Here is a 60,948-nt window from a genome sequence, read left to right as displayed (position 1 = left end):
AACTTTTTTTTTTTTAAATAAAAGCTTTCATATTAGGTATCACTATGCCACTTAAGATCTCAGCTAGGCTGACACCTCAAGTAACAACAATCATTTACCATCACGTGAAAAAAAAATATTATTAAACAAAAGAAAAAAGAAAAGAAAAAGAAAAAAATACAAAAATACGGGGGGACTAGACCAAAACCCATATGTTAACAAAAACGATACATAGGTAGACTATACCTATTCATAAAGAATTCTAAGAAAGGACAAGGTGGAAGCCTATTATACCAAAGAAAAGGTTCTCTATGAAAAAATCCTAAATTAGCCAACTTATCAACACACGCATTTCCTTCACGAAAAATATGAGTAACTGTAAACCTAATTTTCCCACAGTAATTAAGACAAGCATTCCATCGATTACGAAGCATCCAAGGAACATTTGTCCTAGCAGTAAACGCAACACAAACCAAAGCAGAATCACATTCCAGCCAGACATTAGTAAGCCCCATCTTTTGAGCTTCCTCCATAGCATGTATAACCCCATAAAACTCAGCAACCAGAGCAGTCTGAACTTTAAGAAACGCAGAAAAAGCTCCAATAAATTCCCCCATACTCCCACGAAAAATACCTCCGCAAGTAGCAAGACCAGGATATCCCCTAGCAGCCCCATCAGTGTTAATTTTTACCTAGCCTGGTGAAGGAAACTCCCATCTAACAGGAAGAGGACGTAGAACTTTACCAGTACGAGTGTTAATACCAAAAAACTTTAGCACATTGAAATCAAACATATCATTCTTCATTGAAGCTTTAGACGAATTACCCACTAGACAAGTTAAGTCTTTAATAACCAAAATAGCCCTAGAAACCTCAATCTTATCCTGAAAACGAGCATAATTCCTCATACGCCATATCATCCAAATAGAAAAAGTTATCACAGCTAGCTTAATTAATTTAACCAACGAACTACCATCACTCTTAATAAAAGAAAGAAGATCATCCTTATTAGAGAAATGATAAGTAGGAAAAATGTGTTGAACCCAACTCCAAATACGCAAAGCATTAGCACATTCAAAAAATAAATGTTGAATAGATTCCTCGTGCTTTTCACAAAGCGTACACATAGAACAAATATGCAAACCTTTATTTTGAATATGCTGATCTGTAGGAAGCCGCCCATGAAAAACTTTCCAAAGGACAAGAGTTTTGGAAGGCGGAATATATGAAGACCAAATAAATTTACCCCAACCACAAGAAACCCCTGGATCCAAGAAAAAAGTCCTAGCTGATTTAAGAGTGAAACGACCAGACTCATCTAGAATCCAATTAGGAATATCCTGTACCGCCCTAACCATGATATGACTAAAAAGATGAGGCATCTGCTGTAAAGACAATGGAATACTCCAATCACTACCTGTCCAAAACTGAGAGACTGTATCCGGAATACTAGCACCATCAGATAATCCTGCAATATTTGCTAAAGAAAAAGTAGCACACCATTTATCATTCCAAAAATTAATAAGAGAACCTGTACCAACAGTCCAAGAAGTATAATCAAGTATAGTAGAATAAAACTGCTTAATTCCAGGCCAAAGAGATGACAATCTATAAACCATTCGAAACTCATATTTTGATTTAAGGACCCTAGCTTTTAAGAGCAAAGACCAAGGCTTGTTGCTATAAGCAAAGTTCCAAGCAAGCTTAAGAAGATAAGCATTATTTTCATGGTGAAGGTTAATAATTTTCAAACCTCCATTCTCAAGGGGAGAACAAATCGTATCCCATTTAACAGTAGCTATACCTTTTTTCAGAATATCACCAGTCCAGATAAAATTTCGACACCACTGTTCAACTTGCTTAAGAAGAGAAACAGGCCATTTATACAAATTAAAACTATAAGCTAGAAGACCCGTAATCACCGTATTGACCAACTGAACTCGACCCATCATGCTAAGAGATTTACCTTTCCAAGAAGCTAGCTTCAATTTGACTTTATCAGCCAAAGGTTGAAGAAAACGACCCCTTGGAGCACCAACAAAGATAGGCACTCCTAAATAAGTGAAAGGCAAACAACCATGACTACAAGAAAGAATACGCTGAATTTTGGTGACAAATCTTGTAGAATTATCCATGGTGAAAAAACTACTCTTAGAATTATTAACATATTGACCAGAGAAATCACCATATGTTTTTAGAAAATTTCTCAAATTTCTAAGAGACTTAGTATTTGCCCCATAGAAAATAAAAATGTCATCCGCATATAAAATATGAGAGGGAGTGAGAAAACCTTGTGGACTAGCCATATGTAGAATCTTCTTATCATTCACAAGCTTTGAGAGACCTCTACTAAGAACTTCCTCTGCAAGACAAAAAAGTATAGGAGACAAAGGATCACCTTGTCTAACACCTCTACTACAAGGAAAATAACCCACCAAACTACCATTTATTCTGATAGAAAGCATAGCTGAACGGAGAATAGTACTAATCCAACCGACAAACGAGGGGTGAAAACCAAAGCGTGACAAAACTGGTAGTAAAAATTTCCAACTTAGAGTGTCAAAAGCTTTGTGAATATCAACTTTGTAAGCCACATTGCCTCCGTGAACCTTTTTAGAAAGCAAGTTAATAGCTTCAGAAGCAATACTAATACAATCTTGAATCTGTCTGCCCTGCACAAACCCATACTGATTAGGAGAAATAATTCTGGCAGCCACAAGAGCAAGCCGATCTGCCAAAATCTTGGAAATAATCTTAAATTTAAAATTAGCAACAGCAATTGGCCTGTAATCTTTAATAGATTCAGCACCCTGAATCTTAGGAATAAGAGATACCACATTACTGTTCATTCCAGGGAGAACCCAGTTTTGTTTAAAAAACTGTTGGACTGCATTACAAACATCTGTCCCAATAATATCCCAACAAGAATGATAAAAAACACCACCAAAGCCATCAGGACCTGGAGCACTATTACCATTAAGGTTAAAAACAGCATTCTTGATCTCCAAAAAATCAGGACATTTAAGCAACATCATATTTTCCTCAGAGGAAACCAACTCAGGAATATAAGTACCAATAAAATCTTCCATATTGTTTGCATCCTGATCATGAGAAATAGACTCGGCATAAAGAGTTTTATAAAAGTCCAAAATATGTTCCTCAATGAGTGTAGGATCCTCAGTAACAACATTATCAATTCGTAGACGATGAATCCCACTAAAATTATTCCTCCTCTTGACCACAGCATGGAAAAAAGCAGTATTTCTATCCCCATCTTTAAACCAAAGCATTTTAGCTCTTTCTTTCCAAAACAAATATTGACAGTGAAGAGCCTGATCAAGCTCCTCTTTAGCGATCCTTTCTTGACAGAGAAGTCCATCAATATCAGACATACTAGCAGTCTCTAAATTTTGTTGAATACCAAGCAGAAGACCCTGTTTAAAAAGAACTGCATTGTGAACATTACCAAAAGAATTTTTATTCCAGTCACGTAGCTCAACTTTCAACCTTTTTAACTTATGATGTAAAATAAACATAGGACAACCAACAACCTTATTAGCCCAAGAATCATGAATAAGCTTCATACATGAAGCGTCTTGAAGCCACATAGAAAAGAAACGAAAATTGCTAACCTTCTTCAAAGAATTACTAGCAAGACTAGTAAGAATAGGGGAATGATCAGAACAATTTTTAACAAGAACCTGATAAGTACAAGAATCCCATTCATCCAAACACACTTCGTTACATAACGCCCTATCCAATTTTCTATGAATTCTATGGAACCCTCTCCTTCCATTACACCAAGTATAGCAAGTACCGGTAAAAGGCATACAAGAAAGATCATTAGTATTAATCCAATCAAGGAATTCATTGCAAGAAACTTGATTAGGAGCCACCCCTCCTTTACAGTCATCGGCTGAGAGCACAGCATTAAAATCACCCATAATACACCAAGACCCTATGAAGGAACTAAGATCCCTCCACAAAACCCGTCTAGCCACGTATGTGGTAGCACCATAAACACCTACAAAACTAAAACATTTATCATACAAATGACAAGTTACAGAAATAAATTGTTCATTTACCAAGAAATTTCGAACCAAATTAGGAACCGACAAGTAGAACTCTCACAAACTCAAGATTCTCTTTTGCACCACTGCTAGCATTCTGAGCACGGTAAACTAGAAACTTCATTCAAAAATGCATGATGTTCTAGCTAAGATAGATAATCCTTAGTGAGAGCATCAAAGATAATCCAGAAGCAATGGTTACCAGTTCTAATGTCCTGTCTTCTGCTCGGCCTCCCTTCTAAGGGCTCGATGCTTATCTCTTTCCAGACTTAATTCCTAAACCCCTCCGATAACTCCTCCAAAACTCTTTATGGAGATTCTGGGTCAGCCTCTACCACACAGCTCCTCACAACCGTCTGATGGACCAGTTTTGCGGTGCCCATCAACCCCTGGACGCTCACAGGCTGTTTTTTGACATGAAGATCCGTGGGCATTGCCCAAATGTTATCTCTTTCACCACTTTTATTAATGGGTATTGCTTGGTTTGTGGAATTAGGGACGTGCGCAAGGATGTTCGATGAAATGCTTGAGAGTGGCGTGGAGCCGAATTCGGTGACTTACAGTGTTTTGATTCGCGGTGTTCTTTGGGAGAGGGATGTGGAAGGTGGGAGGGAGTTGATATGCAGGTTGTGGGAGATGATGAGTGTGGAAGCTGAAGATTCGGTGAAGACCGCGGCATTTGCAAATTTGGTTGGTTCTTTGTGCAGGTAGGGGTTTCTTGGTGAAGTGTTTAGGATTGCTGAGGAGTTGCCGTTCGGGAGTGGTCTTTTTGAGGAGGTTGCTTATGGACAGATGGTGGATTCACTTTGCAGAGTTGAGAGGCATAATGGGGCAGCTAGGATTGTTTATGTAATGAGGAAAAGAGGGTTTGTTCCGGGTGAGGTGTCGTATAATTATGTCATTCATGGGCTTAGCAGGGATGGTGATTGTACGAGGGCTTATCAGTTGGGTTTATGTTATCTGAGCATACTTATAAGGTACTCGTGGAAGCTCTTTGCGAAGTGTTGGATGTGGACAAGGCGAAGGAAGTTTTGAAACTCATGCTGAGTAAGGAAGGTGTTGACAAGACTAGGATTTACAACATTTACTTGAGAGCTCTTTGTCTTTTGAACAATTCGACAGAGCTTTTGAATTTGCTTGTGTTTATGCCTGAGAACCAGTATCTGACTGGTGTGATCTCCCTCAACACGGTAATCAATGGCTTTTGCAAGATGGGTAGGGTTGATGAAGCATCAAAGGTATTGCATGATATGTTAATGGGAAAATTTGCTGCACCTGATGTTGTGACCTTCACTACTTTGATTTATGGTATGTTGGATGCTGCAAGCATCAATGAAGCTCATGATCTGTTTCATAAGCTGATGCCGGAAAACGGAATAAAACCTAGTGTTGTGACTTATAATGCTCTTCTCCGAGGTTTGTTCAAACTAAAGCGACCAATGATGCATTGATGGTTCTTGATGACATGGTAAATGATGGTATTACGGCAGATAGTACCACATATACAGTTGTGATAGAGAAGGTCTATGTGAATCTGACCAAGCTGAAGAAGCAAAGAGATTTTGGCACAATGTTATATGGCCTTCAGGGGTTCATGATAATTTGTTTATGCAGCAATTCTGAAAGGGTTCTGCCGCTCTGGCAATTTTAACGAGGCTTGTCATTTCTTGTATGAGTTGGTAGATTCTGGGGTCTCTCCGAATATATTTAGTTACAATATTCTGATCAACTGTGCATGCAATCTTGGTCTGAAAAGTGAAGCTTACCAAATTGTCAAGAGATGAAAAAGAATGGGCTCACTCCTGATTCTATGACATGGAGAATTCTTGACAAGTTAAATGGCAAAGGGGTGAAGGACATCCATTCTGAAGATCCTACCATGTCAACATTTTATGAGCCACGACATGAAGTTAGGATTGAAGTAAATTAGGTTTGTGCTTTAAAATATGAACAAAAAATTGTGGTTTCATTCAAAGGGTCTAAAGCATTAGGGACGTGATTTGGAGGCACTGATTCAGAGAGCTTTAAATACATTCATATTTTCAAATTGCACCATAAAATTTAAAATTGATTCAAAGGGTCTAAATGGATTAAAAGTCCATAGACAAGCTCAAACGATGAAGCTATAAGATGAAATCTCCTACCGCAAGTTCAATCCATTAACCACTCGAAATAACTAGCCACAATTATTAGGTACAAAAAGAAGGCTACAATAGGATTATGAGTTCTTTCATAACAGAAAATTAGATTTTTTTAAAAAAATTTGGTAAAGGATGTTTTATATTAAGTTTTTAAAAAAAATACTTTTATTTTAATTTTAAATAGATAAAATAAATATATCAAATCTTTAGTAAAAAAATTCACATGGGTGATTTTAATAATTGCTTTTATAATGAATTATAACTTTATATAATTTATTACTAATTTTTAATAAAAAATTAACATCAAAACTAAAATTGAAAATATAAATATTAAAACATTCCATATTTGAGTTGTTGGACAAACTCATTAAGAGTAAAAGCAAGTTGAAATAACTAGCCAAAATTGTAATCTACAAAAATAGGCTATAACAAGTTTAGGACTTTAGAGTATGTTAGATTATTTTTTATGATTCACTTGTTTATTTATGTATTGTGATAATTTTTTATATTGACTTATAATTTTGTAGGATTGATTTCTATATTTTCTCATATTTAATTATTTCTTTCCTTATCTTTTGTAACCTATTCACATCATGTCTACCAATTTAATATCCATTTTAGACTATTCGTTAACCGATATCTTCTTTTTCTTTCTCAATATTTGTAACCTTAGAATTGATAAAGATACTGGCTTCTGTTTTTCATAGATATTTAATCTCAATTTCACAAATAAAGAAAGGTAACAAAATCGTATGCAATACATCTATCTAAAAATAGAATTAGAAAACATATATTTTTCATAACAAAACAAAAATAAGAGTAAAAAGAGAAAGAGAAGAAACAAAATGCGTGTAACGAAAAGGATGTGAAAGGAAATAATCATCTGTGTGTTATTCTCAAGAAAAAAATGTAGTATAATACACAACCGAAAATAAAAGAAAAACTAGAAACACTATAAACCAAAAAAAGAAAAACTAACCAAAGCTAAAGCTAGTCCAGAAAATGCTTAGCATCTCACAAAAAAATAAATCGATGAAGAACATATTGTTTTATCAGTCTTCCTTAAGTTGGGAATATACCTCAGTTTGAAAAACAAACACTTGAACACAACAGGAGGATGCGTCTTGGTAAAAATATCTACAACTTGATATTGGAAGAAATAAAACATCAGAATTGAAGGATTCTATATGGTATTTGTCACATGTAATACGTTTGTTTGTAATAGCAGTAGAGGTAGAAGACCTAAAGGTTGTTTGGAAATCTTCTAGTATATAGGAGGCTTTCAAAGTGGTGTAGATCATCGAAGGTTCACAATAAGTTTAGTATCAGTATCATAATTAACAATGTTTTCATTAGTTTGGAGATTACTTATTGATATTTCGAAGATTATCATCTTGATATTTTAAGTTAACTTTATCATAACTCTAAATGTAATCGTAAGATATGGGTAAAGATATCTCATTTTGATTTATTTCAATATTATAATTTGAATGATAGGGGATTTTTTTTTCATGAAAGGTGACATGTCGAGAAACATTAATTTTATTACTCTTAAAGTTAAGAAACAACTATCCTTTAGTTTGAGGTTTAAAACCAAGGAAAATTTTAGGGTAATTTGACTATCCAATTTCTTTGTATTAACAATCAAGGTATTAACATATCAAAGGCATCCAAAGACATATAAGAGAGAAACGTCATAAAGTTTTTCATAAGGAGAAACATTATTAAGCAAAGGTATTGAAATACAATTAATTCAAAGAGAACCATGCAAAACAACATAACACCACAATTTCATAGCCAAATTAGACTGAAAAGGCAAGGCACAAGTGAGATTTAAAAGGTGTTGCTACTTTTTTTTACACAATATCATTTTGTTCAAGGGTTTTAACACAACATATTATGCATTTATAGGAAAATTATTGTTTCATAGAATACTCAGGTCTAATGTCAGTCTGAATAGCTTTGACATTACAACTAATTGATCTTCAATTTGAGTGGTAAAATTCATTATAAGATTTCGAGTTTTAGATTTGTTATTCATTAGGAAAAGCTAAGTACAACATGTGTGATCATCAACAATAATGAGAAAGAACATTTGACTATGCATAGAAATAACCGTGCAGGGTCCCCATATGTCTATTTGAAGCAAATTAAAAGACTTTAAAGCATGTGAATCACTTAAAGAAAAAATTTGGGCCCTTCTGAAATACCATAGGTCAATGTTCTTAATGTTACATATAGGTTCAACAATAACAAATTGAATGGTGGAGTTTGAACAACATGTTTATTAAGAATGTATAAGCCAATAATCATGTCAACCATACCAATCCTCTATTTTGTTTTCATATCTTGTATGATACAATATTTTGGATGAAAAGTCAACTAATAATTGAAAGAAGATGTAAGTTTAGATACTAAGATGAGATTAAAGGAAAAATCAAGTATATCCAAAATATTAACGAGATAGAATTTGTCATTGAATTTTCCAGTTCCAGAATGAATCACATAAACATGTTGTCCAGTTGAGAGTTTAACAGAAACAGGTTTGATAGGATAATAAGTTTTAAAATTAGATAAAAAGGCACACACATGACTAATGGCTCCAAAATCAATAATCTAAGAAGTTTGATATGAATCAATGTGATTAACAAATATATTACTTGTTGGTGAGTTTTATTGAATAGAATGAGTGGATATAGATCTCACTTGATTCACTTGAGACTAACCAACAATGTTGTTACTTTCCTATAAAAGATTCATGAATGTTTTATTACTATAAAAAAATTATTAAATAAAAACTAATTTTAGAGACCATATACTAAATTAGAAACCATTTTATAAACTAAAAACATTATTGGTATCTAAAGTAATTTTTATTATTAGTAAAAGTTTATAAAGTAGTTTCTAAATTGGTATGTGACTATTAGCTATCAAGATTTTGGCTACTAACTACTTAATATTCTAAATTAATCTCTATTAATCTTTTAGAGGCTAATTTATAATCTAAAATCTTAATAGCTAAAATTTAGTAGCTAATTTAGATACCAAATTTTTAATAATAATAGAAACTAGTTTAGATACCAATATTTTTTTAGTCTCTAAAATAATATCTAATTTAATCAATATAACGACTAATTATTTTTAGTCTCTAAATTTGATTGTTATTTAATAATTTTCTTTTTATTTATCGTGTTGAGAAGAAATGCGAATGTCACAACTCTTTTGATTCTTTAGGTTGTGTTTTGATAGAGAAGTGAAAGTGTGAAAATTTGAGGGAGTGGATTTGTGAGGATTTAAAAGGAAAATGTGAAGAAAGTGAGTGTGTTTGGATTGTGGTATGTTAGAATAGATTTGTGAGAAAAATTCACTAGTGTAGAGCAGTGCTTTAATGACGGTTAAAAAGGCCACATAAAGACGATTCGAGAATCGTCGTTATTTTGGGTGTCATTGTAAATCAGTTGTTTATAACAATGGTTCTAAAACCGTCGTTATAAAACCACATTAACGACACGTGTAAAAAACTATTGTTATTCTGCTAAATAAACAATAATTTGTCTTTAAAAAAATGTATTCTTAAAGACGGTTCCCATTGGAACCGTCATTATAAATGCTTGCTAAATAAAATAAAAGACATATTTTTAAAGACGATAAATGTAATTTTTTTTAAATATTTTATTATTATATATATACACTCTAATCCTGCATAAAATTAATTTCCAAAACAATAATGCATGTAATATCATAATTTAAATATGAAAGTCTACATACAACAAATTAGTACATATAACATTATACAAAAAGTTCTATATATATATGAAAAAGTTTTGTCATTCTAATAATTAATCTATCCTAAAGTGTTATACATGGTTGCCTTAAGGTGCATCCAAGTGAGTTTCTTTGCATTTGCACTTCCCTTCCCACTCAACATGTTATATCCAGAATAAGCACTGAAATAATAAAATTTCATGTTAGAACACATAACATTATGTAATGTACGAGTAATAAATTTGTGAATGTAATATAATCATAATGGTTTGATAAATTTCTAATATACTAGAAAACATCATGCAAATTTTAGAATTTTCTGACAAGTGAAAGTATGGAACTAAAACCTTAAAATACCTGAAAAAGACCTAAATAATACTTATAAATAAAAAAAAATAGTAAATGGTAGATTTTTAGAATTTTGGTCCACCCCAATCCTCTTTGGGATTGATCACGTTATTTGCTAGCTCGTTTTGAGCAACTTTCAATTTTTACGCGTCTCCATCCGACTTTTTTGTTAAAAGTTATGACTATTTGAAGTTTTTTCATGATAATTTTTTGCAACTCCAAATCTATCACTCTTCTCTTCAATGTCAGGACTCCTCCATCAAATATCCACTAAATGAAGTTCTAACAAACCCTAAAATACATGCAAATATTTATTATAAAATTAATTAAAAATTTAAAAAGTAATAACTAACCTTTTATAGTGTAGTTGTGGGTGCATCAAAGTCCGTGGTGGATAGTGAGATGTCTGGCGCGGTAGAGAGGTGAAAAGGAGGTCCGAGAGGTGTTGGAGGCGTGCAGACGTCCTGGTAGCGTTAACCGTTGGCGGCGGAGCGAGTGAGCTGTTTGCGCATGCAGAGGAGACATGCGACACGGTGGCTGCAACGTCTGACGATGAATGTAGAGGGAGAGAGCTTGCAGTGATGGTGGCAGGGGGGGAAGCTCAGTGGCACGAAGGAGAGGAGTGGAGCATGGTGTCGCGGAGGAAGAAATGAGGCGACGACGTGAATGGAGTGTTGGATGGATGGAGAAGAAGAAATGAGGGCGCAAGATGGAGAACAAGAGTGAGTGCGAGAGCACATAATGGACAAATTTTTATTTTTATTTACCTTTATAACGATAGCTAAGTGGGTAACAATCTTTATTTTTTTAAAAAAAATCATTTATAATGATGGTTAGGTGGGAGAACCGTCATAATTTCTCACTATGACCATTATTAACTACAGTTATAACTACAACCGTCGTTATAAATCCTCGAAAATTCAAATTATTTATGAAAATGCCACTGCGCTTTTTGTTACAACGGGTTTCTACCAAGTGTCATTATTCGTAGTCGTGATTGTGCCTTTTGGTACTAATGATTTATTGAAGTTTGTGAGTGATGTGATGGTTGTGAAAGTATTTTAATTTTTTAAAAATGTAAAATGTAAGATTACAAATTCACCGTTGTCTTTAAAAAAATACAATTATCAAATATTAAGTATTTTTGTGTAAATTTAGGTGAATTAAAATCATGTAAGTTATTTCCGATATAGTTGAGTAATTAATTTTGGAAAAAAAATACAAGTTACTTGAAGAAAAATAATTTACATATAAAATTATAAATATATGTAAAATTATAAATTGTTATATAGAATAAATAATTTTAATATTCATAAATTTAAAAATTATTATAATTAAAAAATAATTTTGTATTAAATATAAATAATATTAATATATTTATAATAATAATTATTATTATATAATTTGTTTATTAAAAATAACTATATATTTTTTATTATAAGTTTATTTTATTATTAATTTTATTAATTATTATTATTTTATTTTATTAAAATATTTGTGTTTGTTAATTTAGGTAATAACTAATATTTGTAATGAAGTATAACTTTTATTAATAAAAAATGTAAAAAAAAGAAGATGAAAAGTGCATTAAAAGAATATGAAATCGGTTCTTTAAAAAGAAGTAAAGGATAAAATTAGAAAAAACACAACGTGAGTGGACTTTCCATGATTTCTAGAGATGATATTTACTAATTTTCAGTATATCCATTTTTTTTTCATGCAAAACCATAAATCCAATAAGTGATATATTCTCAAATCCTTGCTCCACATTTTCCCAATGAATATAAACCTTTCTATTGTAACCATTCTTGAATTTGTTTTCCTCTTTTGATTTGAGGGAAACTTGTGCTTAGGATAACAGACATTTTCGTCTATAGTGAGAGCAAACCAGAGAAGCCTGATTGACATGTTGATTGGTGTTGACATTTAAGTTCACATTTTGTACTAAAAACTAGCAATGAAAGTGTTGCTGCGAAGTTTTCTTTCCTGTTCTACCACAAAAGAAAAAAATCTTGGTTATAGATAGAGTCGGATCTACAAGAAAAACATAAGATTTAATGTTGTTATATTGGTTGTTGAATTGACGAAAGAACTACATAACCTAGTCCTCATGGTTCTCTGAATAATAATGAAGGAAACCGAGTAAGAACATTTGGTTTCACAGGTGCATATGGGTTATGATGGGACACAAAATGCTAGTCTTGGAACTTGGTACAGGAGTACTAAACAGGTTGTGTTTCAATAAGGCAGTAGCAGTATTCTCGAGTCTCACGGTACTCTTACCTCCCCCACAATAAAAAGCATTACCCCAACAAACTTTAACACATTACTGCTATCTTCCTATGCCTTTTCCTTTAGGCAACTGTCTCAATTATTTGTTCTATCTTCCTTTATTTGTACAACACAAAAGAAAAAGAAAACCAACCACTCTTTCTTTTCATCTTTTCTTAATAACCAAAAATTTGACTGAATCACTATTAATCACTTTTCTCAACAACAACTATAATGCCATTAATCACTTGACTGAAAATCTGTATGCAAAAGGATTTCTGTTTTTCATTGATGTGATTCCAAAGGTTTTCAACTCGCAATTAATTTCCCTGGCGTGAACCATGGTCACGGCCACAGGCACTGGACCACGCTATATTCTCAGCTTCCCACACTGGAAACTGTTGAGAGATTCGCTGCCTCAGTAATAATTACAATGTTTCTTGCTTTGGAGCAAGCAAAATCCAAAGCCTGCAACACCTTATTCACATTTTTGGTCATGCCAAGAGTGGCTCAGTTTCCAGCACAAACAGTGGCCTTGAACTAAATTAGTAGACCTCTGAAGAAGGTGTAGTTCATGCATGCATGATTATTAAGCTCAAATCAGCTTCACAGTGGAGACAATAATGGCTACATATATTATGCTGCTAAATACGTGACCACTCTTGGATATGTGCAATAGTTTCACATGCAGAAATTGATATTTGACAATACATATACAAAGCCGTGTTCAATCACTTTCAAATTTTAATATTTATTAATGAGTATATCAATACTTCATAAAGAAATTCACTTGAAAGTGATTTATGCTCTGCCAAATCCTTTTTAATTTAATGTTCTGCGTCTGCTAAATTCATTAGCCATGCCATAGCATACATGCATGCATTTCATGTCCAATCTACATATGCAGACAAAACTTGTTCCCTCGAACATATGACAAACATGGTTCTGTGCCTTTTAGGATTTATGGACAAACAATGTCTGCAAAGCTTATGGGCTATGGCATTGTAACGTGATATTCATTGAATATTTTTGTTTAATTCAAATTATTTTAATTTTTCAAAAAAATAAAAGTCAAATAAAGTGGCTTACCTTTGTACTAGGGCAGCAGCTTACCTCGTGAATTAATTATGTAATTTCTTTTTTTTGTTTTTGTTTTTATTAATTAATTATGGCCTCTTAAATTATTATTTTTTACTATAAAATGACTTTGCTCCTGATTTTCTTGAATTAGAAGCACACCATAAACAATTAATTAGCAACAAGTTCATTAACATGAAGATAGTTTCTTGATGAGCACGTGTTTATTATAGGTATTTTCTTAATTTAAAAGCTTGTGATAACAATACAAATAATTTTAACAAGTACTTTGCTGCCTTTTTGAGTTGTTGTTTTGACGTATTTTTAGTGAACTCGTTTATATGTAGCATTCGTTGCAATGAATGTTAGTTTTTCGTGTCTATAACTACTAATTTTCCTCTTTAGTAATTGGTATTTTATATTATGATTTAAAAATTTCCGAGATATTCAGTTTTCTCTTTTTATACTGATCTTCTACACAAACCTAACGTATTGAATTGTTAGGGTTTGGGTTGAGTTTTTTTTTTTTTCAGTTTTTGTCTTTTCCACCGAGTTAAAAAAAAATGGTTTATCTTTACCTGAAATTGTTTGCCAAATGTTTAAAGTCTTTCTTTTAATAGAAAGAACAATTTAATTTCTCTTATGTTTCTGTATTTCTTTGATACAATTTTATAAAAATATCTAGAAATATGCCAACACGCGTGTCACTTGGCAATCAAACACACATGTACAGTGTCACTACATGTCAAACACCATTAATTTCTCTATTGCAAAAATTAAAAAATAATATAACATTATTAGCATATTTTATTTAATAAAAAAATTTATTTAGTAATTGTTGAATTAGCATGCATGCCAAGGCAGTGTCTGCCCCAGTCACTTTCCAACTGCACTCGGTTTAAAAGTTGAAACTTGAAACTTGAATCTTGAAACACTTCACCCGGCTTCAAACCAGCGCGTGCCTTCACTCTCCCCATCCCCTTTCAAATCTGCTTTCACTCCTTCAACTCCGACACGAAAGAAGAGTTAAAAAAACAACATCAACAACCAAAAAAACTACTTTAACAACATATAAGAAATCTTTCCTTTTCGGTATCCTCATTTTCCTTCTCTTATATCCATCTCCCTTGTACCAAAGCTGTGTCCTTTACCACAAAACCAACCCACATTCCCCATTCCCATGCAAAAACTCCATCTGGGTCATCTGCACTCCCCCTCAATGGAAACAACACCCTCTTCCACACCTTTCCAAGACCTTACAGAAGCTTCTCCAAAGCCTTCAAAGAAGACAACATTCACCTCTTTCATGACAGCCCCCTCCTTCAAAGAGGACACCTACTTCGTGTCCCACCTCAAACCCTCCGAGAAAAAGGCCCTTCAAGACCTCAGGGACAAACTCAAGGCCTCCTCGGACTCCTCCAACCCCGCTTCGATGTGGGGCGTGCCCCTGCTCGACGGCGGCGACAGAGGCGACGTGCTGCTCCTGAAGTTCCTCCGTGCGAGGGACTTCAGGGTCCACGACGCCCTTAACATGCTCCTCAAGTGCCTCGCGTGGAGGACCGAGTTCGGAGCTGACAACATTGTGGAGGAGGAGCTGGGATTCAAGGAGCTCGAAGGAGTGGTGGCTTACACTCACAGTTACGATAGAGAGGGGCACCCTGTGTGCTACAATGCCTATGGGGTGTTCAAGGATAAGGAGATGTATGAGAGAGTGTTCGGGGATGAGGAGAAGCTGCAGAGGTTCTTAAGGTGGAGGGTTCAGGTTCTGGAGAGAGGGGTGAAGATGCTTCACTTCAAGCCCGGCGGTATCAACTCGCTCATTCAGGTCACTGACCTGAAGGACATGCCCAAGAGAGAACTCAGGGTTGCTTCTAACCAGATACTCTCTCTCTTCCAAGATAACTATCCTGAAATGGTAGCTCGCAAGGTACTGTGTTATGTTGTTTTGTTGGGTAGAGTGGTTTAGATTTTATCAACCAAGTTCTTTGTTCGAGGATGGAGTGTTGTTGACTAAAAAATGTGATTGAAAGGGAAGACTTTGTTTAAGGTAGCTAATGAGGTTTCTTAGAACTAGATATTGAGGTGGATTATTCACTTTTATAATTTGCAAACAAAAAAATAGAATAAATGAAACTTTTTATGTATAAAAATAAAAACCAAGATTTTAAAAGCTGGTTCATGAATGCAATTTTGGCCAATGTCAAGGATTTTACCACAATTGTGACTGCATAAGTTGCATTTGTTAAGGAGCAGGATGAAACTGCTACTGCGATTTAAAATCTTTTAAAAAGCAAACTTGTATGCGTTAACTTTTGCTGAAATTCTTTCATTTTTTCAAGCTAAATTTAATTTAGTACAGAAGTTTAGTTTATTTTATGTGTGCTTTTCCGAACAGGTCATTGGTTTTTTGCTTGTTATTTTTGTCATGTCGTCTACACCTTTTAGTTTTGGTGTGATGGGAATTTAACTACTCTGTCTCATTTTCTTGCTTTCAGATTTTCATCAATGTGCCATGGTACTTCAGCGTGTTGTATTCAATGTTCAGTCCGTTTCTGACCCAAAGAACCAAGAGCAAGTTTTTGATCTCTAAGGAGGGAAATGCTGCAGAGACACTCTACAAGTAAATTAGTTTTAAAAGTTTGATTCGGGAATGCCTTCTTTCTCTTAAAATTTATTTATAGAAAGATTTGAAATTGGCTCTCAAGTTTCATCTTCCTTACAATTTCGTCTCAGAGTTTTGTTTCATTCATTATTATTTTGAATTGAAGTTGTCTTTCTTTGGTATCCTTTGTCTTTTGTTCAGATTTATAAGGCCAGAGAATATTCCTGTTAGGTATGGTGGATTGAGTCGACCCAGCGATTTGGATAATGGTCCCCCAAAACCTGCTTCTGAGTTCACAGTTAAAGCTGGAGAGAAAGTGAACATACAAATAGAAGGAATAGAGGTTACAATTTTCTAATTTCATTCTTCATTTATCCTATCAGAATTGTCAAGTTTCTTCATTTTGGTTTTGAATTTAATTAAAATGCATTAATATTACAAAGATGTTTACATTGCCAATAATCATATATTGTCTAGTATTCTTCTTTTGTAGTAGTTACTTTAAAGAGTAAAAATGTTATAGAATGACAGTATTGTTTTATACTGTTATCTAGTAGTTATCTTAAGTTATGATTAAAAGAAAATGTAAAATTGTTTTCCACTTTCTGTGAATGATGCTGCTGGTTGAACTCTTAAAATGCTTGTTTTAGGTACATATGGAAAAGGTTATAGATTTGTTGTTAACTTGTTGTTATTGGGTGATAGAGTGGTGCAACTATCACATGGGATATTGTGGTGGGAGGCTGGGACCTGGAATATAGTGCTGAATTTGTCCCAATTGCTCAAGGTAGTTACACCTTGGCAGTTGATAAGGCAAGGAAGATTGAGGCCACAGAAGAAGCAATCCACAACTCTTTCACATCAAAAGAAGCTGGCAAAATGGTACTCTCTGTTGATAACTCTGCTTCAAGGAAGAAAAAAGTTGCTGCTTATCGCTATTTTGTGCGCAAATGCAGCAACACGCCATCTTCAGAGCTTCAATTAAGCCCCAAATAATTGTACCAACTACATATAAACGTAATATTTTGCTTATGTAGTTAAATCTCTAAGTTTTTAAGTCTCTTGGGTTATGATTATGTACTTGGTTGAGGCAACTTAAAGGTAGTACTTAGTATTGTATTAGTATAATGTAAAAAATGAGAACAAAGGTGGTAGAGCATGATGATTTGGTGGTACATAAGAAAAAGCAAGTTGGTTTGCTTATACCATTTTACTATTGGTCGTAACTGTGATGACTTTTAGTGGCATGTGTGTGGAAAGTACTTTAATTTGGTCACAGAAGAGAATTGAATTGAGTGTTACCTGCTATGAATGGATTTGATTTGATATGGTATGATGTATGGTCCCTGCATGTGAAGGGTGATGATACACCAATGAAGACTTCACGGGCTCTGGATGTTGAAATTCAATGGTGCAGCATCTTTCCTTGTCTAATGTATTGATGATGATGTCTGCATTCTGCAATGGTTTAGTAATACAAATAAGTTTTTTCAAAAAAATATCAATACCAATTATTTGGATTGTGATTTCAAAATAGTATTTCATGGATTTTACGAGTTCTTATACTTTTATTTCATATCAGATTCAAAATATTTTAAGTATTTTGCCCCCACTATGCTCTGTTAAAAGTAATTATTTTCTGGAAATGTTTCAGAAAATTTTGTTGCTAGCCCCACACGCGAACTGCTTTTCCAGAAGCACTATGAATTTAGTCTTTTTTTTATGTAAGCCTTATTTACAAGCAATAAAGAAAGATCATTGAAATACTTTATTTTAAAAATGAGTATAATTCTAAAAAAATAAAAGAACGAGTGATGGCCCCTGTACGATTTTAGCAAGAGAAAAAGAAGCAGAAGAGTGAATAGAATTGAATGCTGATTTTGAGAGAAGTGGGGGTATGAAGGGTTAAGATGTTGAATGGAAGAAAAATGGTAGAAAATAGTGTGCAGGTTTATTGAGTTACTTTATTTAGAAGAATATTTCTAAATAACGAAAGTGTAGCAGCAGTTGCTTCTTCAGATTTATACATATGAAGACCAGCATTCATTTGAAGATGCCATGTTCTGAGTGAGTGCTGACCCTACTTTTGTTTTATTTGGTTAAAACAAGTGTTTCTACAAAAGTACAAGTACAAATTATGTTTAAAATAATTGCTTTATAGTCTTTTCTTTTTATTACAAAATTTTTACTTTTGCATCTAAGACAAAATGTTCTTATTTTACTATTTTAACAATATAATTAATAATATATATTCAAATATAATTAGAATTAATATATTAAGTTTTAAAATTAGAATAATTTTTTTTAACGATGTCAATTTATCAACACTATTTTTATTATGAAACACAAGTACATATATAGTGCTCGTTATCAAAGTATAAGTGTGTATAAAACTAAAATAAAATATGTAACTTCTTTGAAAAATTATTAACCGAGTGCATATTTAAAGTAGGAGTTGATGTGATTTCACCTCGAGTATAAGGTGAAGAAAGAAACTATGTTAGGATTCAAAACGTGATCGTTATATTTAGTTTTCTTAAATGTTTTCCTATATATTTTTCAAGTATTAAGTTATTTACCTTATTATTGTTTTTTAGGTTTAAATAATTTTCCAATCTCTAATATATATGACTATTTTTTTAGTATTTAATAAATATTTTCTTCAAATTAACTATTTAATGAAATAATTTTGTTTGTTTAAGTCTCATTATTTCCATCCGTGTAAGGAAAGGAGAGAGGATGAAAAAAAAGAACAAAAACATATATGTAGATTAGAAATAACACATAGAAAGAGTACCTAATATATGTAAGTAAGGAAAAGTAAATAAATAACATGGACAAAAAGTGTATACATGAATACTTAACATTGAACTTATGGGAGGTTGATTACCACCATAAGTTTACCTCAAAAACTTATGGAACAAGAAAGAAGAAACTAGTTTTGTCATAAGATCTACACATTAAAAACGTGTTGAAATATGAATGAGGTGTACAAGTTTTTGTTGAACATGATCATGAACAAAGTGTAAGTCGTTCAAAGTGTTTTGATTTTGAATCCGTGATGAAATTGACAGCAAGAAGGACAACATTAAAATTGTTGAAATATATTTTGGTATGTCAAAATAAAGAAGAAGTTCAATGAGAAGAGAGATAATTCAAGTGATTTCATCAAGCACCCAACTATGCTATTACTCGGCTTCAGTACTACTGCCATTTTCTATTTGTGTGACACCCATGAAACAATGTTTAAACCAATGTAAGTGTAATAGTTGGTGGTGAATGTTATATCGTCAATGTCAGACCCCATTCTTGAAACTAACAACAGATGAAGGCAAGTAACTACAAAGAAGTTCGTGATGCATGGTGCCTACAAGATATCGAAAAATTCTCTTCTTCATAGCTATATCGACCAGTCATCGGACGTCGTTGACTACTAGTAGTGGTGGACCACGTAAGCTAGGTCCCACAAGCGGCATGGGTCAGTGTCTCGTAAGCGGCACGCGCCAGGGTGCCGATGAGTTGTCAGACGTTGATCACCAAGATCCGCTGATGTGTCCTCGGCAACAGAGTGAGGGCGATGTGACATCGGGCGTTGGTGACTCAAACAGCGGAGCTGGACCACGAGAGGTGGATCCTAAACAACACACTATTTATCAGTAGGGGGAAGCTTAGATCACGAGGGTTCCATGTGTGTGGTGTAAATAACGCATTCAGGCGCGACACAAGTAAAGAACCACTGAAAGCGCTAAGGCCCATTAGGATTGCGTTCCAAGGGTAGGCAGCATGCATGACATGTGAATAGCTAGGGCATCCCAGGACGGATGGCCCCAGAGATTAGGTGCACAAGTTGGTACCCAGGTGGTCATTCTGTCAAAGGTTGCACTCCATTAAGGGAACCTTACGCGCTAGATTGCCCTAAGATTAGGTGATAGCGGCGCTAAGGCATACCCTAAAAAACCCTAAATGCAGGTAGCGAAAATAGCAGAAACCCTAAACTATATAAGGGGTAGTAATAAACCTCATAAGGTACACAAGTTTTATGCAGTCTTTTACACAGTTCTTGAAACGAGAGCTGAGATACACATTGGTGTTTCCTTGCCCAGTATTGACTTGAGCATCTGAGTGCAAACGGCCTTTAGAGCGTCCCTTTGTCTTTGCAGGTACAAGGTGTTTGATCGAAGAAAGGCACAAACCTAGGCAGAGAGAATTGGGCGTGCGATCGTCGTTAGAAGTACGAAGGCAATCGAGTCAACCGGGAACAATAACCTTGTAATGATGTTCATGAAGTTGATGCATGTATGATAGACTTTGTAATGTTTCAACTATAGATTTGTAAAGAGTTAGGTCTTGAACATCTATTAATCCATCTTGAGTAAGGCGCAAATAGGATTATTAGTTAGAGAGTAAGGAGAAAATTTTCATTAAAAATACATGATAGGAGATATATTTCTTGCCAGATGGTGAGAAACATATATAACCCTTATGTTTTGAACTATAGCCTAAGAAGAGACAAATAAATTATATAAAATCAAACTTATGTTTGTTATAAGATCTTAAGAGAGGATAACAAACAATAAATTTTTTGAAAAAACTATAATCAGGTTTCTCATTGAACAAGATTTCACAAGGTTATGATTATCAAGCACAAGAGTGGTTAAAACATTAAAATGTTAAATGCAACTATAAAGGCTTCTCCTAATATTTAAGAGGAAGAGAGGCATTATCAAGAAAAGATAGACCAATTTTAGTTAGATGACCATTTTTCGATCAATAGAACTATTTTGTTCACACTTCAACTAATGACCAACTTGGTTTTCACCAAAAGTTTTTAAATGCATGAAAACAAAAGAAACTTATTGTTTTAAATGAAGAAGATAAAACCAAGTATATTCTAATAAAGTATATAGGAAATCAGTGTAATATTTTGCATAATTTGAAGTAATAATTCAGGAGAATCCCCCAACTTTAGTGAACACAAGTTCTAAAGGAGTTTTATACACAATAATAGATGCAGTGAAAGACAATTGATGAGATTTAGCTATAACAAAATATTCAAAGAACATATTTTATTTGTTGTAAGGTATATACATGTTCTTATAACTTGTTTGCCAACTTTAGTAAAGCATGCCCAAACTGTGAGTATCGCCGTTGAAAAGAGGATAACAAAGTTTGAATGTTGCATTAGTAGCCAAAAAAAAACACCAAATTATTGAAAAGAAAGTGTACGGTCAGTGCCAAACAAGCAATGTCACTTGATCTTGGTGATCGACCAACTGAATGAAAGTATGTTTAAATGTAGTTATAATAAATGACACTTAAGGTAGTTATGGAAACTCCCTACGAATCAGACTCACATTCCATCAAATTCAGGTAATGTCCCGAGAAATCAGGGTGGGTAGCCTCCCTAGAAATTAGCTAAGACTAAGACTGATACATGCTAAATTCGACCCATTAGACATATGGTCCATAACTATATGTTACAACTACACTCTCTACAATGGAGTAAGGTACGTTTTTTATCAGTGAAACTGTACACTCTTAACACAGAGTACTTACTTGATTGTCAGAGAACCTTTTGCAGGTTAACTCCCGACCGAGTACTGAGGAATTAAGGAGAATAAGTTTTGAAGTCTGAAGGAGTGAAGTACTAAGGAGCAAATGAGCGATTGATCGACCAACACCCACAACAATTGCTACAGTCAATCTCATGTACTATTTAGACTAACTTTGTTTATACAAGTACATAAAGAAACACATACAAATCATTTTCTAAGTTTTACTTAAAGACATATCGTCTTGGTATCCTAAAGAAAATAGTTAAATAGTTTAATAAATAAATTTTGAACACTAATTTTTGTTTGCTATTTCACTTAAAAGAAAAAAAAAATATTATTAAAAAAATATGAAAATGTAAATTAGTACTTTCATTTTTATAACATGTATATATAAAAATGTATATTAAAATTTGTAACAATATTTATAAATTTACCTTATATATTAATTCAATAAAATTATAATATTACATGCTTAAAAAACACAAAATATTTTAAAGACATTTAAACAAATTTTCGCTAATATTTATAATGTATACTATTATTTTAATATTATATATTTTCATTTAAATTATATATTGCACATATAAAAGACCAATACATGTAAATATGATATTTTCATTAAAATTAATATAAATATTAAATTTTAACCTATTAAAATTAAGATAATCCAATCACAGAAGAATAAGTAAGAATACCGATATATATTATCACATACAACAATGTTATATTTATTAATTTTGTATTAAATAATTTAACTTATATTTTAAACGGTCTCTATTACCTCTAACATCTTAATATCAACAAAAAACTTTATGTTGTCTTAATATTCATAACAACTTTTCTTATAAAATATTGCAGTATATTATTTTTAAAATTATTAATCAGGGTTAATATAATATATAAGAAGTCTCATTATACTATCCTTTAAACAAATTAAGGGTTAATATAAGAATAAAAAACAAAAACAAAATATGTAACTTTTGAAAAAAAATTGATATAATTTTACTCTAATATTAAAGGTTTCAGGTGGTTAAGGAGCCTTCCTTCGTTAAAATCACCTCATAGCTTCACTAAATTGTTATTACTGTGATTTACCTATATGACTATATTATATCCGAAAGTAAATAAATTTATTAGACAATTAATATTTGTATTATATTTATTAAATCGTTGTTTTAAATTACAATCTTATTTATTTTAAAAGGAACATTTCCGTACTATTAAACAAAGTATTAACTTCTCTTTAATGATATAAACCTGAATATAAAAATTCAGCCCACATTTATTCTTATAAATACGATAACGCCAATTTAACAGATACGTATTTATTATACATCACTTTTATGCGATTTTTCTCACTCGATAGTTTAGTAAGATGATATTTTTCTCTATTTATGTATTTGAAATTAATTTTATTTTTAATCAATTCAGAACTATAATATATTTTCTTACACTAAAAATATCATACAATCACATTAAAAATGTGTAAGAATCGAGAAATATTAGTTGATACAACGAATCCAAATTTAATATCATATTAAAACTTAAATTTAAATCTAATTCATTTTTATAAAACTAATTTAGTAATATAATAAGAGACTTAAGCAAATTATTTTTATTTCTAGGGGACACGCCATCTTCAACACGAATGATCACATCTTGAGAAAGGAGTGGATTTTTATCACTGAGTTTCATATATCACTCCATAACTTTGTGAGAAACCAGAATCGAAAAAAAATCTGTTTAGCATTTTTTTTACAACACCGCAAAGATGACAAAAACATTAAAAATAGGATAATGTTTTTTAACTACCAAAATTAACTAAAAAAACTAATAAGAACTAAGAAAAGACACACTTAAGTATCATTGTTCGGTTTCCCAACCACGTGTCAAGGAAGAGAAGCAAAGAGAGAAAGACGTAGGAAACGTGTAAGAGTGAGAGCCTAGTGAATGCAGAAAGGAACACGCAGCCTGAAGTGCATGGAAATTGGTGATGATCTCCTACATGATCGGGTACTTAGAAAGAGTCTCTTGTATAATATGTGACAAGAAACAAACACCATTGTTATTAGCTAACATTCAAAGATGGCACAAGTTGTTAGGCCACATGAAGCGAAGACACAGGCATTTACCCTGTCGAGTGGTCATACCATACCGGCTGTTGGATTGGGGACATGGAAGTCGGGTTCACATGCAGTCAATTCTGTGTTCACTGCCATTGTTAATGTAACTACACTGCCCTGCTTTCACTTCCATGTTTCTTTATGCATTCTGTGGGACGTTGGGTTTTGTGTGTGCTGTGTTATCATTCTACATTGATGAATGAATAAAGCTTTATGATAAAGGGGATATATTGATGATGTTATTTGCATTCACAAGGCTTGTTTAGCAGATGAAAGTATTCATTAAGGTGATATTTTTTGTTGACATTTATGAAAAAAAAAAGAAATGAAGGTAGTAAGCAAGCAGCCATACATTTGGGAACAGCCTCTAGAAGAAGTTTTAGAAAAACCAGTGCGAGACTGGGACGATTGGTAATATCCATGTCTTTGATAAAAAAAAAGCACCAAATGTATTATTCTATGGATAATGTCGGTAATTTCCTTGGTTTGAGGAACTAACCTTTGGTTTTTTTATAGTAAAGTCAGAGGAATTCAATAAATGTGGCTAATCTAACTAGATTTCTGACCCAGACACTTCACATGGTGAAAATCATATATCCTACTCATGTTAATCAATTGTAAAATTGATAGAGATATGTTACACTTTTAATATACTACAAAAAACAGTTTTTTGTGGAACAAAATTAGTGTTTTTAATTCCAAGAACAAAATTTCAGATTTTAAGAGCATTTCTTAACTTCAATACCCCCTTCAGAGTTTTTACACCTCTTTAAGGATCTCGAGTTTCTGACATTATTCTGCTTGGATAAACGCCTCTTTTACCCGAAATTTAGCAGTCCAAAAGGAACCAAAAAGACCATTTATTTTTCAAAATATTAAAAAGAATATTTATCTATTTGCGGGTACTAAAACATATTTAAGGAGAAAAAAAAAATTTAAGTTAGTTTTTGCCTTTTTGTGGAGCTGAGTCTCATATGATCCGACTTTGGCTGCAGGCTGGTTACAGACACATAGACACTGCTTCGCAGTATGGAGTTGAAGAAGAAGTATGTTTGTGTTTCCTAATAGTTTATTTTGATTTAGATCACCATTTTAGCTATAATAGTCCTAATTATCTATCAACTTATAGGTTGGACAAGCACTCCAAACAGCAATTAAAGCAGGAGTGGAAAGGAAGGATCTATTTGTCACCTCCAAACTATGGTAATATAATCAAATAGATGTAGGTCTTACGAATACAAAGTCTTTGGGTGATCCTTCTAAGTTCATTTGAATAATGTTCTTTCAACATTTTAAAGAAACTCTCATGGTGAATTTTTATACCTACTAGGTGCACTGACTTGACCCCTGAAAGGGTTAGACCTGCTCTCAACAGTACCCTTCAAAAACTCCAACTTGACTACCTTGATCTTTACTTGGTAATGAGCTTCTATCATGCTCGAAATATATATTTTTTTGCACTTTTTTCTTCCATTTATGATGCATGTGGTTTGGTATGTCTAATAGAAGACAGATACTCTAATGTATAAAATGCAGATTCATTGGCCATTTCGACTAAAAGATGGTGCTAGCAGACCCCCTGGAGCAGGAGACGTGTTAGAGTTTGACATGGAAGGGGTATGGAGAGAAATGGAGAAGCTTGTGGAGGAAAAGCTTGTTAGAGACATTGGAATATGCAATTTCACTCTAGCAAAGCTTGAAAAGTTGCTGAGCATTGCTGAAATAAGACCTTCTGTTTGCCAGGTGAAATCATATATGTACAGATTTTTTTTGTTGAGGATTGTATTGGATAATGAACAATGAACAATCTCAAAGGTTGAGCACCACCTCGTTTTTTCTAAACTTGTATTTGCAATTTTGTTATAGATGGAAATGCATCCTGGATGGAAAAATGAGAAGATGCTTGCGGCTTGCAAGAAGAATGGCATCCATGTTACTGTAATCAACACATTACTAGTTTAATTTTCTTCATTTTGGTTTTGATTTTCATGAGAAAGGGTCATGATTGAAATGCAAAAATTTGAGTGTAGGCTTACTCTCCACTGGGTTCATCAGACGGGAGGAATCTGATCAAGGATCAAACGGTTGATAGGATAGCCAACAAGTCGAACAAGAACCCAGGGCAGGTGTTGGTGAAGTGGGCCATCCAGAGAGGGACAAGTGTCATCCCCAAATCAATCAAGCCAGATAGGATCATGGAGAATGTCAGTGTCTTCAATTGGGAACTTCCACAACAAGATTTTAAGGCCCTCAGCAAGATGCAGGATCAGGTGAACATTGGTTATTCACATTAATTGGTCCTTCATGTTAGTCTAGTAGCAAAAAATCATACACCTAGAATTTGTCAGATCCTGCCATTGTTATTGACTATAAGATATGATGAATCCCCAGTACTTCATTTATAACATATTTCATGTTTATTCTTCAGACTCACATAAAATTATCATAATTTTAGATAGATGTTCATATGTTTCCCTCTACTTCCAGGTCTATAATTTTCTTTTAAATAGAACAATTTTAGGAGATTTTTGCAATTTATACCAAATCTTACAATCAACTGGCTTTATAAATAAAAACATCTAACACAAATCATTTCGCTTCAAACTCAATTTTAATCAAAATACTCAAACTCATCCAAACACAGTTTATTACTTTTGGGGTCATACAAAACTAAACCATTCCTAGATATAAATGGATTTTAATTTGCAAGTAAAATATTGTCTATCAGCAAGGATTAGAATCTTTAAAGTGATTAGAGATTTATCAACTTCATAATATAATTAACTTACTTTAAATTATGGTAGAGAAAATTTTTTCTTTTTATTTCACACATTCATTCACTCTATCCTTCTTTTGGGTCCTGAACTCATGGTAATTTTGCTTCTTTCCTTGGTTACTGATACATTGCAGGGGAGAATTCTGGATGGTGAAGAGCTCTTTGTGAACAAGAGCGATGGTCCATTCAGGAGTGCGGCGGATCTTTGGGACCATGAAGATTAGTCCACACTTGCACCTAGCCACTTTGTTTCTCTCTTTTCCAAGGCACTATGTAGAATTAGATTTAATGTAATACTTGTTTTATAAAGGGTAAGGGTTCAGGTCATTCACATAGGTATGAGGTGAATGCACTTTATATGCAGATTTCTTATCTATATATAATTACCTCACTATTAGTTTATAAATTAGCATCAACTATGATTCTGATCATATAAATAAAGGTGGGAGTAGTAATGAGTGTTTGGGAAGCTAGAGAATTATCTGAAATTTTGCTTTCACTGAAGTAAACAAGTAAGGTGGAGATCAGTAGTCCCAAGGAATTTTCAATTATTCTGTATTTATTTTTTTAACCTTTATAACAAATATCCTTAGGATTTTACGATGTAATTTGCCTTTTCTCAATGGAAATGTCAATTTCTGTTCAGACTTAACTTAATTTTTATGTGATATGATCCACTGAAAGTTTTTTTTTTAGTCTAAAATCATTGTTACTGGGCAAAATTTATAAGCAAAAGCTAAATTTCTAAGACTTTCATGACACCACTACAACCAACAAGGATGGTCACTGAAGCACTAACCAAGGGCATTAGACACTTCCTATTCAATGCAAGCAATGAAGCCAGGGTGTTCCCATGATTCATTATTATACCTATAAAAAGAGGGGCACTTGCCTAATTGTTCCTAGTGGTAGAGAATTAAAAGTAGAACAAAAGCAATAATAAATGCACAGTTTAACGTTCTGATTCTGAAAAGTGACAGATTGTGGATAAGAGAGGAATGTTTAAGGTAAGGTTTGCTCAGGATGGTCAAAGGGCAATCAATAATTTAAACTCTTTAGTGGGCATGCCATACAAAAGGAATCAATATGTATTTATTTGCATAACAAATAAATAAATTAAGTCCCTCAGTTTTTTTTAACTCTTGAGACCAAAAACATACTACAGACCATTTTGCAAATATTAAGATCATTGACAGAATATGGAACCTAGACAACTCCCATTTGAGTTTATACGTTAGAAGTCACTCTTCAGAATACAAATTCAATTTATAAAACGCATAACGCAAATTTTTCCATTGGTGACAATCATAATGTTATATAATTACTAGATGGTCACCCTGACAATGTTTTGAGAAGGAACAACCATTATTACATCTTGAGGTAGACATGCAGTTTGGTATCTTTTTAAACACCGAGTGAAATGAACATAGATTTTCATACAAAGCTCATCATTAAATTTTTCACACTCGTTTTAAGGGTACGCATATGATCCTAAAACATTCATTTTTTTCCTCCTAAAACATAGATTTAACTTCTTTGAAGACCCTTCATTAGAGAGCCTCAACGCGGTGAATAGTACTTGGACGATTGCCGTTTACTCATACCCCTAGCAAGGCGTGGAAGTTTTGATAAAGAGTTGGCTCTTGAAAACCCTCCAAGAGCTTTCCATTCTTCATCTAGTTCCAACCCAACCTTGCCATCCACTGTTTCAGTGTCTTCATTTCCAGTGGTTTTAGAGCGATGCAATTGCTTGCTGCACGATCTATTTTTTCCACTCATATGGGATTGTGAATGGGATAGAACAGGTTGTTCATCGAGAAAAAAGCATATGGCAGCACAATCATCAACCTTGGAACCAGGATATTTGTATCGCCAGGCTCTTACAGCACGCTTCACTAACAACTTGGCTGCCACGGACCTCCTTGGTGCAGAAGCAACTATGCTTATTACTTCATGGTTAGTGAGCACATCCCATATCTGTGTAGAAAACAGAAAATATAATATTTTGGTCATTCAAATCGATGTTTGTAAAGCTAACTAATTGCTTCCATGATTTGACTAAATACTAGCACAGGTTAAACTATTATTTAGGCCCTATAGCTGTCCACATTTCAAGGTTTAGTTTCTTTATGAAGAAACCAGAAGTTGTAGTTCCTTAATAGTTTTTTGTGGCGATTTATCACTGCCAGAAAAATTTGTAATGGTATGTTAACAATAGAGACCGATACTTAACTTTTATGTAAGTGAAGGGACTAAAATTTACAATTTTCTCTAATAAGGATTAAACTTTAAATGGGGACAATCATAAGAATCAAGTGAACAGGTTAACCTATTTGCAATATGTATTTGGATTGGGAGAATATATGAAGTGAGAGAAACAATAACCAGTAATATATAATATAACTTGCAATTTGAGATCAATTATACTAAGGTGACATCGTAATGTTGCTTACCCCATCAGTTGCCAAAACCACAAATTGATCTTGTGGGGTAATTTTTCTGTAAAATACATCAGGAACTGAGATGAGGCCATAATCTTTGAGGCAAAAATCCCCAAAGGCTCTAGACATGGCTAGTCCAGGGCAGTCATCATCAGGCATCCATATTCTGTACACGTCTGGTTCTTCTTCCGCTGCAAACACTCTTCCTTCACAGTTAACGATTCTTGAGGTTTCACCTGACAGAAATTGAAGAAAAGATGGTTTAAACTCGAGATTTTATGGTCTAGTAAGAGTTGGAAATTGAGGAAAAAACCTAGACCTACTTGGAATCTCTGGTTTCAAGTCAACAGTGAGTTGAACTGCAATGAGTTGGTCCTTGTCCTTTGTGCAAAGAACTGCACGAGAATCGCCCAAATTGCCAACTATCAGCTGGTCACCCTGAAATTTTAGGTGGGAAAGTGATGCATATAGTTATTTCCATAATTTAAAAGTGTTTGACTAGTACTGGGGAATGCTGTTGTGAACAAGTAGTTATACCTGTTTAATTAAAGTCACAGCGGTACAACCACTGCAATAGCTGTCAGTGTTAATTTCCCGAGCAAGGTACTCATCCATCTCACTAAAGGATTTCAGAAAGCATCCCTCCCATGAAGCAAGTGACATTTGGTTACTGTTATCGTAGCCATCATCAAAACTAGAAGTGTCTGCATCATTGGCATCATAAAATTTTATTGCCTTCTGCTGTGAAATTTCGATTGCTGCGGACAGTTTTGAGGGCAGATTGTCACGAATAAATTGTGAAACCTTGTGGCCTAGAGGACCATGACCATCGAACACACCACAAAAGATCACATCCTTTTCTCCTGCGTAGTCCTATCAATAATCCATATCAAATCTTAGTCCAAGCCACATGTTTTATCTATTAAAAGCATCATGCTCTGATAAAGGCAAGAGGATAGAGAAATAGGAGTAACTCAATTATTTCATTAAACAATCAAGTACTGAAATGAAATGACCATTAAAGAAGAATCTTGGTAGCAATTCCCCAAATCCAAGGGGAAGAACAAATGCAACTTCAAAAGTGCTTGCAGGTTGCTTTTTAACCGTTTATCTTCTTCTTCATAGACCATCTTAATATTTGGCTTATATAAAAGGTATCGTGAATGGTTAAAATGTAGTTACTCCCAAATCATGGCAATTATCACACTGACACTCAGGAATTACCAAAAAAACATAGAAATTAAAGGATAAAGCTATGAAGGACAAACTGCATTTAATTATTGTAAACTTCAAATCTATATCTGACAAATGACAATGAAATTTTAAGGTTTTTGTTCAATAAAAAGAGGAGGAGGAGGAGACATAGAACGTGGGTAATAAAGTCATGTTGATAGGAAAGTTAAGGCGGAGAAAACTAAAATGAATAACATGAAAAAAGAAAGAATTAAATGGAGCAAAAATGTTGAACAAAAATAACCAATCAGGTTATTACTAACACAATAAACAACTTTCTAAGGAGAATCTTATCCTTTAAATTCATCAAAAGTCGATGATTAATGAAATGAAACAAAAGCTCCCGGCGAAAGAGACAACTACAATCCAGGCCAGAGGAATTGATTGAAAACTTTAATGGAAAAAAGAACAAAAAACTATCAAAATTGATGGAAATAAATAGAGAAAAATAAAAACGAACATAACTACATGGACGGATTATACCTCCCAAACTGCCATTGCATCTTGGTTCACACCTTTCTGGCCCTGTTGGGTGTACATTGAAACAAACTTGGAGGATCCTCTTAACCTCACCAATGCTCCACCATGATTAAAAGACACATCATTTTCATGATCATACTCATATTCCCTTTCATCCATCTCGCTTTCTACCTTCCCTCGAACCGAAACATCGTGGCTGCAACAGCCTCCCATGTTTGGAACCCAGTCACGGCAATTTTCGATGAAGAAAACAAGGGCACCCCTGAAAATTTCAGGGAATACCCAGATGATATTCAGGAGAAAAAAAGCGAGGGGGCGAAGAAAAAAGGATTTTTTTTGTAGGAATATGTGAAGGGTCAGAATTCAGTGTGAAGCAGAGGCGTGTAAAGGTGACGGGCAAATGCATAAAGAGAAGGCCAAAAATGCATGGAAGGAGTTGGAAAATATACAAATGGAAGAAGGATAGGGAAAAGAGGTTGGCATGTTGAAACAAAGGTAGAAACTTGAAACTATACATATTATTATTGTCTGTTTCTTAGGTGGTTTGTTTCTTTGTCTGTTTTTTCTCCGTTGGCAAATGTCAAAGTTTAGATAGAAATAAAAAAAGAAAGACTTTAATCAAAAATTATTTTGGTCCAATAATAAATGTTAAATCATTGAATTTTATAATAATTAAATTTTCAATTATACTTTAAATAAATTTTAATTAAGTCTAATTTGTATGTATCCATACAAATATTCGTATATAGTCAAATAATTATTTTTTTAACTTTAAGTAATTCTATATTATATTTAAACATACACGAGTTTGCAGAATATTTTTTTCCAAATAAATTCATTTTTTTTAAAGATTCCACAAATAAGCTTTCTAAATTTATTATTTACACTGATAAAGTAGTTTAATGTTTATAAGTCAGAATTCCACAATAGACAATGATCATTGTACTAGAAAATATATCCTAATCACTATTAATATCACTATTCATGTTAAAAGTCCGTTGCCCAATACTTATGAAACATTCAACTGTTTATTATTTTGTTGAATGGAAATATTACTAAGATAGTTTTAAGTAGAAAAGTTATATAAACAGTTTTACATATATAAATTATTTACTGTTAAAGAATTATATGGTAATATTGTTTATATAAACATTCATTGTTTAATAATAAGTAACACACTTTTTTTGTTTTTTGAACAGTTAATGGTATTTATGTTTTTTTTTATCAGAAAATGGTATTTATGTTAAGAAAAGGAAATAAATCATTGCATTGAAAATACTTTGACACAGATAATTGAATTCTTACAATAAATGGATCAAATTGAGGAACTTTATTCAATAGTCAAGAAAGATGGTTATTAGATGCTAAAGAAGTCAAATGGTGAAAATTGGATTAGCTAGACTTCACTCAATCTTTTGAGCTGTGTTTTGGTTGATTCATCGGATCTTATCAAAATTAATATATATTATTTTTAACTTATTTGTATAAATAAATGAATGAAAAGAAAGAATAATATTACCAATTACGATAGAAAAATCTTAATAACTAATTAGATATCAATTTAAAAAATATTTATAAATAATAAAAACTAATTTAAAAATTAATTTTTTTAAATTTTTAAAATAATCAATATAACAAATAATTATTTTTTTCCCTAAAATTAATTTTTATTTATTAATTTTTTTAGTATCATAAGAGAAGAATATATGTAGTCCTCGTCAGAATAAATTATTTCCCAAACCTCATAGGTTACCTTTCATAAAAAAAAATGTAAATTAATGTTGTTGTTGCTAGAGCCACACCAATAATGGTTCAACGCTACACAAAAGCTCCATAGGAGAACATCAAATAGTTCCAAAATTGCAACAAGCATTTTCTATAAATGTTGCAAATGATATCCCAAGTCCAATTCTACGTCATCTTTTTCCCACTCCTTTGCTATCAAGCAAAATTTGTATGCTCATTTATTTTCTTTGTATGTATGCTAGACATCTTCATGTTTCCCTTATAATAACCTTCATGTTTTCCTGTTCTATCGTATGTAAATTGTATGAATGTAAAATAATTTATAATATTTTGAACAAGAAGTATTATCATTGATATTACTATACCGGTCGGTACTGGACGAGTCAAGGATCGACTGTCTGAGGTAAATAACAACATAAAGAACACAATAAATAACGATTATTATTAGCAGTTAACAATAGCATTGAATAAATAATGGTTATTATTAATAGCTATCAAGTATCATTTGTAGTAATCATTAGCATTGAATGAGTCAAGGCGCAACCCAAATGATCTGAGAGATATCCCCAACATGTAACGGGTAAAGAAGAATGACACACTCGTATAAAAAGGGGGGCAGGACAAAGGAGTAAGGTACCTTTTTCATATCCCACTATAACACACTTTAGACAAAGCACTGACTTGAGCGTTGGAGTACAATCGCAGGTACCCCAGTCGACCGACCGAGCGTTAATATTAAAGGAAGAAGATTGAAGGAGACAGGAAGATCACCGACACATCGACCACTCATCAACAAGCATAAGTATTGTCTGGGCCCCTCACTGTACTCACATGTACAATCATATATGACTTGCTTATATTCATCCCATTTTGCATACCTATGTTGTATTTTTGTTGTAAACCATTATTAGTATTTAACTTTAGTTGCCATCTATCTAGCCTTTATTACCTCTATCACTTTAAGTATATTTTATACATTGAATTGGGTTAGATATAAATCTGAGTATAAAAATATTGTTTATGAAAACTTATTAGTTATTCATATCCAAATTTTTATCTATTAATGTTAATGTGTATCATGAATGAAGTTGGTGTTGTTGTTTAATTTAAATATAAAATATTATCTTTTGAAAATAATCATTAAAATCTTATTTGCAAACTTAATTTGCGTTATGAATTTAATATTTTTTATATTTAAATGTTTTACCTTTGTTTAATGACCACTAGCCTACTTAGCTTGACTTCAAGCCTTGTAGCATCCTTAAGTCCAAATAAACAAGACATTATTTCTTGTTCATATCAAATATGCTTGAAAGGGTTACCAACTTTCTGAATAAAAAAAATACTGCATATAAATGGATAAAATGTAACAAAATTAATTTTCCTTTCAATTATTTTATTTCAGATGGAACCTTTTTATCTAAAACCTCGTATTTATTTTCTTTTCTCTTTATTTTACTTCAACTTCAATTAAATAATTTATATTTCTTCTCTACTCTTCTCTTTCATTTATTACTCTCTTCCTATTTTCTCATCCTCACCAAATAAAGAAAACAATATCGTTGATGGTTTTTCAAGAGTATCAAAACACAAGTAACAAAAAGTGATAAGTAAAATAACCTCGTCCGAGACTTATGGAACATTTGAGTGATTAAAGTATAATTTCTAGGTTAGCATAATTGAAGAAATAAGATAACCAAAACTAAAGACAATTAAATATAAAATGTAGAAGAAAAATAGGAAACTTGGGCTTTAGAAATTTGTCAAGCACTTTACATGTACAGTAAAATAAATTTAATTCATAAGAATGAAAATCTTGAAGGTCTTGTCATAAAATTACTATATTTCTTGAAGTTCTTGAAGTTCCATCAATGTTATTTTACTATTGACTCATAAAATTATCCTATTTTTAATTATTAAAGTAAGAAAACTCAAATATTTTGATTTGACTATATATCAATCCCTTGTCAACCAAGTCACTTGCATTAAAAATAAATTCTAATGCCAAATTATTTTAATCATGGAAAACAATTATCACATGAAGTATCACCTTTTTGTTTGACGAAAAAATCACCAGCATAAAAGGCCAAGTTTTCTCTATTTTTTCATAAAGAGTTGTAGATCTCTCTTTTATTTTATAACTTACTAATATGCATAAGTTTTACTTTTTAGAATGGATAGGGCCATATAAAACCTATTAAAGGTTGGTACTAGGTAGCTGATTCTATTTTTTGTGAAAAAACAACGAAAACTTAACTAACTAAAATAATTCTTCTTTTAATAGAATGATTATTTTTTAAACGAAAACTTTTTAAAGAATAATTATTTTTATAAAGAATTTAAAATATTTTACTATAAAATATATTGAATGAAAATTTTTTAAAGAAATTAAAATTATAGAAATTCATAAGAATAATTTGATTACTTAATAATAGAGATATATGTTTTCTCTTCTCTTAAACTTATCTCTTCTTTCAGCTAGGTTTGGATTGAGATATTATCAGGTTGACTTCAATTAAAATCTACTCGATATATATATTTTATTAATGAGATTTATTTTATATTAAAGTTAATTATAGTTATTTTTCGGTCGCACTCGTTAATTTTTTTTTTGTCATTATAGGTCATTGTTATTTTTCAAATGATGTTAGTAGGATTTTTTTTTTCAATATGAATAGTGTATTTTTTTTATTAATCTCTAATATGACTTTTTTCGATTGACGTTAATTTTGAATTACTTTCAATTGATATTAGTTACGGGTTTTTTTTCAACCAACATAGATTAAAACGTAAGAGCCAACATATTTTTTTAACAACGTAATCAACCAAAATTATTATATTAATGTCAATAAAACTGTTTTTCTCTAATGTAAGACATGACTTTATATATAATCGATATTGATAGGAATTATTTTATTATTGATATTATTAGGATTTTTCATTCATTAACATTGACCAATGTTATTTTTCAATTAAATTTTGTCAAGGTTTCTTCAATGAAACTGTTTTGTGATGTACATCAATCATATTTTGTTAGTTGAAGTATACAATTGTTACTTTTTGTTGATAATTATCTATTTCGATCAACATCACTAGTATAATAGTGATAATTAAAATACTTTATTCAAATAAAATAATTCAAATTTATAATTCAATAAAATAAAATTGTTTTATTTATATAAAATATTCAAAATTTAAATAATTTAAAATAAGCATAATTTAAATCCAACACGTTTTCACTGTTTTTAAAGATCTTGAAAATTTTTATCCAAACATAAAAATATCATCCAACATGCAACCACCCTATTGATTTTAGTTCATATAAATGAATAGATTTTGGTTCCATTGAATACTTTTATTTGGTTTGACTTATAAAACCATTAAATTCTTTACAGTTCATTTTAAGATAAATAAATAGTATTTATTTTAGAATTTTTAAAAAATACCATATTAACACTATACTATACATACTAGTAAGTATTATATGGGATAATCAGTTGAATTTTCACAAATTACATATTAAGGAAAGAAATCAACTTTTTCAATGATAAAAACATATTTGTTTAGGGAATTAAAATCAAAACTAGTTTAACATAAATTAAGAATATATTCAAGTATATTTAACACAATTTAATCATTCTTTTCCTATAGTATACCAATTGAGAAATCTTTAAACTTTTACAACAAAATAGTTTTCATTTAAAATTATATTTTCTTATAAACTTAACCACACATGTTGCTTTACCCAACTTGAGTAGCCTCCTAACTGAATAATAAATTTCAGCAATGAATAACAAAAAGTAGGACATAAGCATTAATGCAATGCAAAGACCATTTCTTCACATTAATTAATAGGGTTTAATTTGATTGTACTCATCACATTGCTTTGCTTGCATGTTGTATCCATCTCTGACATGAAAATGAGATGCTTTTGACTCAACAAAGTCAACGTCAACTTCATTGTCTCCATGAGGATCAAGAAATTAGGGTTTCAGCAAATGGTTGGTGGCAGGAAATAACTATTTTAGATGATGAGAGTTTATTATTTTGTTATTCTGGGATATTTTGGTATTCATCTCTTAAAACATATTAGTTTTATATTACAAATTTTTTATATAATCTATTTTTAGGAATGAAAATAGATGAAATATATATAAAGTTTGATTACACGCGTACTTTTAAAATAAAAATTTATATTTATCTTTTTTTTGGATATTCGATATAATATTTATATTTATCTTCGTTTCTTTCATGTAATAAGTGAATCGTACTTGATAACATGTTTATTAAATATTATTTTATAGAAATCAAAATCAAAATCAAAAATCAAGAATTGTTTTATTAAATCTACACATTCTCCACTAACATGGAGAAAACATAATTAACAATAATCAGAGTTACAAATTCACTTCTCATTCTAGTCTTTATATTATTATTTTGAGCTAATATCACATCTATAGTTGACATGATGTATCTAGATGCATGGATATGCATGGTTTCTTTTTCGGGATGAGTATGTGAAAGTTATCACTAAATAGCATTATATGTTATTATAAAAAAAATTATGAGAATTAAAACTGCTCCAAGTTTAAGTTTATTGAAAAAATATTGTTAAAGTTAATTATAATGAGATATTATCTATTTTAGAGTTTGAAATTTTATTATGATTTTGTTTTTAAAAAATGTGTATTTAAATTATTTTTAATTTCAATTTCTGAGTGATATGTAAAACTATTAGGTGTATTGAAACAATTCTCTTAGTTGAGAGTTAAGAGACGAGAGTTTGTCTTTTGAACCACTTTTTTATCCCCATAAATAATGTCAAAATTGCAAACTAAAACTCGTTAAAATAACATCGTTGAGGTCAATCACCTTGAGACAATGTCCAATTTGAAGTATGGAGTTTTGTCATGACTTCGTCTTTAAGAGGGTCTCAGAGGGCTAAAGGAGGAATATGTATTACCCTTAACCTCAAGTCTTAAATAATGTGAGACTATTTGACATACCACAATAAGTCCTTATTTATGAACTAAGGAGAGCGATCATTCGTATTTGGAACTCACTTTGGATCCCCACGGATAACATCAATATTCCAACCTCAAATTTATTAAAATAACATCATTAACGTCAATCACCACATCCCAAATATTCTCCATTTTAAAATTTAAAGCTTTTTGTCACAAATTTATTCTTAAAAGAAAGACTCCCTTGAGATTTTCCTAATCAATTTAATCACATCTCACTTTGAATCAACTCACATTGTAAATCATGTTAACCCACGTTACCCACAAGTTGCATTCTTGTAGAACGACTCAAAAATTTAATTCTTAAAATTTAAAAGTATATTCAATTAATTTTAAAAAATTATTAAAAATTGAAAACATTCATAAAGATCAAAATCATTAAGTTAAGAATTAAAAATTTGTTTTTATCCTATTTGAAACTTTAAACTATGTGGATACTTGTAATAAGGAAATTATTGGAATAGGTCAATGATAACATACTATGTTATTTTTTTTTTACATGACGGACAAACTTTTAATGTGGATTATATTATAATATTTTATTGTCCAAGTCAGTGCAATGAGTCATTGTCCATGTGTTCATAAAATTTCAAATACTAAAACCAATACTACAAGAAAATCATGAAATATAAACTAATTTTAGAGACAAAAAATAATTAATTGTTATAGTGACTAAATTAGAGACTATTTTAGAGACTAAAAAAAATTTTGGTTTCTAAATTAGTTTCTACTATTATTAAAGAGTTTCTAAATTGGTATCTAATTAACTACCAATTATTTATATTCTAAATTTGGTAGCAAAAACCTTGGTAGCTAATTAGATACCAATTTAGAAACAATTTAACAATAATAGAAACTAATTTAGAAACCAAAAGTTTTGTTAGTTTCTAAAATGATCTTTAATTTAGTCACTATAACAACTAATTATTTTTTATCTCTAAAATTGGTTTATATTTCATGATTTTCTTACAGTGCAATTTCTAAATATTTTAAACCTTTTTATATAAAAAAATTTAAAAATTGGTTTTAATCCTTGAACTTTTGTGTTGTCGTGGACAATGACACATGGGCATTATAATATTATAATATTATAATATAGTCCACGCTAGAAGTCTATTTGCCTCGCTAAAAAAAATAATGTTATTTGTTGGTAAATGACTTATTTCAATAGTTTTCTTACTACAATTACCTACCTAATCTAAAGTTTTAACTAGGGACGAAAACCAATTTTGCATAGCACATCAATAAAAACATATTTAACATTTAATTAATTATATCAATTGTTATCCTTTATATTAACTTAAAATATGTTTTAAAGTAGCATTAGGGCTTAGAGTTAATTTCCATAAATCAATGGTTAATGGTTGTTGCTATAGAGGTTGAAAGGGGATGCTGGACAACTTCTTTAAACTTCTTAATTGTAAATAAATGGCCATCCCTTTTAACTAATTACAGATATTTAAATATTAATTTAAAAACTGATAATTAAAATTTTAGTAATTAATTAGATATCAATTTATAAATTTTTATTAATAATAGAAGTTAGTTTAGATACTCATAATATTTTAGTCTATAAAATAGTATTTAATTTAGTTAATATAGTAATTAATTATTTTTTATTTTTATATTAGTTTTTTATTTAATAACTTTTTTAATGAATATTAATAATAACAATAATTATAATAATAATAATAATAATAATAATAATAATAATAATAATAATAGTGATAAGATTGTTAGAGTGGTTGATGTCACATATGTAAGAACAAAGACGACTATTATATATATAATGGGGATAGAATGATGATGATGATAAATGAATGAATGGTAATCTTAAACATATATATATATATATATATATAATATTTAAAATATATTTCAATATATGAAGATTGTGGTCTCTTTATTAATTTTATTTTTTGAAAATTTTTAAAACCTATTGGTTATATACAAATTTATTATAAATTTAAGTATTTTTAGTCTTTAACTGTTTATGGATTTTAATTTGATGATTGTATTATTTGGTTTATTAGTGAAACAAGTAATATTTTATGCACTGCTGATGTAATTAATAAAAAAATTATAAGTATTTTTTTTATCAGCAATAAAAAATAAATAAATGGGAATCACTTCAGGGGTGGTCCAATCCTTTTACAAGAACACATAGAATTCAACTCCTAACTTGATACGCAAAAACGTCGGACAAAGAATCAACAAAACCAAACGCTAACTAGCTTTACCGAATCAGTTGTATACAGGTCAAAAGATCCAAAAATTATAAGTATAGGACTACGATTTAGTTGAAATAATGGGAAAGAATAAAAGTTTGGTTAAATTTGTATTTTAATTGTAATCATGAGATTCATTAGTTTTTCATGTATGGATGAATCACCAAAATTTAAAAAAAAATCAAAGTATAGTGTGGAAGGAAGTTTGAGAAACGGCTTAGACCATTTATGGCCTTAATGAATAATGGTCCAACAACACCATAGTGGGTTCATCACAGAAGCTCCATTAATCCCACTTTCTCAGTCAACTCATGAATTTACACACTTCAATAATTTCTTCTAGTGGGGTGGGCAAGAAAAAGAAACCAATATATATATATATATATATATGAAGAAAAAAAAACATTCTCATAATTGTCAAAAACCTAACAATACTTTCTTTCTCTCTCTTTTTTTTGCCATCTTAGGGGTTAGGTTAAAAAAGAGAGGAAATGGACAAAAAGTTAATGTCAAAGCATCTGCAAGATGGATACAGATTATTCCATTAAGGGAATGTTTGATGATGAAGTTTTAAGCGATGTTTCTTTGAAGGTATTATAAATTAAAATAAAACATATGTTAATACAAATAAAATTTTAAGAAAGTGTTATTTTCAGGACTATAATTTTAATCTGTAAATAAAAGTCTTCTTGCTTTTTAAAAAAAAGAAATTTGGGATGTTCACATCCCATATTTATATCTATATAATATTCTTAATATATATATATATATATATATATATATACGTACATTTATTTGGGTAGTCCACATTGTTATCTGTTAGATGCTTGAATAAGTTTTTTCTATGCTAGATAATGGTTCTTTTATGTTAGACACTTCTAATGTGCATCGTTTACTGATTTTTCTATGTTTCACCTTGACATTAAGCGCTTGCAAAGGGGAAGGTATAATGGATTTTATGTGTTAGACGATTGGGTATTGCACATGTAATGACAATTCTTGTTATGTGCATTATTTTCTGTTTTTCTCTCTGTTACACTTTGGCATTAGATGCTTGCAAATAGGAAGGTATAGTGGGTTTTCTGTGTTAGACGGTTAGGTATTGCACATGTAATGGTTATTCTCTGTTATACGCTTGCTATGTGCATCGTGTACTAGTTTTTCTCTGTTACAAATGGGAAGATATAGTAGATTTTTTTGTGTTAGACAATTGAGTATTTCTTTATTAGACGCTTGTCATGTGCATTGTATACTACTTGTTTGGTTGAGTTGCATATGACTCTTGTCTTGTAGACGCTCCCTATAAAGGTTGCATTATATATGTTTGAGTTACAAGTGTGATAGATGTTTGGATGTGTCAATAGACATTCCCTCTAGACGCTGGATAGTCCATTGTAGACGATCCCTATAACGCTTTATGCTGGTTAGGTGGTGTTATGAGTATTCAAAAATAATAATAAATTACTAAAATGCACAAATTATTAAATTATATTTTTTATCTAATTATTTTATAACATAATAACATATTTGTAATCGTAATTTTTATCAATTTAAAAAGTACCATTTAAATTTTTTCAAAAATATCACATACAAACTTTCATAAACTTTTCTTTCACTTTTTTTACTTTGTTCACATTTTTTTCTCACGTCATCTCAAATTCACTACATAGTCCAAACAAAACATAAATGATGATGAAATGTCTATTAAATGATCATATTAACAACAAAATATGACTCAGACATTTTTTTTAAATATTTTATCTAAAGATAAATAATTAATTAAAGTAATGAAAACAATTTGGTTTTGGTTTAAGTTTCATCTCCTATATCTTTTAATCTTCTTTATTCCATAGTTAAATCCAATTTTAAAATTTTACATGTGTCAATTTTTGTAATCACGACTTGGTTACTTAATACATAACTCATCACTAACTCATCACTTGAAAAATGTCAATCAACAACTGAAATCAAAACAAAATAAAAAAATTATGAAAAATCAAAATGGAAAAATGGTTATTGATGATAAAAATAAAATGCTCATTTTCCTTATGTATTTCAATCCTACTTATTTAATTTGTAGTTATTGCTAATTAAAAAAAATAAAAATATAATGACTTGTAATTTAATGGATAATTCGTCATAATCTTACTAAAGAAAAATTTACACATTTATGAGAGTTCAAAAAGGTTATTGAATCTTTTTATCTCCCTCACTTGGAATTTTATAATGTGATAATAACTAATGGTACGTTTGAAGACTAAAATGCATATTTGTAATATTTGAGAACTCAATTTATATAACTGAAGTTTCTCTAGAAAACCTAGAGAACAATGATTCACGGATTAAAATCGCACCAACAAAGATTTAAAAGTTTAATAGAATAAGAAATACAAATAAATACTCATCTTATGCAAAGTATTTTTTATTATTTTTTAAATATTACATTATTTTTAATATATTAACTGTTATACTATTTATATAACTTATTTTTAATTATTTAAAAATCATCAAAGTAATAATTTACAGATCATTTAAGAATATTATTGTGGCAACATTAAGGAAATGTTTTGTAGAAAATTGTAATAAATTAACAAACGTAGAGAGACGAAGATTGTGATATTATTAAAGTTAAGTAAAGATAATAATAAAAATCACGACAACATATTTGTACTTTAAAGTTGATGAAAAATATTTTTACAACAAAAAATGCATCCATACCTATAATTCAATTAAATATATTTCTCTGTGATTTGGTTTCTATAAATAATAAATGGGTGCACTTTGGAAAGTAAAGTATGGATCATATGTTGTTTGAAAAATTCATTTTATTCTATGAAGAACAGTTCTAATATTAGAAAAATTAAATTCAATTTTAGAATATAATTTTAAGAATACTAGTAAGTTTTTCATCTGTCACAATGACATTTTTTAATTAAGATAAAATTTTAGAAATATAAATTGATTAAATATTTAAAAGAACAAATACCAAAATCATAGAAGAGATACGCATGATTAATTTATATAATAATAAAATTATAAGTAGTTCAAATTTAAGGGAAGTCATTCGGATTATAAATAATTGAGATTTGATATCAATAATTTATATTTTTAAATATATAAAATGTTAAATAATATTTTAGCGCGAGCATTAGTACACATGTATAGACATGGGAGATGTTTTTGTTTATATAATTAAAATTCATAAAAAATATTTCTGAATATATTAATTAAAGTTAATGGTAGATAAATATCTTTAAATATATAAAAAAAATTTAAATTTAATAGTGATATAAGATTATTATAGACTATTTAAAAAAAAGTACTTTTAAAACTTAATTTAGAAATATATATAATAAATAATAGGTTGAAAGGTATAAACAATTAAAAACAAATATACACATAAAAAAAGTAAAGTATATGTAATTTGATCTAGTTGGAGATAAGTATTTTACCAATGAAAAAAAAAGGTTTATAAAATGCAAGGTAAAAAAATATTAAAAAAATTCAGATAATGGCAAATTTCACATTTCAAATTTTATAAAAAAAATTACAATATAGGACAAGATTACTTGATACCTTCAAGATGAAAAACTTAACAAGAAGCCTAGATATTTGGGTACTTGATAAAGTTTAGGACCATGCATAGTATACCCACTTAGGCTGATATAATGGTGGTAAATTTTGGATAGTTTGTAGTTTTTAGGTTCAAACTTTATTACAATGATAAAAAATTGTTAAAGATTTTAAATGGATTCGATAAAAAATATTTTATAAAATATAAATGGATACAAATTTTTATATATAAATATATTTTATAAGATTTTGAGTTAGATTTATAGTTTAAATTTTAATCTATTATCAAATGTTATAAAGTTATTTATATTAATAAGTGGACTTTAAGCCTAACTCAACCCCATAAAATTGACTTATAAGATGAGGTTTGCACCTATTTATATACAATGAAATGTCCTTATCTCTAGGAGATGAGAGATCTCCAACACCCCTCACGCCGAGAGTGACAGCTCGTGCATGGAACAACATATTATGGATAGTCCGATAACGGATGATATAATAAGCCTAACAAATTCTCGTTAGGATTGACTTGAAAATGACTTTGATACCATATTAAAAAGTGAACTTTAAACCTAACTCAATTTCATAAAACTGACTTATAAAATGAGATTTACATCCATTTATATACAATGAAATGGCCTCATCTCTAGAAGATGAGAATCTCCAACCATTTAGAAGCTTATCTTAATGAATTTATTGACGTGGGACTTGCAACCATAATACTTGTGTTTGATACGCGTGTTGATTGATATTCAAAGCTTCTTCTTGATCAATTTTTTCTTTATTCATTTGACCTTTGTGATGCTTCACCACATGCACACACACAAGTTTTGATTGGAAGAAAGATCATTATCAATGGGATGATAATAAATAGAAATTTAATTTTGATCCAAAACCAACAGCTACAAGCATAGTCCGTGAAGGTCCCAATAGCCAACCAATGGAAGATAATGGTAAGTGGACGTGTCATGTTTTCATGATAGTGATGTTGAAACAAAAGCTAGCACTTACATTGGTCGACATTTAACCAAAATTTGGATCACAAGTCACACTTGTTCATTCATGATGATGCTAACTATAACACCACCTATCAGGAAAAGGAAAAAAAATAATCTACCCTTTCCAATTAATAGTAACATGTTATTACCCGTGACATCACTAGTTTAAATGTTTATGCATTAATGCTTGTTACCATAAGAAGGAAAAAAAAACATAAGTCAGTTGTAAATAAACTTTCGAAATGATTGATACTGTTTGGTCAGATCATGAATTCAAAACTGAAAGAGATGAGTTGAAAACCACAGTGTGCCAAACAAAGAAAGTTTTGGTTGATATTTCATTTGGCATTTGTGGTTAGTAGAAGAAACTTCTAATGGTGCAGCTTTCAAGGCAAAGGGACACAGGGGAAATCAGGGAATTGTGAAATGTGAACCACAAATATGAGTATTCATATATCACCATTAGGTCCAACATAGATGGCCCAAAGTGTCCAAATTGGCTCTTCCATATTAATATTAGCAATTAATTATTTAATATTTTTTTTTGAATGCCCTATTATTCAGTATTATTGAATGAAGTTAATTACAAATCATTTTTTAACAAATAGTGCAAAGTGATTAAAAAGAGTGTTATTATTTAAATCCGATCTCAAACTAAATTGATTTAAAATACAAGTTTAGAGATTATGAAAAAAAATGACTGATTAAAAGGGTGCTTTCTTACTATTAAAACTACATTGAATAAACAATTTACACTTTGAATACCGAAAAAAAAGAGTAAATGTAGTATCAGATTGGAGTTCTGTCCAATATAACTACAATACAAACAGACACCGACTCAAGCAACTTGTGATCGTGCTATGTTATGAAACTAAAATACAATACTCAAATTAATAAAGAATAAAGTCTTATTACTTTAGTTCAAGCCGAATGATCAAAGAAAAAAAACGAACCAGTTTAGTTGGTTTAATCCCAATAATAAGTTGATCAAATCTAATCAAACCCGTGAATTGTCCTCATCAATCACTTATTCCATGACTTCGACACTGTAAAAAAATAGGCTCCTAACTTTTTGCGACAAGAGGTTTACTACGTTTACCATGATCACCTTCTTTCTCCCAAAATATGATTTTTTTTTTCAATTGTGTTTTGTCTTTTGTGGTCATTTCTTCACTTAACATGTGCTTCACATCGATGTGGAATCTTGATTGTAATCAATATCCAGCTAAGTTGCAACTCATACTTAAGAATTTTGGTCATGTTATCGCTGTCACTAATAATGGAGTCACACATTGGGATCTTTTTCTCGTGCACTTAGTCTCTCTTCAACTACCAAGGGCCTTTGAGAGAACCCCACATACGTCAAAAGCCAGTTGAACTTATCTACACACCCACCAGGAAAGTAATATATCTAAGAACAAAAGAAGTAGTGAAGAAAAGCATTCACTCTTATATAAGTAAATCGTTGTAGCATTCCTCCGCCACCACTGTGATATCAAACCCATTCTTACCTTGTCCGTTCAACTATTAATTCTAAACAGGAATCTTTGAAAAAAAAATTACTATTTAGATTTTCGCAGTTGCAGGGCTGTTCAATGCAAGATAACACTTCTCTCTTTTTCTAAAAAAAATATGCGACATTTCAAGAGAGAAGTCTATTTCTAATCTCTTAAATTGTGTCGTAATCAGCATGTGAATAATAGTTTGATGCTGCAATGTTGATGCATGTGGGTGGGGTCCCATGAAAAAATGATTACTACCTTATTTATTGATATAAATGAAAATGGACCTTTAATTAGTGACTGCACTGGTGAAGTCTCACATAAAACGCATTGGTTGAGTCTCACATTGCGGCGTTAATCAATGACATACGCAATAAACACACCATGAAACCACAATAAAGAACCATTTAAGGAACGATAAAGTACAGACTTGGGGATGATAATCAGGTATCAAATTAGGACTCTACTCATTTATGTCTCAAAATTTACCAGGAACGAGAAACTAATTGGGTACAGAAACTACCGTCTACATCCTCATACAAATCTTCCTAGTACTTTGAGAAAAATATTATTGAAAAAGTAAGTATATCTAATATTTTGAAAACTTAAGAAACAATCAATATTTTATTTATAGGTTCGTAGATTAGGAAGATTTTGTTGGAGAATTCAAAATTATTCAACAAAACAAAGGAAAGAACTACCTGATGTATACGAAATTTGATGATATTTTCCTCCAGACTCCAGATACTTTTTCAATTGATTGAATTTTCAGCAATATGCTTACAACAGTACAGGTCGATGACATTGACATATCAAATGTCACAAATCACCCATATTCTCAAATTAAGCAATGAACAACGCCATCCAATCCAGGGAATTGGAACATCGAGAAAAAATAAGAGCCTTTTTGACTGATGATCCCCCCAACAATTATAAATTTCAATCTATAATTTAAAAGTACTGCCAAATTTGAACAAACTAAATTCACTTCGGAGGAAAAAAAGAGAGAGATTACAGATTCCAATTACCCATTTCCATAAAAAGAAGAGTCCGGCAACAAATACCATTGATTTAAAGAAATGATTTCATTTTCAATTGCAATTGTTACATGAAAAGGGTTTGAAGCATAGTGATCTTCTCTATTGTCTGGGGTATGAAGTGAGGGAAGAAAATTTTTAAAAAGAAACATGTAGAAGGTTAAAAAAAATAATGTTACAGAAGGAGTATAGAATTTCACCTATCGTGTAGGGCAATTACCACCACTGATGAACAAGAACTCCACTTTGTCTAAGGGAATTGAAGAGCTGCAAGCATTGATCATATGTTTTCTCATACTTTGAACTCCTCTGCCCAGGACAACATCTCTGCCATCTATTGTAATGGCATTCAAGGAAAATTTCATCTATCAAACATATAGCCCCAGTTTTAAACAACCTCGGAATCAGATCAAATTCAGTACCCTCAACATCCATCTTCATCACAACAAAATCGTTCTTTGTAACAGTCTTCTTCAACCATTCAGCAAAATCGAATCCCTGAATCTTCTCCACCTCGCCATCAAAGTTCTTCTTCCCCAAAAACTGCAAAGGCCGAATCCTACCCATCCCTCTTCCTTTAACATCAACATGCTCCCCAGGATCACGATGAATCTCAAACGTCAATGTTTCGTTCTTCACCCAGGCAGCATAAGGAACCAAAGTGATCCCCTTCTTCAACCCATACTCCTGATGAAAAGTCTTATCAGCTTCAATTGCATACACATGGAAGGTCTTGTTCTGCTTAGGGTACTGTTTCCTAAACCAAGACCCTATGCTAGAGCCATAGCTTCTTGCTCCAACATCAACATACAAATACCTATTCTTAAAGCTTATATCAACCATTGAAGGAAGGTACTTTATGTTCCTCACATTCCTTTTCAAAGTAATCCAAGGCTTTAAAGGCTCCTCCGAAATCAAAGGCTCAGCAATCTTAACCAAATCATGCTTATAACCAGGAACATAACATTTTCCGTTTGAATCACCAAAATCAAATTTACCAGCGCCATCACCACACTCTTTTTTCAAAACAATTTCACGTATATACGGCATTGAAGAATCAAACCCTTCTAAGCCATGCAACTTCACTACTCTGAAACAATTAAACAAATCAAGGAACGAATTAAAACTATACGTATCTTTAGGGTTTGCAAAATGGAACACCGCGAACCCTCCCGGTTTCAGCGTCCGGTCGATTTCCGCCGCAAACTCCACCGGCTTCGCCGATTGCACGAATGAGTCCTCGCCGGAGAACACGAAATCGAAGGTTTTATCGCCGAACGGAATCCGCTCACCTCGGCCGAACTTCACAAGCGGCTTCACCCCCTTCCGTGCGATTCCGACGGCGTCCTTCACGCCAATCTCCCTCAAGGCGAAGACGTCGCGTCCTCTCGGCGTTTCCACGCACAGCGATTTCGACTGAGGCGAGAGGTAACCGCCGGCAATCAGGTCCTGGAAAGCCGACGAGTAGAAGCGAACCCCGCTGATCCAGTCCTTGCTGGTGTAAGCCTCGGGCTGCAACGAACTCCCGCCGGAGACAGACTCGACGGCAAGAGGACCGGTGCCGGCGATGACGAGGCTGAGAGTCTCCGGCAGAGAGAAAAAGCAGAAGTCGCCGATACTACAAGACTCGCCAGCGACGGCGATGAGGTAAGCGAAACGAACGCCAATGATTAAAACGCCGAAGAGGAGAAACCGTATGAAAAGGTTTCGGAGAGAACCCGGCTTGCCTGCGGAATTTTCCATGGTAAAACAACAGAGACTTTCCTTTTTTTTTCTCACAGAATAATCAATTAAAAAAATCGACGAAATTAGAAAAGAACGAAAATGGAAGAAGAAGTTGGATTATGGCTTTTCCTTTTATCGAGAGCAAAATCGAGCTGAAGTGTGGTTGGCGCCGATTAGGGGTCTAGGTTGGATGGTAGAGATTGGGAAATAGAGAGGGGAGCGAGGGACAAACCGGGAAAACATAATTCACAGATGAATATGCGTGGCTTTCTTTTCTATACTGTGAGAGAGTGTTAGCTACGGAGAAGCGAAGAGCGATTTCATGACTCGGAGAGTGTAACTCAGTGGTGAGTGATGGTGGGTGGTGGTGGTTTTTGCAGAGAAAAAGGAAACGCGTATAGAAAAGTGCACCGGATTGTCCTGCGTGGATAAAGGAAGAAGAGAGAGAGAATCTAATATTCTCTTTTTCGGAATTGGCTCTCAGAATTTTTCAAATTACAGGAATGCCACTGCCACGTCACACTTCATTTTTGTTTTCTTTATTTACAGTAACAGACAGGGACATATGTAATGTGTTGTTGGAGGGTTGGTCATGTCCACGCAGGCAATGCAAAACTGTTTGATATTTTGTGCGTGATGTGTCTATGCGCTGTTTTGTTATGTTCATCAAAATCTATAAATGTTAACCGTTTTATAGGCAATCTAAAAAAGATTGCAAAGATTTTCGTGTTTAAATCAATTTTCAATTTTCGTGAAGAATCTGATGTCAAAGATTGCAAGCAAAGGAAGCAAACACAAAAGGAACATTATCAGTTTAATATGTAAATCAATCATGTCAGTGTTGGTTGAGATTAAAGGTAAACACCATTGTAAATTATTTGTAAAAGGTGATAAAAACTATGAAGAGTAAAAACACCATTGTAAATTATTTGTAAAAGGATTCATTCATGTAGGATGAAGTTCCATTTAGAGATAACATAAAAGAACTAAAAAATATAGAGTTAAAAATGTCAAATATGCACATAAAGACATAAAAAGTATTGAGTTAAAAATGTCAAATATGCACGTAGGAGATAGAATATAGTAATTTAAGGTAGGAGAAATTAAAAAAAAGTTGTCTCGTTAAAAAAACAGTACGTGAAATACATATTAAAATAAAATAATCAAGAATGTTCAATTAAAAATAAATTTATTAATAAAAAAATATCTACCTATCTAATAGTGTGAGATGATTTTTTTACTCATAAATGCATATTTAATATTCTAAGTGAATACAAGGTAAAACAATTTTGGAACTACGTACTTTGTAAAACTCATTTTTTGTTTAGTAGGGATTCTTATTTAAAAATAGTAATAAAGTTAAATATTGAAATTATATTTAACATGTAAATTATAATTTTAACTATTAACTTATTATTTTTTAACTTTTTCTTAAGTTATTTTTTATTTTTTATTTTTCTGTAATTTTTGTAATTAATTTGTATCCTTTTTCGATCAAAAGAGTATCACGGAAGAGTATAGTAAGACAATAATTGAGTGAAAAATATTTTTAACTTATCAAAATATCAACTAAATTAATATTTTTTCTTTCCATGAATCTCAAGTTTCACTTTCTTGAGATGGTGACAAAGTGAAAATTTATTGCATGTAAGATCAAAATCAACTATATGAATCTTTATTTTATTACTTTTATAGAAATATATTTGATTTGTGAATAAGGTATTAAGGAAGTAAGTTATAATTTTTTTTGGAAGAATTTTTTAAAGAACATAGGAACTAAATTAAGACAAATTATCTCAAATTTTTTTTTTTATGGTTGATTCTCTGTGAGATGGTATGGATGTTGGAATTAAAAGTAACATATTTGGTTGGTTTGTTTTGCATGAGTATATTGATTTTAAACTTGGTAATGATTTACAATAGTCAAGTTTATAGGAGGAACAAATAAATTGTGTTTTCATTAAGTGAGGACTTCAACTTTAACAAGCACAAAATACTATCATTTGAAATATGATAGGCCCTTAAATAATAACTCTCCTCACTTAAATTAGAAGTCAAAATGTAAGCAAGAGAGATACACACAATAAGAATTTTCCTTCTTTTGCAAACTTAACACTCAAGCAATCAATGATTGGTTACTTAAACAATAAAGTCTTTAATATATTTTCTTAAGTAACAAAAATATGTATAGCTCAAGTATTACTATGAAGCGGATAAGAATCATTGCATAAATGATGACAATTTAACTCTAATAACATACTTCATTATGTTCTAATATGAGTCACTTAAGTCACATAACTTCTTTCAAATAACATTTTTTTTAGTCTAAATTATTATTTAGTTTAATTATTTCACATGTAAAAAACCACGCGTGTAAGTAGTATTAAATGTCTTAAACTTTTTCTTAACCTAGAAATTGATGTTTGCATACTTAAAATGTTAAAATTTAATTAGATGTTAGTTTTTAGGAAAATATGCCTATTACAAATCTTATACAATGAGGTAATTGATATTTCCTAATCCATGTTCATTATTTAGTTAGATGATTTACAAGAATATTTATAATTAAAGAAATGAATTAGATAGTTGTTTGTGGTTCTTTTTTTACAATATGCGTATAACTTTTTTTATGAGATTTATTTAAGTAATTATCTTCTGTTCAATAACTTGAAATTTTGTTGTAATTTTATTTTGTATGAGTAAATGAAATTTGAAACCTATAAGCTAATATTGGAATAACCTATAATATTATATTTCAATAATGAATATAATGGACTTCTTGGTATAGTTTAGTATTAAAATATTCTGGAATGTTAATTTTTTAAAATAAATAAAAGTTGAAACAAAGTTTTAGTTGATTCACTATTAAATATATATTTTGTAATGTAACTCTTGGATATGATATTATTTTAATAATTATGCTTGTCAATTTTAAACTAAATGAGTATTCATAAAATATAATTTTATAATTAATATTACATATACTTTAAAAATTAAAGACGTTGTATTAAAATAAATATAATTTATTAAGTAAAATAAATTATATATAGAGAAAACTATTTATGTATACATATAATAAATGTTTTCTGTAAAGTTTCAATGTGTATTTCCTAAATAAGTGTGTTTTTATAATAACCATCTTAAAAATCAGATCCTATGAGTTTATTAATTTAAAAAGTGTATACAAGATTGTTTAACTTGTTAAAATACCTCTTTTGAAAAAATTATTCTACTTGGATTCTTTAAGTATGTCAATATTTCTATTATATATCCTCTTTCAAATTTATTTTAAAATTAAGTTTCAACAATTTTTCCTCTTTAAAATTTATATTTAAATCAAGTTGCAATAAGTTTTTTTTTTAAAATTACCAATAATTAAAAGTATTTTGTATCACAATTGAAATTATTATTACAAATTAAAAAATTATATATTTGAAATTATCATAATATAATTTATATATTATAAATATTTATTTATTTGAAATATGTAATTAAATTTTAAAATATTTACTATCAGTAAACCTGGGAAAACTCAACACTGTCGACAACCTTTTAACATTTACAGTTCTCGTGACGAAGTGAGAGGGCATTGTTGGCATTATATTTCGGCGGCGAGTCACTGTTGGAGAACACTGGCACACATAAGTAAGAACCAATCAACGTTCAACAAAGAAATAATATTATATAGCCGTTACAGAATTTTAATGACTAAATTACCCCTGTTTCTCTGATTAACCCGCACGCCGTTTGAGGCCTCCGTTGGAGAGGAGTGGTTGTGCGAAACGGTGCGCAGAAGAGTAGCAGATGAAGAGAGCGACGGCACACCAGTCACGTGCGTTTCGCTCATTTTGGACGTTGGGAAGTTGGTTGTTATACCTTCTCCAAACAAATTCCAATGCATTTGGATAAGTTTGTTTAGAAATTCACACTTTTCTTAGCTATTTCGTAAAAAAATTATTTGATAAAAGGAGTTTCTGAAAGGTTAAATAATTTAACATTTTATATATGATTATTTTTTGTTAAATAAATTCCCGATTTTAAATATTTGGAATACAAATTGTTTTAAGCATATTTTACTAAAATTAGTCTATCTAATTTTAAAGATTTTTGTTTTTTTAATCACCATTTTTCTTTTATTTTTGCATTGAATATTCATATATTTTTTATGTTCATGGAATATTGCAGTTACTATACTTAGAATGAATTTCATTTATCATATTAAATATAAATAAAAAATAAAAAAAATCTTTTTATACAAATATTAATTTAAAATCTACAAGTTAAATATATAAGTAATTCAAAAGAAGTGAATCAATTATTTACAATATTTTTAAAATATTATATTTACCTAACTCCTATGAAAAAAAAAATGTAAACTTAAAAAATAATCTAAATCCATTGTATATATCAAAACTCAAAACAGTTGTAAGAGAGTTTTTTTTAACAAGGTTCATTTGAAGAAAGTCTTTCGGATTCTTCTCCTAGACTCTTTTTGAGAGTCTCCTCCATCTTGGTGTCATTATCCAACTTTTCAATAAATAACTTTGAGTCTTCCTTAAGCTTCTTCTTTGGATATTGTTTTGGGTCCTCTTCCTCCTCCTTTAAGTCATCTTATTAATGGAACCACTCTCTCAGGATTGTGTTAAACTAAGGTTTGACAGGATCTTGAGTGAACAACAAACAACATGATCTCTGAAATAAGGTGAGCAAGAAATGCAAGTTTTGAACTCCCTTAACTAGAGTTAAGTCCAGTAGACAATGAGGATAAAGAATAATAAAAAGGTTGAAGATTTTGAATGGTACATCATTATGTTAGTATGGTGGTGTCGGTTGAGTCTACCAAATAAAACAAGTCCTGGACTACGTGTAACGATGATCTACTAACACAATGTGGAATCAAAGGTGACCTACAAAATTATCTTCATCTATGAAAGCACCATGTGTCCATCTACCCTCGAAGGCATTAATCCATGTGTGTATATGGGATTGGAGATCTACTATTTGACATTGAAAAATGTCATTTATAAAGTGAGCTTCTCACTCCTTCTAAGTCACAAACAAAATACTTTTCAATCATCTAAAAGTCATATCATTCATTTATGAAAGATCTAATCACAATCTCTCTTTTCCCTGGTCACATTATTCTCAAATTCTCTTGGTTCTTAACTTATCATATCTCGAGTCTGTCACCACTAAAACTTCCATAACTTAGTAGACTTACCTTATTTAAGTTGGATGACTATTAAGTGTGCGCCCTACTCTTGATACCAAGGTTCTCACCAACTAATGATGACTCATATTTACTATTGGGGTTACCAAGCTGATTGTGCAATCTTTCATCCCCACTTGACTTCACACCTCTAAGGTTAAGAAACCTTACATTGTCTCCCATGTATCTCAATTGTGGTCATCCTTTAATATGAAGATTCATTCATCACTGACATAATTCCATCGATATGATATTAGTCTTTTAAGATTTGTGGGTCAAATACTATGTGATAGATGTTCATTAAAATGATTTCACAATATGGAGACATTCTTCCCATAACAATAACTTCTTCCAAAGTGACATTGCTTATTATTAATAATCACACGTTTGAAACATTTACACACATCATCATTTATATAATAATTCATTAAGTCTTATGATTTTTTTTTCTTCTAGATGTTGAAGTACAACTTGTTGGAGATCTCAAAGACTACCCAACCATATTATTTGATGAAGAAATAAACCTTGAAGAGAAGTGTATGTTATCATATATCTTGGTGGGAAGTCAATGCTACCATAAGCATTAAAGAGAAGCTTTGGTGCCTAATAAAGTTATCGTAGTAGCTAAGGTAGATTAGACTAAGAGTTTTTGGTGTCTTGATCTATCTCTATATCTCAAACCTATGATGGTGAGCCAAAGCACAAAGCCTTTTGAAAGAATCAACACTGTTTTAAACTCTCACGGATTTTTTAATATGTTAAAATTTATTTCAACCTGTTTAAAGTTCAATTTTACACTCTCTACAACTTTTTAATTGGTTATTCGAAGAAACAATTGATTTAAATTCTTTCTGATATAAAGCTATTTTGTTTTCAAGATTTTTGTTTTGTTTCCAAAGTTAGTTTTGTTTCCACATTCATTTTTCAACTTCTCAAAAATTTGTTTTGATTTCACTTAGTGTATTTCAAAAATTCAATTTGTTATTTTAACTCTTAACCAGTTATTTTCTTAACATATTTAAAACTGTTTTATCAAATCAGTTCAGTTTTGAAATCTACAAAAGGGAAACAGGTTCTCTAAACAAAACATCACTTGCATATACACATTCTTACAATTTACAAAAGCTTGATAAGTTCTTTGAGAGAATTTGAGTTTTGAAGGGTTATTTTTGAAACCTTGTGAAGTTCTTTGTGCTGTCATTTTTCATCATTGGCTTGTGATTAAGAGTTTCATTAAGGTGTTGCAGTTTGGAGGTCTAGGTTGTGTCTCCTAAGTCTGCAATAAGTCGTATTCGTTTCATACTTCTTCTTTGTTGTAAAATTGTGTTAGTGTGCTTCTAAGATAGGGTTTTTTTAAGCTTAAGCTTGGTTGGAATAGTGTTTTTCAATGTGTGCTTATAGGTCTTATAGGGTTCAAGAGTTGTTTTTGAGCAATCTTGTGTAAAAGATTCTTTTGATATAGTGAATTTCATCTTAGTGTGAGATGAGACTGAATGTAGCTCAATTTTGAGTGAACCAGTATAAATCTTTGTGTGATTTATAACTTTCATATTCACTGCTATGAAGTTATGGAAAAACTGTAAAAACTGGTATAAAAAGTAATTTGTTGTTTTAAAGATCAACAAGTTGTTTTTTCTACAAAATTTGTCTTTTCTAATTTTTTAATATTAAACAATTATTAAATTGCTAATTGTGCTTAAAGAACTGAATAACTGGAAAGTGTTTTGAGTTTTGAATCTTTCTTTTCAAATTAAAATCAAGTTTTATTATGTCATCAAGTATTAGAACAAGATCAAAATCTTATATTTGAAAACTGAATTTAAAACTAGTATCGTGTAAGTGAATAAATTGTTTAGAATAAAAAGGCTGAAGTTAGAAATATAACCAATTGTTCTTCACTACAATCAATTGTTTCCTTAAAATTCCATTTTGCTAGGGAAATTTAAATATGTTATTTCATAAAACAGTCAACTATTTTTATGTCAGGATTGCTTGAAAAGTGCATTTGCAAAAATTATCCTAAGTAGAATTTATCCACTCTTTTAAACTTAGACTCCTATAAAGTCAACACAACTTACTCTAGTCTAGGGTCTTCAAGCCTACGCCTAAGTATGCTTGAAGTTATTAATTATTTTTAATAAAATTTACACTTTCATTTGGGATTACAATTTTGGAATGATACCTTGTCATTTGAAAGAATTTCAATTCTTCAAAGACACTAAAGTATTGAGTCCATTCATTCTTACTTTCAAAGATATTTTAGGAATCCAATCTATTTCAAAGTTAATGCATAATTACATGAACAAGTATATTTCATGCACTATTAACACTTACTCTATCATTCATTGAGGATTTTAAGCATTCATAACTATATATGGTTATTCAATTATTGATTTCTTAAACATTAGACATAATTCATTAGATGGAATATATTACAAAAAAAATTTAAGTAGTTAATTTAAGCATGATTCATCCACCTAAGCTCCTTGATAATTAATTATTCTAAAAATTATATTACTACATTTAATCAATTATTGTTATAAATAATCGATTAAATGCACATATGTTATCAAACTTAATATATAATCAATTATCTTAAGATAATTTATTATTTTTCATGTCTATCAACTTCAATTCTGGAATAATAAATATCACTTCTGCTTCTATTATAACAAAAGATTCCCTTTTTATGTGGAAAAGTCCCGTATCAATAATTATGATTTTACGTATGAACAATTCCTCAAAATCTTATTCGTCTAATTCTTCTTTGTACTATAAAACTTTAGTAGATTTCGCTTCATTTCATTTATATATAATATTTTTCATTTCGTTTAGTTTTCATTTTGATTTATAAGATTTTTCAAAGAAACTTCCTTTATAGAAGTAAAAATATGAAGAAATCAATATGTCTAGATACCCTCTTTTTCTATGGATAAAAGATCTAATTGATATAACATAAAATAAGTCTTAGAAATAAAAAATAATTGATTATCTATATAATATAATAGATTAATTTTTTCTTGCCTTTGTGTCCTTGATTAATATTTTTCTCAGTGATTCACGAAATCATACTCAAAGATAAATCACTCAACATTTTAAAACACTCAAAGACGCACATTTATGCATTTCAAACATGAATATGCACTCATTTCATTGCAACTAATTTTAACATGTGATAAAGTATTCAACTTGACCAAAAATAAAATGAAGACTCTGCATATCATAAATAGGTACTTCGGAGTTCAAGAACCGATGTCAAAGATTTTCATAAACATGTTGGAACAAAGAGACTAATTTAATTTAAGACCGACCAAAAAACTATGGGTTTGAAGAGTGGAAAAAGAGAATGGTTCAACCTCTTCTTCCCCCTTACCTTGACCTCTTTTGGGCAAAGTTTCAAGGTTACAAGTGTTGATAGCAGAAGAAGCAACAAAATCCTCTGTTCCTCTACCTAAATCATGTTACTATCCTGATGCAAAAATGGAACAAAAAATAATAGTAAAATTTGGGTTACAAAATTTAACTAATGAATTTTCTAGTTAGCTGAAGGTACAAAGGTATGATTTGGACTATAATTGATGGCACGAATGTGATCTTAGTTGCACATACAAGAAATGATCATTTGTGGCTAATTTGGCTTTTTGCATTTCTTTAGAAAAATTAGTTAAGTTATGTTAGACCAAAAATGGATAGGTTGCTTTTACCATAAATGATAAATATAATGGCAATTATCATATGCATTTATGTTAATTGCCTAGAACCTTGTGAAAGCTAAGATAGTATAATTATATTACAATGTGATGAGTTTTCTAAATTTACTATCACTCTTATTAACTTTAAACTTTTCACATAGTAACTATCATAAGTAAACATTACAAACAAACAAATTGCTCTAAATTAACACATGTAATTGCTAACATATAGACTCTACACCATTATTTATTTAATTACTATGTTGAAAATTTAGGTTTTTACAACTCAACTTTGCTTGAAAGTATCGTTGTATAAGTTTCAACTAAAGCTAACATTAACTCAATCTTGGAAGAAACTTCATTGACTTGACCTTGATAAGAGTATCATTGACTCTTTTTGCTTAATGCAAGTCTATAAATATTTAATTTAACCTTAATTGAAGAGTTGTAGCTTTATCCGAATCGAAGAATCTTTGACTAAATCTTAATTAAAATATTTTTTATTGACCTTGCCTATAACATCTTTTGACCAATTATATTTCGTTTTAATTTTGCTCGAGACATCTTTTACTCAGACTTGTACCGACAATATTTTAGCCAAATTTATTAGTAACTTAATTTGATTAAAGTATCTATCAATGAAGAGGTCCATGGGAGTAGAGAGTGATTTAAGGTATGGGTCCTATGGTATTCTGGTGCCTTGCCAGAGTGTACTATTGTATGGAATCTATCTTGATGCATTCTAAAATGCTGGTATATGGTGATTTCTTATGCAGGTTTTATGCTCTAGAGTTGTTACATTTTTAGCTGGAAGTACCGTTGTTTTATGTGTAACTTTGGGTGTTGTAAGGTAGACCCTGTTTTGTGCTTTTCTTTGTATAGCTATCACAGACCATTTTTCTGGTTGCTATGTTTTATGTGTAAGCTGTGATAGTTGGTATAAGGGTTGAGACACCCTTAAAATGTCCCGTTTTAATTTACTTTATTCTTTGCTGATAAAAAAAAAATCTATCAATGAACAAAAATATAAATTGATGTATTGATTATGAAGTGGATAAGGATGAATAATTTTTTTTTAAATTAGTTTTGTATATATTAAAATAAAGTTTTTTATAAAGTTTATCTTATTTGTCCAATTTGCGAATCCTAGCTATTCATAATGAGAATAATAAATTTACAAAATCCTAATCTAGATTTCCTATTTGTTTCTTAACTTCAATTGAAGTTCATCTTTTTTTTCTCCCTTTTATTGTGATAAAACAAACTTAAAGACTTTGAAAAATCCTTTTATATGTCCAAGATTCATGGGTAGGGAAGGTTGATTAACTATTCTTTTAATAAACAAATTCATTTGTTAAGTGGATTTCCAAAAACTTCTTACACCAACTTATTTTTTTAGTAGATTCTATTGTCTAACTAGAGTAGAGTTCTTTAATTTTCTCTGCCTCATATTCGTAGAGTTGAATCTAATTTCACTCGGCAAATTGAAGACAATGATTTTCTTTCTATTTTTGTTTTTCAAAAGTTTGCTTGGTGAAACTACATTGGTTGACTTTAATGTGCTCTCCTTTAATGATCTTCAATTCTCTCTCAAATGTGAGATAAAAACATGCCATGTTAGCCTTTTAGATAATGTCAAAGGGTCCAATGCTTACACCAATGAGATAATGCTTCAGTTCAACTCATCCACAAATAAGGCATATTAACACGTTAAAATGGGCCCTTTAAGTGCTATCCACATTTTGTATATAGAGCTTCCACCTTAAGATTTTATCTTTTCATTATATATGACTTTGAGTGTTTACCATTATTCATTTACAAAAGGAATTTGTGTGTATTAGTTTATTAAAAAGAAAAAAAAAACTGAGTACTCATGTTGAGGAATTTGGGAATAGTGTGGACGTTGTGTCATAATTGTTTTTGGCAGTTTTTCAATTAAAAGGCCTTACATGGCATGGATGAAATGGCTGGTGTCTCTTATCCTGTGAGAACAGCTAGCTAGATTCCCTCATCACATACCAAAGTGATTGATGAAGGGTAACCATAACCATCTACACTTCTTCCTGGTTTAGAGATATTTATTTTGAGGATTTTTGTCAAAGATATTCATGGATCTGGTTTTAGAAAACTGGTCACTGAGACAAAATATTTATGACAGTAGTGCAGAAAGACTAAATAAGAACGGTTATTTTACATTTACAAGAGTGATTATACAGCCGCATTTGATCAGTACGCATCCGTAAATCGAAAAGATATAAGTGCGACTGTATAGCAACATTTATAAATACTATTTATAAGGACGACTATCTCTCATTGCCGCACTTGTGTATGCTTTTGAATCAGGATTTAGGAGTAATGCATTTACAAGTGCACGACTATTATCATAGTCACACTCGTAAATGTGATTTACAAGAACAATTTTTTTTATCACTTAAAAATTGAAAGTAATAATAATTTATATACATTTTCCTTAACCTAAAACAGTTAGTTTCTAGTAGTCTCTTCCAAAGACAAGGGAAGAAACCTAAAAAGTGACGAGTAGATACTTACACATCGGAGATCCCTTGTTAATTTAATATATAATGTTTTTACACACGATTTTCTTTTTCAACAATGCATACTATTTTTATGTGCTAAACTTTACAATTTACACTTTGTATGGTGATTTTTGGATTAAATTTCTTAGATAAAGTTGAAATATCTTTCGTTAATAACTGGAATATTTTCTATTGATATGAGCCTTTCGTGTGACCGCACAAAATCAATGCAAGATTCTGATTTCCCATTTTAGTTGATTTTTGTTAGGCTTAAAGTATAAGCATTATCCGTACATCTTAAAAGTTTTAAAAAGTATCATGTACACATGTACACATGCACATATCCTATTCTCTTCCAGTTGTGCTCCTCCAGGTGCAATGGCTATGGAAGCTCAACCATAGCACCAACTCAATTAATGTCTTATTTCTTCCATATCTGCTTTTGAGATTCTAAAAAGTTATTGTTATTAGAGATAAAGACTTTTTATAATAATATATAACTAGGTGCAAACCTTATTTTATAAATTAATTTACTAATTTTATAACGTTAAGTTAAGTTTAAAATTCATTCTTATACTCTAATAGTGGGGTACTTTATAATAGTTTCATGAACTTGAAAGTGATCACAAAGGCTCCTTCATGCTCAACTAGTCCAACTAATGGGCTTGAACAGTCTGATCATAGTTTTATCTCGGTCATCAAGAAAAAGAATGAAAATGATAACGAAGACGCTTTTCAACAAGAGTTTGAGAAGAAGAGGAAAGAAATCAAGAAGGTTCTCTCAACTTAATGTAGTTGTTAGATGAGCTCATATAA

At 30.9% G+C, this 60,948-nt stretch overlaps 4 protein-coding genes and 1 pseudogene across 4 annotated transcripts; 3 read left to right on the top strand and 2 right to left on the bottom strand.

Moving 5' to 3' along the window:
- The first annotated feature begins 3,461 nt into the window (after positions 1-3,461).
- Positions 3,462-6,062, top strand: LOC137827159 (pentatricopeptide repeat-containing protein At3g18020-like; annotated as a pseudogene).
- Positions 6,063-14,579: 8,517 nt separating this feature from the next.
- Positions 14,580-17,561, top strand: LOC137826211 (patellin-6-like). Its single transcript, XM_068632097.1, has 4 exons — positions 14,580-15,578; positions 16,147-16,271; positions 16,455-16,596; positions 16,959-17,561. The coding sequence occupies exons 1-4, from the start codon at positions 14,832-14,834 to the stop codon at positions 17,247-17,249; spliced, it is 1,305 nt and encodes a 434-aa protein (XP_068488198.1). The 5' UTR covers positions 14,580-14,831; the 3' UTR covers positions 17,250-17,561.
- A 6,269-nt stretch (positions 17,562-23,830) lies between these two features.
- Positions 23,831-27,176, top strand: LOC137824507 (aldose reductase). Its single transcript, XM_068630175.1, has 8 exons — positions 23,831-24,034; positions 24,927-24,977; positions 25,061-25,134; positions 25,262-25,349; positions 25,468-25,674; positions 25,798-25,869; positions 25,962-26,201; positions 26,842-27,176. Exons 1-8 carry the CDS (start codon positions 23,894-23,896, stop codon positions 26,929-26,931), a joined length of 963 nt encoding a protein of 320 aa, XP_068486276.1. The 5' UTR covers positions 23,831-23,893; the 3' UTR covers positions 26,932-27,176.
- Positions 27,177-27,994: 818 nt separating this feature from the next.
- On the bottom strand, positions 27,995-31,498 carry LOC137827248 (probable protein phosphatase 2C 65). Its single transcript, XM_068633517.1, has 5 exons — positions 30,865-31,498; positions 29,686-30,021; positions 29,472-29,586; positions 29,161-29,384; positions 27,995-28,684 (listed from the first exon to the last, which is right to left on the bottom strand). The coding sequence occupies exons 1-5, from the start codon at positions 31,072-31,074 to the stop codon at positions 28,268-28,270; spliced, it is 1,302 nt and encodes a 433-aa protein (XP_068489618.1). The 5' UTR covers positions 31,075-31,498; the 3' UTR covers positions 27,995-28,267.
- Positions 31,499-46,998: 15,500 nt separating this feature from the next.
- LOC137827247 (uncharacterized) lies at positions 46,999-49,356 on the bottom strand. Its single transcript, XM_068633516.1, has one exon. It carries the CDS (start codon positions 48,710-48,712, stop codon positions 47,186-47,188), a length of 1,527 nt encoding a protein of 508 aa, XP_068489617.1. The 5' UTR covers positions 48,713-49,356; the 3' UTR covers positions 46,999-47,185.
- Between the last annotated feature and the right edge of the window lie 11,592 nt (positions 49,357-60,948).

Source organism: Phaseolus vulgaris, chromosome 8 (assembly GCF_000499845.2).
Source record: "Phaseolus vulgaris cultivar G19833 chromosome 8, P. vulgaris v2.0, whole genome shotgun sequence".
NCBI classification, from domain to species: Eukaryota; Viridiplantae; Streptophyta; class Magnoliopsida; order Fabales; family Fabaceae; genus Phaseolus; species Phaseolus vulgaris.
This window is presented reverse-complemented; position numbering and strand designations above follow the sequence as displayed.

Excerpts from the sequence above, each read along its gene's own strand:
- LOC137827248 (XM_068633517.1), bottom strand. The coding sequence starts at position 31,074 with ATGGGAGGCTGTTGCAGCCACGATGTTTCGGTTCGAGGGAAGGTAGAA. Across the intron at positions 30,022-30,864 it reads ATGCAATGGCAGTTTGGGAG|GACTACGCAGGAGAAAAGGA; the intron begins GTATAATCCGTC and ends GATTATTGATAG. Across the intron at positions 29,385-29,471 it reads CTTGAAACCAGAGATTCCAA|GTGAAACCTCAAGAATCGTT; the intron begins GTAGGTCTAGGT and ends AATTTCTGTCAG.
- LOC137826211 (XM_068632097.1), top strand. The coding sequence starts at position 14,832 with ATGCAAAAACTCCATCTGGGTCATCTGCACTCCCCCTCAATGGAAACA. Across the intron at positions 15,579-16,146 it reads CTGAAATGGTAGCTCGCAAG|ATTTTCATCAATGTGCCATG; the intron begins GTACTGTGTTAT and ends TCTTGCTTTCAG. Across the intron at positions 16,597-16,958 it reads TACAAATAGAAGGAATAGAG|AGTGGTGCAACTATCACATG; the intron begins GTTACAATTTTC and ends ATTGGGTGATAG.
- LOC137827247 (XM_068633516.1), bottom strand. The coding sequence starts at position 48,712 with ATGGAAAATTCCGCAGGCAAGCCGGGTTCTCTCCGAAACCTTTTCATA.
- LOC137824507 (XM_068630175.1), top strand. The coding sequence starts at position 23,894 with ATGGCACAAGTTGTTAGGCCACATGAAGCGAAGACACAGGCATTTACC. Across the intron at positions 25,870-25,961 it reads AGAATGGCATCCATGTTACT|GCTTACTCTCCACTGGGTTC; the intron begins GTAATCAACACA and ends ATTTGAGTGTAG. Across the intron at positions 26,202-26,841 it reads TCAGCAAGATGCAGGATCAG|GGGAGAATTCTGGATGGTGA; the intron begins GTGAACATTGGT and ends GATACATTGCAG.